Source organism: Nerophis ophidion, linkage group LG26, assembly GCF_033978795.1.
Source record: "Nerophis ophidion isolate RoL-2023_Sa linkage group LG26, RoL_Noph_v1.0, whole genome shotgun sequence".
NCBI lineage: Eukaryota > Metazoa > Chordata > Actinopteri > Syngnathiformes > Syngnathidae > Nerophis > Nerophis ophidion.
This window is the reverse complement of record NC_084636.1, coordinates 17,656,311-17,722,601: the sequence shown is the minus strand read 5'-3', so window position 1 is coordinate 17,722,601 and position 66,291 is coordinate 17,656,311. Positions and strand designations below refer to the sequence as shown.

Genomic DNA, 66,291 nt, shown 5'->3' with positions numbered 1-66,291 from the left:
ATCTTTTTCTCTCGTTTTTAAGCGCTTTCTCAGTCTTCTTGCAGGTTCTAACTCAGTCTTTCACCTCTCGGGGGTGGTCCTGATTTTTGGGATACCATTTGGCCTGAGTCTTTTGTATTTTTTCCATTCAAACTGCGACCAAAACACTTATTTTTTACAAGTTGCGTGTCCCATCCCATCTGACCAGAGAGGTCCATACTTTCCCATCATTGGGAAGTGTATGCAGACTGATCCCTTCTTTGGTTGTATTGCTGCAACAATGCATCAAGCAGCCACATTTCATCATTCCTTCAAATTCTAGGTGAAAAAAAGATGATTGGGATGAAGATGCTACCAAAACACAACATTTTATGAAATCGTCTCCAGTCTTCTGTAGTTAACCTCGCCCACATTTTGGTGCTACAAAGTGGGCGTTCCAAAATGTGCTGAAACCTGTTTGAAACCGAGCCTAAAATCACTACTGTGTTTATTTCGGAAGGGAATTTTACCTTTAGACATCATTTTTAGGTCCACAACTGTGAAATACGTGCCAATATTGTCAGCATTAGAGGGGCCTTTTAAGATAACAAATTTACCCTTTTTGCCTTCAGGTACCAACCTTGCAAAAGATGATGCAATCTAAAAAAGTAAAATAAAAGTAATTGTGGCAAAGTTACTTACAATAAGCCTTAAAATCCACCGACACATTATGAAGCAGTCAAAGTTAGCAGAATGTTCATGACGGAAATCAGAGATGCTGCGTAATAGCTGCATCACATCTGCATCCCGCCATCAGATAATTGGATGTCTGACTTGTGAAATAGTTGTCTGACAGCCGCAATCGCTTTCAACACAACAGGGAGGGACTTTTCAAACTCACATTGCAGCGTTCCCTTTTACACAAGTGCACAAATTAGCTTGGTTCCCCTAATCTTGAGACACTGCAGTCGGAAAGAGATTCATATGGCCCCATAGGAGGAAAAGGCGGGGGAGTTAATAATTTTGCAATGCAGTCTGCTGAAAATGACGGAAAGCGCTACTATACATAGCAACTGAGGCTGTGGTCAAAGTTGGAATTGCCACAAAACATATTGTAAGATATTCAACCCTCTACTGCCACTGCAGATGAAGTGTGTAGTCCACCCCCAAATTTGTCACGTTTCATGTGTCAGGTAAACCACGGCAAATTAGGTCACAACTGTAAATCTGGATGTTCTTCCTACTGAATTTTATGATGAATCGAAAGATTTGACTCATACACAAAACTTCCAAAACGTTGACTTAATTTTCCATTCAGACCAGTGGTTCTTAACCTGGGTTCGATCGAACCCTTGGGGTTCGGTGAGTCGGCCTTAGGGGTTCGGCGGAGTTCAAAACACACCCGACTCATCGTGTAAATAGCATTTCTCTATCGGCGTATTACGGATATGGCAAGAGCAGAAGTCACACTGATTTGCAGGTGTGTCATTTGTTGTGAGTTTTTGCACTGTGTTGGTTTTGTTGTTTGAACAAGGTGATGTTCATAAACGGTTCATTTTGTGCACCAGTATAAAAAAAAACATGGTAACACTTGAGTATGGGGAACATCGTCACCATTAATTAGTTGCTTATTAAAATGCAAATTAGTATCATTAAGTATTAGTATCATTAAGTACTTATTATTGCCTTATTTGGCATGGCCTTATTATAACCCTAACCCTCTAACCCTGACCCTTCCCCGAACCAAATAACTCTAAGTTAAGTCTTTATTACTTAGAATATGTTCCCCATACGAAAGTAGATTTTTATAGAGTTTATTTGTAAAAAAAACACTTTACGTTGAGCAAGCAACCTCAAAGTGCAAAACAATAGCAATGATAATAATAACAAAAAGATAATAAAAATAAATAAAATATAAAACTAGAAACAGCCCAATAGGTAGAACCAGCATGCATATCTATAAAAAAGTTATTGTTAAAAGATGGGTTTTTAAGCCTTTTTTAAAAGCATCCACAGTCTGGGGTGCCCTCAGGTGGTCAGGGAGAGGGTTCCACAGACTGGAAGCAGTGGAGCAGAAAGCCCGGTCTCCCATAGTTCGTAGCTTTGTCCGTCGAGGTTGGAGGAGGTGTCGTGTAAAGGATTTGGGGGTGAGCAGTTCTCTGAGGTAGAGGGGGGGCATTTCCTTGGAGACTTTAAATTCAATCCTGAGTGGAACAGGAAGCTAGTGAAGGGATTTGAGAGTTGGTGTGATGTGGTCGTATTTCCGCACTCTCATCAGGATCCAAAAAGTGTTACCAAAAACATTTAATTTTGTCTTGAATTTGAAAAAAAAAAATTACATTTAATTTTTTCACTAAAGAAGCGTTCAGTGAATGCGTATTTGAAACTGGTGGGGTTCGGTACCTCCAACAAGGTTAAGAACCACTGATTTAGACGCTAAAGACGCTGCATGTGCTAAACTATAAACGTGAATTGTTAGTTTTCATTGGCCGATAACGGTTACAACTCCTGTTCCCATGCCAGTGTTGAGCAGAATAACAGTAGCATAGTAGGTATAAGTATTCATTAAAAGCAAGGCAGAGTATATTTAATATTTTTGGCCACTGTAACATTATAAACATATGACATACAACTTAATGATTATTTTACTGACATATTCAAAATAAACATTTTCAAAGATTCAAATGAAATGTTGTTCAATCGACTCACCACAAGCCCAAATGAAGCTAAAGCGGAGATAGATAAGAAAAATAAAGTTGGTACATGCAGAGCAAAACATTTCGAGTCGTTGGTATAAAAAGTTTGAGAATTATCGAACTAATTGATTATTACACTCGTCCTTGATTGGTACTTGCAGGAATCCTCCCAGATTCTTCCGACCCAAATTCATCCAACCTGGACCACAGACATACAAAAATCCAGTCCAAATCCTGTAGTTCTGGGTAAGTCTAAACTTTTTCCGATAAAAAATAAAAGGCTGCAGTGTCAGTTTTGTACAAAAAAAAACAATCCAATATAAGTCAACATATGCTAAAATATTTGAATAAAACATGGAGATCTTAGTATTTACAACAGGTGCCATAGATTAGTGTAATGTTTATCATTATTTTCATATATATCTCATCCTGCTGGCTCCACTTTGGACTGGACTATAACGGTTATGTTAGATCCACTATGGTTTGGACTTTCACAATATCATGTTAGACCCGCTCGACATCCATTGCTTTCGGTCCCCTGGGGGGGTGGGGGTGTTGCCCACATATGCGGTCCTCTCCAAGGTTTCTCATAGTCATCATCGTCACTGTCACCGACGTCCCACTGGGGTGAGTTTTTCCTTGCCCTTATGTGGGCTCTACCGGGGATGTCTTTGTGGTTTGTGCAGCCCTTTGAGACACTTTTGATTTAGGGCTATATAAATAAACATTGATTGATTGATTATTACTTCAATACTTTTATTCTTTTAAAATCTGCTGAGGGCGGCACTTTAGACACCCCTGTCCTATCTAATACATTTTAAATAATGTGATGCGACATTTGACCCCGTCAATACTGCTTTAACTGCCGTGTTCTTTGTTTCCATGGCAACAATGTTTTGCGATTGTGTTTTAATGTGAAAAGTAAAAAAAAAAAAAAAAGTACCTTTCTTTTATATTTAAATACACTGGATGTCACTTTTGTTTGCTTTTTAAGTGTTGTAAAGCACACCGCTTCACTACCATAGAATGTTTTGTACAAAATAATCTTTGCCTGCATGCTGCTTGACGTTGGCCGCTGTACATAAATTAATTTATTGGACAGGATGTGTATATTAGCCATGATTGATGTTGCCATTTTGGACAAGCAGTATTTTGTAGCTTTTTTTTTGTTGTTGTGAATTTGTATGACAAAAACTGTTAAAAAAAAAAAAAAAAGAACTAGTGTACATTTGTTTGTGCATGAAGATGTTGTGGCATGAGTTGTATAATGTAGACAAGATGCACTTTGACCCCGCTGGAGGAAAAAGGAAACTTGAAACTGAAGGACGTTATGGTCGTTGTCAGAGGAGGTGAAAGTGCTTGATGATGTTCTCAGTAGTCGTTGTCTAGACTAGATGAATGTGCTCGTACTCGTGCGATGGAGGTTCTGCTTCCATAAGATGTAAAGACTGTGGCTAATTATGAGAAGAAAATGTCTTAATCTCGCTCATTGTCAACTTTTTCTTCTTTGTACATGTTAGTTGTCTAAATCTGTTCTATGACGTATTTCTGTACACACTTGGGTGATTCTGTCATATCTGGGTTTTATAAACCACCCTTATTTTTAAAGCCTGCTCTGCCTACCCTCTCTTTTTTTCTAGCTCTTTATCATATTTGAGATGTTTAGTCACTCAACTGTCCAAATATGCGAATGGTTTTTACACAAACCATGTCAGGGGTTTTTTTTGGGTGGAAAAAGCTTTTGTTTTTGCTCCCATTTTTCATGAGTTGAACTCAAAGATCTAAAACTTTTACTATATACACAAAAACCTTATTACTCTCATATATTGTCTAAACTGTGTTAGTGAGCATTTTTTTATTTGCCAAGATAATCCATCCCACTTCACAGGTGTTGCATATCAAGATGCTGATTAAAAAGCATGATTAATGCACAGGTGTGCTTTAGGCTGCCGACGATAAAAGGCCAAGCTAAAATGTGCAGTTTTATCGCACAGCACAATGCCACAGATGTCGCAAGTTTTGAGGGAGCGTGCAATTGGCATGCTGACTGCAGGAATGTCCACCAGAACTGCTGCCCTTGAATTGAATGTTAATTTTTCTACCATAAGCACCTCCAAAGATGTTTCTTAGAATTTGGCAGTACATCCAACCAGCCTCACAACTGCACATTATGTGTAACCACACCAGCCCAGGACCTCCACATCCAGCAGGACCACCTCCATGATCATCTGAGACCAGCCACCCGTACAGCTGCTGCAACAATTGGTTTGCAAAACCAAATAATTTCTGCAGGGAACTCCTCTGCATGCTCATTGTCCTCATCGGGGTCTCGACCTGACTGCAGTTTATTGTTCCTGCCGATATTCAGCAACTCGGCACAGTCATTAAAGAGGAGTGGGCCAACATTCCACAGGCCACAATCAACAACCTAAACAACTAGGGGAAGGAGATGTGTTGGACTGTGTGAGGCAAATGTTGGTCACACCAGATACTGACTGCTTTTCTGACACCATCCTATGTGTCATACTTGATCATTTCACGATATTGCCATATTTTTGCTGGAAGGATTTAGTAGAGAACATCCACGATAAAGTTTGCAACTTTTGGTCGCTAACAGAAAAGCCTTGTCTTTACCGCAAGTCGCAGACGATGCCACCCGTTGATGGCACCTCACATCGTTTTTAATGGGAGCCTCCAACAAAAAGAGCTATTCGGACCAAGAAAACAACAATTTCCCCATTAATTTGAGTGAGGATGAAAGATTCGTGTTTGAGGATATTGATAGCGATGGATTAGAAAAAAAAAAAAGTTTAAAAAAAAAACGTGATTGCATTGGGACGGAATCAGATGTTTTTAGACACATTTACTAGGATAATTCTGGAAAATCCCTTATATTTCTATTGTGTTGCTAGTGTTTTAGTGAGTTTAACAGTACCTGATAGTCGGAGGGGTGTGTCCACAGGTGTCTTGACGCCAGTGTCTCAGGGAAGTCGACGACAGCTTTAGAACGGCGCGAGCTCAGCTGATCTCTGGTAAGAAGCGACTTTTTACCACAATTTTCTCACCGAAACCTGCTGGTTGACATTCGGTCAGGATCCATGTTAGCATGACCGCTGTGATCCATAGTAAAGTTTCACCTCCGGGAATTTTAAACAAGGAATCACCGTGTGTTTGTGTGGCTAAAGGCTAAAGCTTCCCAACTCCATCTTTTACATTGACTTCTCCAATATTAATTGAACAAATTGCTAAAGATTCAGCAACACAGATCTCCAAAATACTGTGTCATTCTGCCGTTAAAGCAGACGACTTTTAGATGTGTGTGTGTGCAGCGCTCATATTTCCTAACAGTCCATGACGTCACGCGTGTACAAGAAGAAAACTCCCAGGAAATTTTAAATTGTAATTTAGTCAACTAAAAAGGCCGTATTGGCATGTGTTGCAATGTTAATATTTCATCATTGATATATAAACTATCAGACTGCATGGTGGGTAGTAGTGGGTTTCAGTAGGCCTTTAAGGAGAAGTTTTCTTGGCAGAGAGGGATAGAGATTTTCATTTGGCTAACATTTCCTCCAGCTTTGCTGTAGCACCTGTGATTGTGAAAGCTTTTGTTCAACGATTCCTCACCGGCAACATCTTTGGTCCATTCACACCACCGAGTCGCCCCATACACAACACTATAGCCAGACATTTTATGAGACTTAAGGCATAACCATATTCATGCCTTAAAATACAAAATCAAAGGATTGATTTTTAAGTAATATGTATTGTGTGTTTCTAAAATATTGTACCCCATAGAATAAATCGATGTGTATGATCATGGTTTTAAGGTGTGGTGGTAGATGGATGGCACAATAACAAAGATACTCTGTGTTTGCTCAATGTCATTAAATGTAAATGTGTAATACATTCAAGCTTCATTTTTATGGAACAGCGCGACCCCTGGTGGTAAAAAGTGGCGTTGCAAGATTCTCTTTAGTCGTTATGAAGCATTCTTAAAGCTTGGTTGCGCGCAAAAATGAAAACCCCTAAAAGACTCAAATAAAAATGTACAAAACACCAGTAAACCATCATGAATACCCTATTACGTGTACTTTGATCCGTCTTCAATTGTCAATATGTAATATATTACAGTACATTTAAGGCCGTGTTCAATGGATCATTTCTGTTTAGACGTTTGACCTTACCGACAATCCGTATTTTAATGATTCAAGGCTGCAAATTGACTTATTAAGCAACCACATGAATGCAATTGACACGAAACTGTCAGAACTAATTTGGTGAAAACATATTGGAAAAAGTTCCTTTATTTGCCAAAGTAGGATGTTGTAGCTTCCAGTGGAGGCACGCTCAGCTAAACAGCTCTACCTTGTGGACAACAAGTAGAATTACCGCACTTGATCTACTTGCATTTATCAGCTCGGAATATTTTCGGTGCCATATCATACATTTCTTTATATTAAAAAAAAGGCATTCTGTCATATCTTTATAACGATTGCACTGCACATGGATTGTTTTTAGTTGTTTACTCAACGTCTTGTTGCACAAACACACCAGACTTGGTATTCTCTTCTTCTCCTGCCGAGTGACGTAGACAGGAGCCAACCCAACAACGAGTGCGCCCTCTAACGGCCTCTCTCATAAGTATTTCTCTCAAGGAAGCTAACAATGTATACAAGTAGGTTAATAAAAGATTATCTACGATACCACATATTCCTAAATTCAGGCAAATATATTTTTTTTTACATATAAGTGCTTAAAGGCCTACTGAAACCCATTACTACCGACCACGCAGTCTGATTAACATTGCAACACATGCCAAATACGGCATTTTTAGTTTAATAAATTTCAATTTTAAATTTCCGGGGAGTTTCTTCTTGAAAACGCCATGTAACGATGACGTGTACGCGTGACGTCACGGACTGTTAGGAAATACGAGCGCTGCACACACACACACAACTAAAAGTCGTCTGCTTTAACCGCATAATTACACATTATTTTGGACATCTGTGTTGCTGAATCTTTTGCAATTTGTCCAATTAATATAGGAGAAGTCAAAGTAGAAAGATGGAGTTGGGAAGCTTTAGCCTTTAGCCACACAAACACACGGTGATTCCTTGTTTAAAATTCCCGGAGGTGAAACTTTACTATGGATCACAGCGGTCAAGCGAACATGGATCCCGACCAAATGTCAACCAGCAGGTTTCGATGAGAAAATTGTGGTCAAAGAGTCGCTTCTTACTGGAGATCAGCTGAGCTTGCGCCCTCCATAAAGCTGCTGTCGACTTCCCTGAGACACTGCGCTCAACACACCCGTGGACACACCCCTCCGACTATCAGGTACTGTTAAACTCACTAAAACACTAGCAACACAATAGAAAGATAAGGGATTTTGCAGAATTATCCTAGTAAAGGTCTCTAAAAACATCTGAATCCGTCCCAATGCAATAGTTTATTTTTTTTTCCTTTATTTTTTTTTCTAGTCCTTCGCTATCAATATCCTCAAACACAAATCTTTCATCCTCGCTCAAATTAATGAGGAAAGTGTCGTTTTCTCGGTCTGAATAGCTCTTTTTGTTGGAGGCTCCCATTAAAAACAATGTGAGGAGTATGAGGAGCAATCAACGGGTGATGTCATCGTCTGCGACTTCCGGTAAAGGCAGGTCTTTTCTGTTAGCGACGAAAAGTTGCGAACTTTATCATCGATGTTCTCTACTAAATCCTTTCAGCAAAAATATGGCAATATCGCGAAATGATCAAGTATGATACATAGAATGGACCTGCTATCCCTGTTTAAATAAGAAAATGTCATTTCAGTAGGCATTTAAATAAATTAATAAAAAGTTGTGGTTACTGTATTTAAATGTTATATATTGCGGCTTCAGATTTAACTTACGTTAATATATATTTTTTTGGTGAGTAAATTCTTGTGATCTATTTTCAGGCCTGTTTTTGTTGCTGTTGGGTTTGTTATGATCTTTTCCTTCTTGACATGACGCACACAACAGTGAAAACCAGACGATGTAAAATGATATACCTTTATTCAGTTTGTACAGGTTGTACAACAGGTCGGAAAGTACAACTCTCACAAATCTGGCTAAAATCTTTAAATGTGTTAACAGCAACATTCAATCACAACACACAACTCAGGCAGAATGCTAAGTGGAACTTTTTTTTTTTTTTAAGTGAAGTGACCCAACCAACACCCTTTTTTTTTTTAGTTTAGATCATGTGGGTGAACAAGTGAAACATTGTGATGTAGTACTGGCATCGCAACTGCTCCTACATTTTGCAGTTGGTCCTTCATATGTATTTTTTTTTTAACTAAGAAACTAAGTGTACAAAGTAAAAGTCTTTAGAAATATTAACAGGACAGTTTTCCTATAGCAAAGAAAAAACAACCTAACAAGCGTTTTAAAAAGACCAGCAAAAGAGGGGATTCAAAAATGACAAAAGGGTAGTCGACAGGAATTTAAAAGATGATTTTGAAACTGAAACCTAACCTCGAAAGAAGCATTCCTCACCAAAGACATAGCGATGGTTTATTTAGTTGGTTTAAAACAACACACTGGGCTAAAGGACGGTGATGGAGGTCATGCAATAGTTGGCTTCAAGCAGGGAAGTATTTCACACATTCAAAGCTCTCTGGCTGCACAACATGGAGAAGGTTAGTCAAAGAAGAAAATCAAAGCAAGCGCTAACCGGTCATTGTCTTGAGAACATCAACACTCCAGCACAAAAGAGGTTATTTTGACATTGCAGGGTGCACGGGACAAATGTGCAGTGTGACAACTCGGACGTGACTGCCCGTGTGGACTTCTCATCTGGGTGGAGAAACACAAAATATGGCAACATGTTAATAAAGCTTCATTTCCTGTAGGGACAAATTATGCTGTCTTAAAATGTATGGCATGTTATTTGAAGAGATGCACAGACTAAAAATATTATGTGTAAAAGAGAGGTTCTCAATTGTGAGGTGCCACAAGATTAAGGAGACCCAGCAGCTTAAGAAAAATAGACAACAATTTTTGTGTACTCGATAAAGCTAACTTTAGTCAAAAGGCAAAAATGATTTGTATTATTTGCATAAACTAAATGCTACAGAGAATATGCACGCAGAAATCAGCTTTTCAGGGAGTAGACCAGGCCCGGGCAATTATTTTGAAAAAATTTAGAGAAAAAAAAAATGTGTCTGGGGGTGAGTTTATCTATTTTTAGGAACACCAAAACACAAAACCTCACAATAATGTCCGAATGCTAAAAACGTTATGACAGACCGCATTAAAAAACGGAATGGAATTTTATATTTTTGTACTGAATGAAACACCCAGAATGTACATGAAAATAAAGACAGTGGGAATTACAATATTAACTATGAAAGATAAAACACTGAATATTGACAACATATGAACGTCACACCCCCTCTCTGTTGACATATTTTACAATCAAGCAAAATGTGAACGCGAAAGATACAAAATAAACCCACCTACATTCTCATATAGCTGATATATCACTAAGCTTTAGAACTTTGTTGTAAAACTCTCCTGTGTCTGTCCCTTACCCCCGCATATCAGGCTGGCCGCTCTGGAAACACTCTGTGGAAACGCTCCCCACCCACACTGCTTGGTGCCTCGTCTGAGCTGCTGTGATTTATATTACCATAGTAACTAGATTACCATAGTAACTAGTAGCGTTGTCCCGATAGCAATATTTTGGTACGGGTACTGATACCAAAATGTAATTCGGTACTTTTCTAAATAAAGGGGAACACCAAAAATGTCAATTATTTGCTTTATTTTAACAAAAAATCTTAGGGTACATTAAACATACACTACCGTTCAAAAGTTTGGGGTCACATTGAAATGTCCTTATTTTTGAAGGAAAAGCACTGTACTTTTCAATGAAGATAACTTTAAACTAGTCTTAACTTTAAAGAAATACACTGTATACATTGCTAATTTGGTAAATGACTTTTCTAGCTGCAAATGTCTGGTTTTTGGTGCAATATCTACATAGGTGTATAGAGGCCCATTTCCAGTAACTATCACTCCGGTGTTCTCATGGTACAATGTGTTTGCTCATTGGCTCAGAAGGCTAATTGATGATTAGAAAACCCTTGTGCAATCATGTTCACACATCTGAAAACAGTTTAGCTCCTTACAGAAGCTACCAAACTGACCTTCCTTTGAGCAGATTGAGTTTCTGGAGCATCACATTTGTGGGGTCAATTAAACGCTCAAATAGGCCAGAAAAAGAGAACTTTCATCTGAAACTCGACAGTCTTTTCTTGTTCTTAGAAATGAAGGCTATTCCATTCGAGAAATTGCTAAGAAATCGAAGATTTCCTACAACGGTGTGTACTATTCCCTTCAGAGGACAGCACAAACAGGCTCTAACCAGAGTAGAAAAAGAAGTGGGAGGCTGTGTTGCACAACTGAGCAAGAAGATAAGTACATTAGAGTCTCTAGTTTGAGAAACAGATGCCTCACAGGTCCCCAACTGGCATCTTCATTAAATAGTACCCGCAAAACACCAGTGTCAACATCTACAGTGAAGAAGCGGCTGCGGGATTCTGGGCTTCAGGGCAGAGTGGCAAAGAAAAAGCCATATCTGAGACTGGCCAATAAAAGAAAAAGATTAAGATGGGCAACAGAACACAGACATTGGACAAAGAAAGACTGGAAAAAAGTGTTGTGGACGGATGAATCCAAGTTTGAGGTGTTTGGATCACAAAGAAGAACGTTTGTGAGATGCAGAACAACTGAAAAGATGCTGGAAGAATGCCTGACGGCATCTGTTAAACATGGTGGAGGTAATGTGATGGTCTGGGGTTGCTTTGGTGCTAGTAAGGTGGGATATTTGTACAGGGTAAAAGGGATTCTGAAAAAGGAAGGCTATCACTACATTTTGCAACGCCATGCCATACCCAGTGAGTGGACAGCGCTTTATTGGAGCCAATTTCATCCTACAACAGGACAATGACCTGAAACTCACCTCCAAATTGTGCAAGAACTATTTAGAGAAGAAGCAGGCAGCTGGTATTCTATCTGTAAAGGAGTGGCCAGCGCAGTCACCAGATCTGAACCCCATTGAGCTGTTGTGGGAGCAGCTTGACCGTATGGTACGCAAGAAGTGCCCATCCAACAAATCCAACTTGTGGGAGCGGCTTCTAGAAGCACGCGTGGGGGGCAATTTCTCCAGATTACCTCAACAAATTAACAGCTAGAATGCCAAAGGTCTGCAATGCTGTAATTGCTGCAAATGGAGGATTCTTTGACGAAAGCAAAGTTTGATGTAAAAAAAATCTTATTTCAAATACAAATCATTATTTCTAACCTTGTCAATGTCTTGACTCTATTTTCTATTCATTTCACAACGTATGGTGGTGAATAAGTGTGACTTTTCATGGAAAACACAAAATTGTTTGGGTGACACCAAACTTTTGAACGGTAGTGTATGTTTCTTATTCCAAGTTTGTCCTTAAATGAAATAGTGAACATACGAGACAACTTGTCTTTTAGTCGTAAGTAAGCAAAGAGAGGCTCCTAATTTAGCTGCTGACATATGCAGTAATGTATTCTAGACTCCAGCACCTGGAAGGGAAAAGCGGTAGAAAGTGGATGGATGGATATTGTGTCATTTATCATGCTATTATTTTGTCAAAATTATTAAGGACAAGTGGTAAAAAATGTATTATTAATCTACTTGTTAATATCGGCTTATTTTCTCTTTTAACATGTTATATCCACACTTCTTTTAAAATGTAATAATCACTTATTCTTCTGTTTGGATGCTTTACATTAGTTAAATTTGGGTATCAATCCGATACCAAGTAGTTACAGGATCATACATTGGTCATACTCAAAGTCCTCATGTGTCCAGTGACATATTTCCTGAGTTTATAAACATAAAAAACAAAATAAGATTTTGTGATGCTAAAAAATATCGACGAGATACGCTCCTGTACTTGGTATCATTACGGTGGACCCACCTTTGGCGTTTGTTTACATTGTAGCGTCCCGGAAGAGTAGGTGCTGCAGGGAATTCTGGGAATTTGTTCTTTGGTGTTTAAGTATGTTGCCGTGCAAATACTCTCCCAAAATGTGTTTGTCATTGTTGTTTAGTGTGCTTTCATTATATAGCACATATTTATGACAGTGTTGCCGTTGTTCATACGGCCATCCTTAGTGTGACATGTATGGCTGTTGAGTAAGTACACCCTTCATTACTACCCGTATTTTTCGGAGTATAAGTCGCTCCGGAGTGTACGTCGCACCGGCCGAAAATGCATAATAAAGAAGGAAAAAAACATATATAAGTCGCACACGAGTATAAATCGCATTTTTGGGGGAAATTTATTTGATAAAATCCAACACCAAGAATAGACATTTGAAAGGCAATTTGAAATAAATAAAGAATAGTGAACAACAGGCTGAATATGACGCAAAAATAACCAACTGAGAAGGTGCCTGGTATGTTAACGTAACATATTATGGTAAGAGTAATTCAAATAACTATAACATATAGAACATGCTATACCTTTACCAAACAATCTGTCACTCCTAATCCATAAATGCCATGAAATCTTATACGTTTAGTCTCTTACGTGAATGAGCTAAATAATATTTGATATTTTACGGTAACGTGTTAATAATTTCACACATAAGTCGCCCCCGGCCAAACTTATGTTTGGCCAGGGGCCAAACATAAGTTTGGTGTAGTAGTATCCATCCATCCATCATCTTCCGCCTATCCGAGGTCGGGCCGCGGGGGCAACAGCCTAAGCAGGGAAACCCAGACTTCCCTCTCCCCAGCCACTTCGTCTAGCTCTTCCCGGGGGATCCCGAGGCGTTCCCAGGCCAGCCGGGAGACATAGTCTTCCCAACGTGTCCTGGGTCTTCCCCGTGGCCTCCTACCGGTTGGACGTGCCCTAAACACCTCCCTAGGGAGGCGTTCGGGTGGCATCCTGACCGGATGCCCGAACCACCTCATCTGGCTCTCGATGTGGAGGAGCAGCGGCTTTACTTTGAGTCCCTCCCGGATGGCAGAGCTTCTCACCCTATCTCTAAGGGAGAGCCCCGCCACACGGCGGAGGAAACTCATTTCGGCCGCTTGTACCCGTGATCTTATCCTTTCGGTCATGACCCAAAGCTCATGACCATAGGTGAGGATGGGAACGTAGATCGACCGGTAAATTGAGAGCTTTGCCTTCCGGCTCAGCTCCTTCTTCACCACAACGGATCGGTACAACGTCCGCATTACTGAAGACGCCGCACCGATCCGCCTGTCGATCTCACGATCCACTCTTCCCTCACTCGTGAACAAGACCCCTAGGTACTTGAACTCCTCCACTTGGGGCAGGGTCTCCTCCCCAACCCGGAGATGGCACTCCACCCTTTTCCGGGCGAGAACCATGGACTCGGACTTGGAGGTGCTGATTCTCATTCCGGTCGCTTCACACTCGGCTGCGAACCGATCCAGCGAGAGCTGAAGATCCCGGTCAGATGAAGCCATCAGGACCACATCATCTGCAAAAAGCAGAGACCTAATCCTGCGGTTACCAAACCGGAACCCCTCAACGCCTTGACTGCGCCTAGAAATTCTGTCCATAAAAGTTATGAACAGAATCGGTGACAAAGGACAGCCTTGGCGGAGTCCAACCCTCACTGGAAATGTGTTCGACTTACTGCCGGCAATGCGGACCAAGCTCTGGCACTGATCGTACAGGGAACGGACCGCCACAATAAGACAGTCCGATACCCCATACTCTCTGAGCACTCCCCACAGGACTTCCCGAGGGACACGGTCAAATGCCTTGTCCAAGTCCACAAAGCACATGTAGACTGGTTGGGCAAACTCCCATGCACCCTCAAGAACCCTGCCGAGAGTATAGAGCTGGTCCACAGTTCCACGACCAGGACGAAAACCACACTGTTCCTCCTGAATCCGAGGTTCGACTATCCGACGTAGCCTCCTCTCCAGTACACCTGAATAAACCTTACCGGGAAGGCTGAGGAGTGTGATCCCACGATAGTTGGAACACACCCTCCGGTCCCCCTTCTTAAAGAGAGGAACCACCACCCCGGTCTGCCAATCCAGAGGTACTGCCCCCGATGTCCACGCGATGCTGCAAAGTCTTGTCAACCAAGACAGCCCCACAGCATGCAGAGCCTTAAGGAACTCCGGGCGGGTCTCGTCCACCCCTGGGGCCTTGCCACCGAGGAGCTTTTTAACTACCTCAGCGACCTCAGCCCCAGAAATAGGAGAGTCCACCACAGATTCCCCAGGCACTGCTTCCTCATAGGAAGACGTGTTGGTGGGATTGAGGAGGTCTTCGAAGTATTCCTTCCACCTATCCACAACATCCGCAGTTGAGGTCAGCAGAACACCATCCGCACCATACACGGTGTTGATAGTGCACTGCTTCCCCTTCCTGAGGCGGCGGACGGTGGTCCAGAATCGCTTCGAAGCCGTCCGGAAGTCGTTTTCCATGGCTTCCCCGAACTCCTCCCATGTCCGAGTTTTTGCCTCCGCGACCGCTGAAGCTGCACACCGCTTGGCCTGTCGGTACCTGTCCACTGCCTCCGGAGTCCTATGAGCCAAAAGGACCCGATAGGACTCCTTCTTCAGCTTGACGGCATCCCTCACCGCTGGTGTCCACCAAGGGGTTTTAGGATTGCTGCCCCGACAGGCACCAACCACCTTGCGGCCACAGCTCCGATCTGCCGCCTCGACAATAGAGGTGCGGAACATGGTCCACTCGGACTCAATGTCCATCACCTCCCTCGTGACATGTTCAAAGTTCTTCCGGAGGTGGGAATTGAAACTTTGTCTGACAGGAGACTCTGCCAGACGTTCCCAGCAGACCCTCACAATGCGTTTGGGCCTCCCAGGTCTGTCCGGCATCCTCCCCCACCATCGCAGCCAACTCACCACCAGGTGGTGATCAGTAGAAAGCTCCGCTCCTCTCTTCACCCGAGTGTCCAAAACATGAGGCCGCAAATCCGATGACACAACTACAAAGTCGATCATGGAACTGTGGCCTAGGGTGTCCTGGTGCCAAGTGCACATATGGACACCCTTATGTTCGAACATGGTGTTTGTTATGGACAAACTGTGACGAGCACAAAAGTCCAATAACAAAACACCACTCGGGTTCAGATCCGGGCGGCCATTCTTCCCAATCACGCCTCTCCAGGTTTCACTGTCGTTGCCAACGTGAGCGTTGAAGTCTCCCGGTAGGACAAGGCAATCACCCGGGGGAGTACTTTCCAGTACTCCCTCGAGTGTTCCCAAAAAGGGTGGGTACTCTGAACTGCTGTTTGGTGCATAAGCACAAACAACAGTCCCCCCCACCCGAAGGCGGAGGGAGGCTACCCTTTCGTCCACCGGGTTGAACTCCAACGTACAGGCTTTGAGCCGGGGGGAAACAAGAATTGCCACCCCAGCCCGTCGCCTCTCACTGCCGGCAACGCCAGAGTGGAAGAGGGTCCAATCCCTCTCGAGAGAAGTGGTTCCAGAGCCCTTGCTGTGCGTCGAAGAGAGTCCGACTATATCCAGCCGGAATTTCTCGACTTCGCGCACTAGCTCAGGCTCTTTCCCCCCCAGTGACGTGACGTTCCACGTCCCAAGAGCTAGCTTCTGGAGCCGAGGATCGGACCGCCAAGTGCCCTGCCTTCGGCTGTTGCCCAGCTCACAATGCACCCGACCTCTATGGCCCCTGCTATGGGTGGTGAGCCCATTGGAGGGGTGACCCACGTTGCCTCTTCGGGCTGTGCCCGGCCGGGCCCCATGGGAACAGGCCCGGCCACCAGGCGCTCGCCATCGTGCCCCACCTCCGGGCCTGGCTCCAGAGGGGGGCCCCGGTGACCCGCGTCCGGGCGAGGGAAATCTGGGTCCATGATTTTTCTTCTTCATAAAGGTCTTTGAGCTGCTCTTTGTCTGATCCCTCACCTAGAACCTGTTTGCCTTGGGAGACCCTACCAGGAGGCTTTATGCCCCCGGACAACATAGCTCCTAGGATCATTGGGACACGCAAACTCCTCTACCACGATAAGGTTGCAGCTCAGAGAGGAGTGGTGTAGTAGTAGTATACCGTATTTAAAAAAATACGGTATACTACTACACCAATACCGGTAAAACATACAACCCTAGTAACTGGGGACGGCGTGGTTGGAGGAGTAGCCGTGCCAGCGACCTGAGGGTTCCTGGTTCCATCCCCACCTTCTACCAACTTTGTTGTGTCCTTGAGCAAGACAAGTCATCCTTGCTCCTGATGGATCGCAGTTAGAGCCTTGCATGGCAGCTCCCGCCATCAGTGTGTGAATCTGGAAATGGTGTCAAAACGCTTTGAGTACCTAGAAGGTAGAAAAGCGCTATACAAGTATAACCCATTTACCATAGTAACTAGTATATCATGCAAAAGCGCAGATTCAAACCATTGAAATACTCTGTATAGTTCAAGATTTACAGTCATTTGTAAACATCACTGCACATCATAATGGCAGTGACACTTTCCATCTTAAAAGATCTAAACAATATTTTGGGGAATGTCCGGCAGGACAGATTGAAACGCCCCCGGGGCCTTAATTTGCCCAGGTGTAGAGTAGAGGAAGCTCTAAATGAATGATATCCTCCTCTTAAGGAAGGAAATTTTGGGTGAAAAACTAAAATCTTAACGTGTGGATTGTTCAGAACAGGTGGGCCATCAAGCTCCTAAAATAATTCTTCCACAACCTCCCTGTGCTCCAAATTTCCCACAACACCCAAGAAGTGGAAGACAGTAGAACTCCCCACAGGTGTCAACCAGCGATAACAGGTACAGTATGTGTGCACACTTCTTCACGCAGGTAAAGCAAAGTGTGCTTTACTCAAACAGGAGCAATCACATGACACCATTGATGTCTTCTTCTGTCCAGAGTAGGTGCACACATGCAAAAATAAGTACCGTATTTTTTGGGAGTATAAGTCGCAGTTTTTTTCATAGTTTGGCTGGTGGGTTGCGACATATGCTCGAAATTATGTGTGAAATTATAAACACATTACCGTAAAATATTAAATAATAATATTTATGTCATTCGCGGAAGAGACAAAGAAAATGTCAGCAATCGTCACATACACGTTAACCAATAGGAATTCGGCGGGGGAGGGTCATGGCAGAAGTGCATTGTGGGTCATGGGATACTAACTGCTGTATGCTACTGCCGTAGCTATTAAAATGGATCATTTCATCGTTGGCGGTAAGTTATAAAAACTTAGAAGGGCTGAACAAAAATTGGACCGAAAAGGAAATCCTGTACTGCAGATTACAAGCTGGACGTAGTGAAATATGCAGCAGAAAACAACAAGAGGAAGCGGCGCATACCTTTGGAGTTGGCAGAGTTGTTTAGAAGCGACATCGAGGAAGACTATTTCATCGGATTTATTGATTAGGAGTGACAGATTGTTTGGTAAACGTATAGCATGTTCTATATGTTATAATTATTTGAATGACTCTTACCATAATATGTTATGTTAACATACCAGGCATCTTCTCAGTTGGTTATTTATGCGTCATGTAACATACACTTATACAGCCTGTTCACTATTCTTTATTTATCTTGAATTGCCTTTCAAATGTCTATTCTTGGTGTTGTATTTTATCAAATACATTTCCCCCAAAAGCCTTGCGATGAGGTGGCGACTTGTCCAGGGTGTACCCCGCCTTCCGCCCGATTGTAGCTGAGATAGGCGCTGGCGCCCCCCGAGACCCCTAAAAAAGGGAATAAGCGGTAGGAAATGGATGGATGGATGGATTTCCCCCAAAAATGCGACTTAAACTCCAGTGCGACATATATGTTTTTTTCCTTCTTTATTATACATTTTCGGCAGGTGCGACTTATACTTCGGAGGGGCTTATAATCCGAAAAATACGGTAATAATATTAACAAAAAAATTTTTTTGTAAAGTGCAAACCAACATTAAAAACAGAAAGATAAAATACTATCAGTGAAGGACAAGAAACACCAAACATGCAAAAAAAAATTCCGGGCAAAAGATTTGAGCGTATCTTTAAGTACTTTTTGAGCAGTATATACCAATTCCACGATAATAATGATAACCGTGATATAAAATGTTTATATTGTTACTTCCCTTTATAGCAGTGGTCTGCAACCTGCGGCTCTGGAGCCACATGAGGCTCTTTCATGCTTTCATGCTTCTGCCCTGGCTCCCTTAGCCCTGGCCTTTGACACAAACATTTCAATAAATAATGGCTATTTCATTTTAAGCAATTCTATTTTATTTAGTAAGTTTATTTAATGTTACAGAGATTTTTGTGATCTTGTAATATAAAAATAAAACATTTTAATATTTTGTGACATCTTTTGTTGAATACCAATTGTATTGTTTTTTAACATTTAATGCTTCATGGACAGATTAATTTGCCTTCACTCTTGACGAGGTTGGTTCATGTGTCTTGATATGTTGGGAGGAAATTGCAAAAAAAAAACCAATATCAAAAGTTGAAGACACAGCATTTGTGGAGAAATACCCGACTGGAGATGACCGAAAAAGAGCGGTTTTGGATAGAGATGTCCGATAATATTGGCCCACAAATGCTTAAAAATGTAATATCGTAAATTATTGGTATCGGTTTCAAAAAGTAAAATTTATGACTTTTTAAAATGCCGCTGTACAGAGTTGTACACGGACGTAGGGAGAAGTACAGAGCAGTTGCATCTCCCAGTCATACTTGCCAACCCTCCCAATTTTCCAGAGAGACTCACGAATTTCAGTGCCCCACCCAAAAATCTCCTGGGGCAACCATTCTCCCGAATTTCTCCCGATTTCCACCCAGACAACAATATTGGGGGCGTGCCGGCCCAATCACATAATATCTATGGCTTTTCACACACACAAATGAATGCATGCATACTTGGTCAACAGCCATACGGGTCACACTGAGGGTGGCCGTATAAACAACTTTAACACTGTTACGAATCTGCACCACACGTTGAACCTACACCAAACAAGAATGACAAACACATTTCGGGAGAAAATCCGCACCGTAACACAACATAAACACAACAGAACAGATATTTAGAACCCCTTGCAGCACTAACTCTTACGGGACGCTACCTCAACCCCGACACCCTTCCCGACCTCGCCCACCTAGACCTCGTCATGCTTTGTCAGGGAGAGCATATCCCAAATTCCTAGCTGCTGTTTTGAGGCATGTTAAAAAAAATAATGCCCTTTGTGACTTCAATGATAAACATGGCAGTGCCTTGTTGGCATTTTTTCCCCCTAACTTGAGTTGATTGATTTTGGAAAACCTTGTTACATTGCTTAATGCATCCAGCGGGGCATCACAACAAAATTAGGCATAACAATTTTTTAATTCCACAACTATATATATATGTATATCGGTATCGGTTGATATTGTAATCGGTAATTAAGAGTTGGACAATATCGGAATATCAGCAAAAAAGCAGTTATCGGACATCTCTAGTTTTGGAACTGCTGCGGAGAGCTGATCAGAGCAAAACAAAAAAATGTTGAGTCGTTTTCTGTCTAGTGTTTGATTTCATAAATGCTATTTCAGAAATGTAGTGAAACTAAGTGGCGTTATCATCATTTTAGGGATCAGACAGAGTTTGCGGCTCTCGGTGGGTTTTATTTGGTGGGAAATGGGCTCAAACGGCTCTTTGTATGGTGAAGGTTGCTGACCCCTGCTTCATAGGATGGTGTCTAGGTGCAGACGTTGACCGCCAGACAGTGCCCTTCTTCGTGGTGTACATCATAATTAGGCAGCTTCTTTTCTTTAGGCAAAATGTGCCATGTGACATTTAACTGACTATAAAAAGATTAAAATGGTGCCAAGACATGTGCAAGTTATGACAGAACCACAGACAAATGGGGCTGCTATATGCTACTTTGATTAAAGATGAGTAAACTGTTCCAGGTTTTATTATGGGCCTGCTGAAATGCCAACGCCCATTATGTGAATGGTGCTCATACTTCTACTTCTATTATTATTATCGTTCCGCACTCTTGTCTCTTAAGTCTACTACGAGACGAACCGGCCACCAAACCCCCACATATGTTATACCGTCGGAAAGGTCTCGTTTGCGCCAATCGGCGTATTTTAAGTTGGAAACATTTCATGTTACCATGGCGACTCTATTCAGAATTTAAAAAAAAAATGGGCCAATTTAATAGGGAAAATGCGTCAAAGAGTCATAACTTGGCATGTGATACAAGCTAAATATTATCATACTCACGTTAGCTTGCTAGCATGTTAACATTAAAATGCTACCTTTTCCAGCTGTTTTGCAACTGTTTACTCCAGAGTTAAATAATTTGGTATGTGAAACTTGTTAACTTTTAGTATGCTAGCTAGCTAGCTTTAGCATGCTAACTTTTTCACTTAATTTTACACTTTCTCTATTTCCAAAGCCTTAGAGTTTTCAGCAGTGTTAGCGGAAATGTGAGACATGCTAACTGTTAGCATGCCATCATTAGGACACATGCTAAATGTTAGCATTTTAAAGTTACATGCTAACCTCGAAGGGAATAAGCGGTAGAAAATTGGATGGATGCTAACATTTTAGGCTCACTTTGTAGCTCTTTTTGTACAGTTAAACCTAAAACTCACGGATTGTGACCCAGCGACCCCCGGCCAGAGGTCCAGGGCAAAGATAGCAGGCCCATCAAATTTTCCGCGGGAATTATCTAGTTTCCATAATGTCATTTCATTCGACTAACCAGAATTGCACTTACATTCATAAATTAATTGGATTCTTCACTCGTGGTCAGTTATATGACCTACCCAGTGGCCTAATGGTTAGAGTGTCCGTCCTGAGATCGGTAGGTCGTGAGTTTAAATCCCGGCAGAGTCATACCAAAGACTATAAAAACGGGACCTATTACCTCGCTGCTTGGCACTCAGCATTAAGGGTTGGAATTGGGGGTTAAATTACCATTAAATGATTCCCGGGCGCGGCACCGCTGCTGCCCACTGCTCCCCTCACCTTTCAGGGGATGATCAAGGGTGATGGGTCAAATGCAGAGAATAATTTCGCCACATCTAGTATGTGTGTGACAATAATTGGTACTTTAACTTTTAACTTTATTTTACCTTTTCATCTCTTAGTTGGAATTCCTTTGCCTCACATTCTTGTCTTTGTGGTTGGCAGTGGAGTTGCTTTTCCTGAAACACACAATGACAAGTGGGTTGGGCCGAACGCAGAGAGACCACAAAGGAAAAAGGGCTGACAGGTACTTACAGAGGAGCCGAGCCTGAGTCATCATCTAGGGCACCGCAGGAGGATGGGGAGGGCAGACCAACAAAGAAATAAGAGTCAGTTAACAGCATGTAAGTGTTTTTGTGTGTGTTTGTATGTCTTGTTCATGCCACTTCAGCCCTGATAAATGACTGTTGTCTTAAGATGATACAGCTTCTGCAAGGTGACGCCGATGAGGTTAGACAAAAATCTGAACATGACTCAAAGCAAGCCTGCTTGTTGCATCGTACACACAAACACAATCTTTGCAACAAAAAAAAGAAAATCGTATGCATAACATATACATTGATAAAGCTCATTCAGACAAATAATACAAAGGGCTTTATAAAAATCCTCAAAGCGTCACAAGAGGCTCATGCATACAAGCGAGAGAACAGCAAACGGAAGACTGCAGGTGGGAGCTGGATATCGAATATGCGTAAAATGGCAGCGCCGACATGTAGAGTGGCGAGATGACGCCACAGCAATGTACGGATAAAATAAGGCAAGGAGGACAACATTGTCTCTGCAGTCCAAGTGTTCATTGTCTTCATGAGGTTTATTATTCAGCATGCATTGAGGACAAGATGCCGAAAACGTGCAAACAATGCCCAGAACTCGTCATTCTTGGAGTTTTCACGTCAACTTGTTTGTCTCATTTGACTCTTTCATTGGCTCTGACATGCATTTAAAAACATTTGTTTAAAAAAAGAGGGCCAATAAGGATTACATAAGAAAAAGGAAACTGTACGTGTGTTTGGGCTATAGGGCCAGTGAAAGAGTGACCACATCTTTTTAAGCACATTCCTTTTACAGAAGTGGTGACCAAGAGAGTCCATTCAATTTGAAAGCACGCTGCCACCTCAGCTCAACCACTTCAGTCTGTCATGCAGTTTATGTTCACTTACCAAATGCAAAATCAGCAGCGAACAGAGAAGTTGAAATGTAAATAATAATAAAATAATAAAATAAAAAGGAAATAATCGTTGTACAAAGAAAGCTGAAACTAAACTCTAGGGAAATTTCTACCAGGAAATGCAAATTATGGCAAAAACAAAAATCAGGAGTTTGTACTAAAATGCATGCATCTACATTGGAAATATGTAAAAACAATGCTTTCAACCTTTCAACATCCCTTTGATTTCAAATCAACATTTGTAATAAGTTACTGTTGTAACTATTACAAAAGATTCAGCTTCTGCTTCCGCTCGTGACAAAAAGAAGCTAACAAGCTAAAAGCACAGTCCTGCTTTAAAACTGTTCCTTGCAAAACCAACTTTTCTTACCTGATGGTACCTGTTTTTGTGTGTTTGGGATCTGCATAAGTCTCAAAAATATGTAAACAAACCATGGAGGCATGAGGGAGATATTTATAAAACATTCTTACAAATTTGCAGCAAACGAACTATTTTAAATTTGAGAATATTGGGATGTATTTTGCTTTAGTTACATCAGCAGATATCTCCATATATGGTAAATGTTTACCCAAAGAGCTTTGCGCTAATCTGATAAAAAGATATCCAAGATGGCGGCGCCCGGACGGGCTGCGACATCGAGGAGCTCTTGCTAAATATGAAACATTTGGCAGAAATACCGGACAATTCTGCAAACTTTATGGCTGGCTCACATCGTGGTCACTCCGTGATCACGTACGACCGCCAGACACTTCTGGATGTGGACATATCGGGCCGTTTTGGACTGATAGACGAGTGCTTGCTAGACCTGCTAACTAGCACGGGAATACTTCGGCGGCTACATCCAGCGGCCTGTGAAGCAGGGGAGTATAGTAACAGCGGGCGCCATCTACAGAGCAGACGCCAGCGGTGTGGTCGGAAACGCGGATGCCGAGCGGGGCTAAAAACAAAGCAGAAGGCTAATCCCCACAGAAGACCACTTCCCTCCATCCTGAAGCCGGATTTAAATGGAAGATGCGAGACTACCGGTCTGGGTAAGGAATCAGTTAAATTAGAACAAGTTTTTTCTGCTTTGATTGTTTCAGAGTTGGACATGTGTTCTACTGAGGTGGCAATCTATGATGCGTTCAGTTTATCAAAGCAACAAACAAACAATCGGAAAATTCCCGTCGTATCAATTCCTAGATGTGGTCGTAATTATACTAAAACTGGGCATAAAAAACACAACATTATTAATATTGCTACTATGGATAATTTGATCAAAAATTCCCTAAAACAGCCCACTACCTATAATATAGGTTTTTTAAACATAAGATCATTGTCTCCCAAAACGTTGTTAGTTAATGATATCATCAGAGACAACAATCTTAACGTCATCGGTCTCAGCGAAACCTGGCTTAAACCAAACGACTTTTTTGCGCTAAATGAGGCATGTCCTCCTAACTTTACACATGCGCATATTGCCCGTCCCCTTAAACGGGGTGGGGGGGGTCGCACTAATATACAACGAAAACTTTAACCTTAGTCCTAACATAAATAATAAATATAAATCGTTTGAGGTGCTTACTATGAGGTCTCTCACACCGCTGCCTCTACACCTGGCTGTTATCTACCGCCCCCAGGGCCCTATTCGGACTTTATCAATGAATTCTCAGAGTTCGTTGCTGATCTAGTGACGCACGCCGATAATATAATCATAATGGGGGACTTTAATATTCAAATGAATACCCCATCGGACCCACCGTGCGTAGCGCTCCAGATTATAATTGATAGCTGTGGTCTTACACAAAAAATAAATGAACCCACGCATTGCAACGGTAATACGATAGACCTAGTGCTTGTCAGGAGTATCACAATTTCCAAAGTTACGATACTCCCGTATACTAAAGTATTGTCCGATCATTACCTTATAAAATTCGAGGTTCGGACGCATATTCGTCAAAGTAATAATAATAATAACTGCTATAGCAGCCGCAACATTAATACGGCCACAACAACAACTCTTGCTGACCTACTGCCCTCGGTAATGGCACCATTCCCAAAGTATGTGGGCTTTATTGATAACCTCACTAACAACTTTAACGACGCCCTGCGCGAAACCATTGATAACATAGCACCGCTAAAGTTAAAAAAGGTTTGAAAAAAGTGTACCCCGTGGTTTACAGAAGAAACTAGAGCTCAGAAATTATTATGTAGAAAGCTGGAACGCAAATGGCGCACGACTAAACTTGAGGTGCACCATCAAGCATGGAGTGATAGTTTAATAACTTATAAACGCATGCTTACCTTAGCTAAAGCTAAATATTACTCAAATCTCATCCACCGTAATAAAAACGATCCTAAATTTTTGTTTAGTACGGTAGCATCGCTAACCCAACAAGGGACCCCTTCCAGTAGCTCCACCCACTCAGCTGATGACTTTATGCAATTCTTTAATAAGAAAATTGAAGTCATTAGAAAGGAGATTAAAGAAAATGCGTCCCAGCTACAACTGGGTTCTATTAATAATAGTTTCTCTCGTTTTGAGGAAACAACATTAGAGGAATTGTTACAACGTGTAAGTGGAATAAAACAAACAACATGTTTACTTGACCCTCTTCCTGGGAAACTTATCAAGGAGCTCTTTGTATTATTAGGTCCATCAGTGCTAAATATTATAAACTTATCACTTTCCTCGGGCACTGTTCCCCTAGCATTCAAAAAAGCCGTTATTCATCCTCTTCTTAAAAGACCTAACCTCGATCCTGACCTCATGGTAAACTACTGGTCTCACCTTCCCTTTATTTCAAAAATCCTCGAAAAAATTGTTGCGGAGCAGTTAAATGAACACTTAGCGTCTAACAATCTATGTGAAACCTTTCAATCCGGTTTCAGGGCAAATCACTCTACGGAGACAGCCCTCGCAAAAATGACTAATGATCTACTGCTAACGATGGATTCTGATGCGTCATCTATGTTGCTGATCCTCGATCGTAGTGCTGCTTTCGATACCGTCGATCATAATATTTTATTAGAACGTATCAAAACACAAATTGGTATGTCAGACTTAGCCCTGTCTTGGTTTAACTCTTATCTTACTGATAGGATGCAGTGTGTTTCCCATAACAATGTTAGCTTGGACTACGTTAAGGTAACGTGTGGAGTTCCCCAGGGTTCGGTCCTTGGCCCTGCACTCTTCAGCATCTACATGCTGCCGCTAGGTGACATCATACGCAAATACGGTGTTAGCTTTCACTGTTATGCTGATGACACCCAACTCTACATGCCCCTAAAGCTGACCAACACGCCGGATTGTAGTCAGCTGGAGGCGTGTCTTAATGAAATTAAACAATGGATGTCCACTAACTTTTTGCAACTCAACGCCCAAAAAACCGAAATGCTGATTATCGGTCCTGCTAGACACCGACCTCTATTTAATAATACAACTCTAACATTTGACAACCAAACAATTAAACAAGGCGACACGGTAAAGCATTTGGGTATTATCTTCGACCCAACTCTCTCCTTTGAGTCACACATTAAAAGCGTTACTAAAACGGCCTTCTTTCATCTCCGTAATATCGCGAAAATTCGCTCCATTCTGTCCACTAAAGACACTGAGATCATTATCCATGCGTTTGTTACGTCTCGCCTCGACTACTGTAACGTATTATTTTCGGGTCTCCCCATGTCTAGCATTAAAAGATTACAGGTGGTACAAAATGAGGCTGCTAGACTTTTGACAAGAACAAGAAAGTTTGATCACATTACGCCTGTACTGGCTCACCTGCACTGGCTTCCTGTGCACTCAAGATGTGACTTTAAGGTTTTACTACTTACGTATAAAATACTACATGGTCTAGCTCCATCCTATCTTGCCGATTGTATTGTACCATATGTCCCGGCAAGAAATCTGCGTTCAAAGGACTCCGGCTTATTAGTGATTCCCAAAGCCCAAAAAAAGTCTGCAGGCTATAGAGCATTTTCATTTCGGGCTCCAGTACTCTGGAATTCCCTCCCGGTAACAGTTTGAGATGCCACCTCAGTAGAAGCATTTAAGTCTCACCTTAAAACTAATTTGTATACTCTAGCCTTTAAATAGACTCCCTTTTTAGACCAGTTGATCTGCCGTTTCTTTTCTTTTTCTTCTATGTCCCACTCTCCCTTGTGGAGGGGGTCCGGTTCGATCCGGTGGCCATGTACTGCTTGCCTGTGTATTGGCTGGGGACATGTCTGCGCTGCCGATCCGCCTCCGCTTGGAATGTTTTCCTGCTGGCTCCGCTGTGAACGGGACTCTCGCTGCTGTGTTGGATCCGCTTTGGACTGGACTCTCGCGACTGTGTTGGATCCATTATGGATTGAACTTTCACAGTATCATGTTAGACCCGCTCGACATCCATTGCTTTCATCCTCTCCAGGGTGCTTAGTCATCATTGTCACCGACGTCCAACTGGGTGTGAGTTTTCCTTGCCCTTATGTGGGCCTACCGAGGATGTCGTGGTGGTTTGTGTTGCGGTTTGTGCAGCCCTTTGAGACACTAGCGATTTAGGGCTATATAAGTAAACATTGATTGATAATCTGCCATTATTATCCAGCTGTAGTCAATTAGTTCCTTCTTTTTCTCTATCTTCTTGTTGTGGGGCATATTGGCTAGTACATGCATGCAAAAATCCTCGGCTGTAGAGCACAGTTGCGTTTTGTTCTAACTTATATCCGTCAGTGGACTCGATGTGGAAGCGCCAAAAACTACAACGTCGCTGAGAAGTGAGAAGACACAGTCGAAGGGGTCTTGGCCTGGGGGAAGACTTCGGCACGTAATTTAAGATTTATTCTGAACGCCGCTGTGCAGGTCGCTGGGACGTCTCTGCAAACTTTCAGAAAAAGCGTTTCTACAATGCCTCTTCTACATAATTTACACTGCTTGGTTGTTGCAATTTCAGTAACTGTATACAAAACGCACATTAACGTGTTTATCTCACTGCAAGTTTTAGGCTGAATTGTAAAAATTAACTGTCGGCGCTTCCGTCGCCTTAAAAGACGCTCCAAGCTTGCAAAGTCATTAATTCGTACATCATGTATGCTACATTGTACGCTGTATACTGTATATTTTTTACTCCTTGTTAACATGTTTATTAGCAACTTAAGGTAAATTAGGTTTTCTGAGAAAAATATTTTCAGAAATGTACTAAAAAATTACAAATATATAGTACAGGCCAAAAATTTGGACACACCTCATTAAATGCGTTTTCTTTATTTTCATGACTATTTACATTATAGATTGTCACTGAAGGAATCAAAACTATAAATGAACACGTGGAGTTATGTATTTAACAAAAAAATATAAAATAACTTATAACGTGTATTATATTCTACTTTCTTCAAAATAGCCACCATTTGCTCTGATTACTTTTTCGCACACTCTTGGCATTCCCTCGATGAGCTTCAAGAGGTAGTCACCTGAAATAGTTTTCACTTCAAAGGTGTGCTTGAACCTCATCGAGAAAATGCCAAGTGTGCAAAGCAGTAATCAGATCAAAGGGTGGCTATTTTGAAAAAAAAAAAAAAAAAACAGAATATAAAATATGTTTTCAGTTATTTCACATTTTTTGTTAAGTACATAACTCCACATGTGTTCATTCATACTTTTGATGCCTTCTGTGAAAACCTATAATGTAAATAGTCATGAAAATTAAGAAAACGCAAAGAATGAGGTGTGTCAAAACTTTTGCCTTTACTGTATACCTATTTCATATCTAAATTATTTGAAAAGCAAAAATTCCTAAATTTGCGGGGACGTGAACATTGAATCCTGAATATGCGGGATTCACTGTACATTGACAAGCATTTTCTGCCTTTCAGAGGATAGAAAGCTCCCATTAAAGAACATAAATGAAAAAGTCGGCGCAATATATACGTACCGTCAGTAATCTCATCCGGCTTTCTCCTCTTCTCGTAGATGAGGATGATGGTGACCAGGATGATGACCTCAGCCACGATTCCAAGGAAGGGCCAGAGAGCAGCAAGCCGGCTGCGCACCCTAAGGTGGATCTTATCGGTGCTGGTGCCAAGTTCACTGGTGCCGGCGCAGATGTACTCGCCCACATCACCCTCGATGCTCAGTTCGTTGACGGTCAGGCTAGTTTTGTTGGGGGTGCTCTTGATCTCGTACTTGTCGCTGGTGCCGTTGATAATAGGCTGCAAAGTGACGACGTTGTGAGTAAAGATCAGTTAGTAGCATAGCAATAGACACGCTTGTCTATTGTTTAAAGTTTAGACAGCTGCTTTACCACTTGGACACCATCTTGCTCCTTGGACCAGGTCCAGTCAGTAGGCAGCGGGTAGCCATGGCTCACACACACCATGACCCCTTTGTCCCTCTCGTTGCCATGCTCAGAGTGTTTGTAGGCTGCAACATGTGGGATGGCTGCGTGCACGAGGAGAGACGTGTGTACAGAAAACAGCAGAACATAACTGATTGCCAGCTTGCACCACACAGCATTGTTAACCAGTTCAAACCACAATGTATGCTGCTGCATAGGATATTTCCATACATCAATGCAGGAATAGCCTTTTAAATCCATTAAAATCAATCACATAAAATTCTTACTTTTCACTTCAATTGTCTGCTGCACCACTGGGTCACTCAGGAATACACATTCATATTTCCCACCAGAGTTGTGGGGGTTGATCTTGTCCAAACTGGAGGTGAAAAAGGGGAAAATAGTGTGAATTAATTTAGCTTCTTCTTTTTTAACACTGGTAAACTAATCAGATATGATGAATCAATGTGTTGAATTCACCCATCATCAGACTATTTTTATCTTTGGGGAAAAATCTTTAAAAAAAAAATAGGTCACCTAACAATCCAGTCGATAGTTATTTAATATATTAACTATAAATGGCAGACAACGTCTTAAATCCCTTTATTTTGTTTTTCCAAAAATTGTTCTTAGTAACGCTCAAATAAAACAACTTAGTTCACTTGTTGTTATTGAAAATGTTTTATTAAATCAATGCTATTATGCTAACGTTGCTCTCCAGACAATCCATTTACTTCTCACCAGTCTCTACCGTTACAAAGCAGGGAAGGGGATTAAAGGTCTGTTTGAATGTTGCCATAGCAGTGTGGCATTTATGGCGAGCTGGCTGCAATCTTCTCTTCTGTAGCCATCTAACGACTGCATTTCATTCTGTACTTCCCACAGTGGGAGGATAACCTTACAAAAAAACAGTTATAATCTTCTTAAATGTAGGGATTAAAAACTAAAGAGGTTGGTCTACGCAACAAAACAAAATCTTCATAAGTGTGCTTTTGCTCAGCATTATAATTGTATTTCCACACAGTTCTTCTACCTTCTCTTGTCAAATACCAAATCAAGCACAAAGACCATGTGCAAAATTGCATGTCTGAACAGTAAGGTCTTTTTCTCTACTAATTAAGAGCGGCGAGGCCTTGGGTAATTGGCCCTTAGCTCTGCTGCTAATGCAGGCGGTGAGGCACGGTGTTGTGCAATAAATGGAGATTTGTGTCAGCAGCGAGTGCATGGAAACAAATGCACAAACGAGTCACTCACTGATAGGTGGTGTGGTGATCGGGGGCTGTGGACTGGGTCTTCTCGATGATTTTTCCGTTGTACGTCCAGTGTGAACCCTTGACTACCAGAGTCGTGTCGGTCAAATTGCAGCTGAGAGTGGCAGAGGTCTGGTTGTTGACTTCAATGGGGTCAGTGATGATAGTTGGGGCTTGGGGCAAGAAGGGAGTGAAAGGAATTATTCGCATAAAACAATACAAAGCTGACAAGAAAAATTACATATTACACAATGTACATATTATGTAATACACATGGTACAACTTATTCATTTATACATATATATGGTGTTAATGGTCTTATAAACAACTAGAGTATATTGAAGCTCATATTTCCAAAACTGTCTGAAAAATCTATATAAACAAGGGATGCTGAAATAAAAAGGCACACTAATGTTCACTATGACATGGAAAGAGCACCACACACCGATAGTGAAGCCAATAGGAAAGTAGGGGTTTGTAGAGGAAAGTTAATAGATGTGAACTAAAAAGGTCACAAGGAAGAGGGATGTTGAAATTAAAACATGCACAAGACGCAAAAAGAAGGGTGGAGAAGAGTTGAATTCGAGTCACTCAGAAGAAATAGCATTCAGTCATGTGATGCTTCAGTCAGAGCAACCAAACAATACTTGTAATGCTTGTTGTTGTCTTGGCTGACTGAAGTAATACGAGTCAACAAGGAAGGGAAACTACAATTGGCTGTAGTTCATCTATAAATACAGTAACTAGCTTTAGTGCTTGTACACTGCTGCACTAGCAGCCAAAGACCTTAGTTTTTCTCCCTACAAGCAAAACTACAGTATATATGCAGTATTGTTCAAAAGTTGAATGTCATCATGCTGTGTTGTATTTAATGTCATGTTTGTAACTAGTGATGGCTCAAATGGCACTGAAGAATGCGGGGTCCCTCAAAGGGTGTGTCACTTTTTAATGAAAAGAGGCGTGCCGTGTTTGTCATCGTTTGCCTTTATTGATCTCAACGGAACTAAGAATAAGGAAACATTCCCTCTTGGACTTTTCCGTAAACACTCATAATTGTATGGCTATTGGGTGATCTAATTGGCATTCAAGGGAATTCATGTGCATCGGTTTATTTTGATTACAGTATTATTGTCATTTGTGAATGTGTTTATTCTCTTTTGCTCTAATGTTGTACATGTATCGAAGCTTTTTTACATGTTAGACCCTAGGAAGAATATTCTACAAAAGCTAATAGCGATCTTAAAACATTTTTATTTGCAGGTCAAATGTACTTTTTGAATCCAGCATATTGCAGATGCCCTTTACGAAACACTGGCCAAGTAATAGTGCAGTGTCGATACAGGTAGTCAGTGTGCAATGGTGGCAAATCATCCAATTATGCCATATCAACTAAAGCAGTGAAAATACACTCCTGTACTCGTACCGAGCCAAACGATGTTCACGGTTTTGTTATCAATTTCTGTCCCTGTGAAAAATGTTATGAAAACAAATGGTCATGAATGTATACAACAAAGTATTAAATGTATACAACAAAGTATTAAATGTCTTCTTAATAGACATTTGCAGAAATCCAACCTTTTGACCCGTATTAAAAACATCCTACAGCTACTTTGGCACAGGAAAAGGCTTGGGATCAAGATAGAAGTCCTATATAAAGAGGATTGGAGGTTAAGGAGTATTCTAGCCACGCTTTATGAGCAGGTTCTGCTTCACTACAGGGCTGACTGAGGGAGGGTTTGGACCAGGAGGAGTGATATGTCCAAGGCTTCACTAATGGCAAGACACTTGGACCAGGCTCTCCTCAGGGCCACTCACTTTCGATGACAATAAGGTTTGCTTGCGAGCGGATCCACTTGATTTTCGGCGTCTTCCTCAGCTCATTGCGGTCGGGGTCGTTGGAGGCGCGACACTCGTACGTGCCTGAGTCTTCAAGGGTGAGGCCCGTGAGGCGACCGCTGCTGGTGGCGTGCTCTATATACGTGGCGTTTATCTGCACACGGTCGTTCCGTGCGCCGTCAAAGAGCTGTGTGATGGTCTCGTTGGGCTCCTGTCCCTCAATGAACCACCACTGCACCTCAGGAATGGGGCTCCCTATCACCTCACAATGCAGCTCTGCGCTGTCGCCGACCAGCTTCGTGACGGAGAGGGGAGACTTGATGAAGCCAGCTGGGCATCAGTTAAAGTCGGCCCAACACATGTTAAAGATTGTAATGTTTTTGTGATGTGTTGGAGTGGAAAGGGTGTAAAGCAAAGCCAGGTGATTTCAATGGATCGGTGATAATAAAAGGCAGCGATGGAAGAAAATCAAGGCAAGTTGGAAAGAGAAAGAAAAAAGATTAATAAAACACAAATGAAATGGAAATCTGGAAGCAGACAAAGAAAACACTTGATTTGCACACAAATATGAGAAATGCAATACCAACCAAACTAAATTGTAGACAAAATTGTATGGATGAAAAATGTTAAGATGGATGTACATTATGAAAACAATAGCCAGAAGCAAATGAAGAAAAGCATGACATGAAAACACTATAAAAAGCAAAGCAAATGAAATCACATTTTTAAAATGAATCTTTCATGCACATGCTTGGACTTATTTGTTGGCTTCTTAATTATATTCATTTAAAAATATGGTGGGAATTCTGTTGAATGTGTGCCATCGGGAATTACAACCTAGAAAATGCAACGTTATTTTGCTCAGCCCATCTGTCATATGCATCAAATAGGAGAACTACCGTATTTTTCGGACTATAAGTCACAGTTTTTTTCATAGTTTGGCCGGGGGTGCGACATATACTCCGGAGTGACATATGTGTGAAGGTATTAACACATTAACGTAAAATATCAAATAATATTATTTATCTCATTCGAGGAAGAGATTAACAAAATTTCAGCAATCGTCACACACAAACACTTCAGCAATCGTCACATACACGTCAACCAAAAAGAATTTGGCGAGGAAGGGTCATGGCAGAAGTGCATTGTGGGTCATGGAATGCTAACTGCTATATACTACTGCCGTAGCTATAAAAATGGATCATTTCATCGTTGGCGGTAACTTAAAAAAACTGAGAAGAGCTGAACAAAAATGGCACCGAAAAGGAAATCATGTACTGCAGATTACACAATATCAAATATTATTTATCTCATTCGGGGAAGAGACCAAGAAAATTTCAGCAATCGTCACACACACGTCAGCAATCATCACATACACGTCAACCAATAATAATTTGGCGGGGGAGGGTCATGGCAGAAGTGCATTGTGGGTCATGGAATGCTAACTGCTTTATGCTATATGCTACAGCCGTAGCTATTAAAATGGATCATTTCATCGTTGGCGGTAACTTATAAAAACTGAGAAGGGCTGAACAAAAATGGCACCGAAAGGGAAATCCTGTACTGCAGATTACAAGCTGGACGTAGGGAAATATGCAGCAGAAAACGACAAGAGGAAGCGGCGCATACCTTTGGAGTTGGCAGAGTTGTTTAGAAGCGACATCGAGAAAGAAAATTTCATGGGATTTAGCGATTAGGAGTGACAGATTGTTTGGTAAACGTATAGCATGTTCTATATGTTATAGTTATTTGAATGACTCTTACCATAATATGTTACATTAACATACCAGGCACGTTCTCAGTTGCATCATATAACGTACACTTATTCAGCCTGTTGTTCACTATTCTTTATTTATCTTAAATTGCCTTTCAAATGTCTATTCTTGGTGTTGGATTTTATCAAATAAATTTCCCCCATACATGTGACTTATACTCCAGTGCGACGTATATATGTTTTTTTCCTCCTTTATTATGCATTTTCGGCTGGTGCGACGTATACTCCGGAGCGATTTATAATCCGAAAAATATGGTATTCCAACTTCATCTGTTTCAAGAAAATTAACAACAATTCAAAGGAAAATGTACATTTAATAGAAAATTAAGGAGAGGCGTAGTCCTACAAAGTTTGTACATTATTTTTTTGGATAAGTACTTCAATCATTAGCGGATGTTAAAACAAAATTGTATGTGTTCTTTCTCCACTTTGGTTTGTCAAAGCTCTAGTGTATCAGGAGAGCAAGCAAACCCCGCCCTACAATAACGAAAGAAAACCCTTATCCCCAACTCATCCTGTGACAGCACAATAAATCAAATCTTAATGTTGGACCTAGAATTGCTTTTATCAAAAACTCAACTGTTTTGTCTTTCATCCTAGCGCAGTGTACACAGGTATTAGCAGGGAGAGCAGGTTTTTTTTGGTCCCTCAACGGTGGGGATTGAGAGTTCTAATCGGTCAGGCTTGATAAACTGTATATTTTTGGAATTGTCACAACAAGCCAAAAAAGCAAAAGGCTAGTGCATCTTCACAGGGAGCTTTCAAGGAAATAAACTCTAGATCCTTCAGGGGTATGAAAGCTTGGACAAATGAGGGCTCAAACTAATTGGCTTACTTGAAAGAAAGCAGATTAGTGGTAAACAAGGACTGTAATCTTTGGATGTTATCAAGCAACCATTTTAACTTATGTTGCCAAATTTCACAAAAGGTCACCTTTATTAGGGATTTATGCAAAAGGCAAAAATTAAGGCACAATCGTAACTACCGGTACATGCAAATGATGTTTTAATTTTGTAATGTTTATGATGATCAACAATCAACTATAGTTAAATATGTCGCAATCACTTTTTTTTTTTTTTTTTTTTAAACCATACCGTAAACCTGTTTTTTTTTTTTTTTTTTCAAGTGTGGCAGAAGGAACTTCTATTTAGAGACCATAATACAATCATTTGATGTACAGTCAAACTCTGTTGCAACCCTAGACTGGGCCAGAGCCCAATCTAGATTGTATTTTTTTACTCATCCTCCCCCAGCGTTTTCCTTTTTCCCCATCTTTTACGGGGCGCTTTGTGGCGACCCATCAGCGTTACTGTTCTGTAACCCTGTACACTGTTTGTGTGTCTAATATTGAACTGGTTTTTGCAGAAAAAGTTTGGTTGTACTTGTGCAATGACAATAAAGACCTACCTACCTACATACCTACATACGTAGTTTTTTTTTCATCTCAAACTATGTTCACGGCCACTGTAGGAACCAAAAATATATTAATTTTGGCTTATAGTAAAGGTTTAGGGCACTGTAAAACCAATATCCCTGTGTAAATACCCATAGCAAGGACAACATGATCATCATAAAATGTGTTGACATGCTAAACCAACGGTGTCAAATGTTTTACTGAAGGCAACATTGCAATTATGGCTGCCGAGGGCCGCAAGCTACAGTGAACATATATTAATAGAAACACTAATAGCCTATGAACATAATTTGCATAATCAACTTATTTTGATTCCTATAATTTTTACAAACAGATTGATGGATAACATACACTGAAATCATAAATAATGGTGACAAGCAGATATTTAAGCATTTTGTTTATAACTAAAAAAAAATGCCTGAAAATCTAAATGTACGATCAGATATTAAGATGTCGAACATATGTCGGACATATTTGTCTGTCAAAATCTGAAGAAAACAGTACATTAATAGAGAATAGATTTATTATTTCCAGCTTATCACATTAAAATATGTAGCAGGCCACTGAAATAATGTGGCAGGCCACCTTAATTGATATGGCAAGCCACTTAAATTATGTTGCGAGCCACTTCAAGAATATTGTTGGGCAGGGGTCACCAACTTTTTTAAAACCAAGAGCTACTTCTTGGGTACTGATTAAGGCTACCAGTTTGATACACACTTAAATAAATTGCCAGAAATAGCCAATTTGCTCAATTTACCTTTAATAAATAAATATCTATATATATATATGTATATATATATATATATATATATATATATATATATATATATATATATATAAAATGGGTATTTCTGTCTGTCATACCGTCGTACATTTTATTTCCATTTTCCGAAGGTTTTTTGTATAGAATAAATGATGAAAAAAACACTTAATTGAACGGTTTAAAAGAGGGGAAAACACGAAAAAAATTAAAATTACATTTTGAAACATGGTTTATCTTAATTTCGATTCGTTAAAATTCAAAATTCAACGGAAAAAAATTGAGAAAAACTATATGATTCGAATCTTTTTGAAAACATTAAAAAAATAATTTATGGAACATCATTCGTAATTTTTCCTCATTAAGATTAATTTTAGAATTTTGATTACATGTTTCAAATAGCTTAAAATCCACTTTGAAATAATTTTTTTGAATTTTAAATCATAAGTTTGAAGAAATATTTCACATATATACTTTGTCAAAAAAACAGAAACTAAAATGAAGAATTCAATTAAAATGTATTTATTATTCTTTACAATAAAAAATACTTGAACATTGATTTAAATTGTCAGGAAAGAAGAGGAAGGAATTTAAAAGGTAAAAAGGTATATGTGTTTAAAAATCCTACAATCATTTTTAAGGTTGCATTTTTTCTCTAAAATTGTCTTTCTGAAAGTTATAAGAAGCAAAGTAAAAAAATTAATTAATTTATTTAAACAAGTGAAGACCAAGTCTTTAAAATATTTTCTTGGATTTTCAAATTCTATTTGAGTTTTGTGTTTCTTACAATTAAAAATGTTGAGCAAAGCGAGACCAGCTTGCTAGTAAATGAATACAATTTAAAAAATAAAGGCAGCTCACTGGTAAGTGCTGCCATTTGAGCTATGTTTGGAACAGGCCAGCGGGCTACTCATCTGGTCCTTATGAGCTACCTGGTGCCCGCTGGCACCGCGTTGGTGACCACTGTTGTAGGGCATTTAAATGATTTGGTAGGCCAGGGGACTTTAGTTTGACAGGGGCGCGCTAAAGAGAGGATTTATAACCGCTGTCTGATGAGAACCTCGTGTGTCCATTTAAGAAAATCTCCTTTGTGTACAATGCAACAGTTTAAAAACCAGTGAAAACCTTTAGTTGTTAATATCAAATATTGCGGCTTCAAAACAGCAGATTTTTTGGGGTATTCTTTTAAAACATATGGTACAATTTTTGGTCCTAAATAAAGTATTGGCAAACACAAAAATGTCTAAAATTAAAAATGTCAACACAACAATAATATTTGCCACTAGATGAGACGAAATCAATCAGAGCATCCTGTTCAGTATCCTGGCCACTGATTGGCTCCGCTTCATTCAGCATTAATATATTGAATTAAGAGTGTAAAGGTGACTACAGGCTGTCTAACGGGCTCTCATAACATAGAAAACAATTAGAGCGTTCTGAACATGTTGTGCTCCAGCTGGGAAAATATTTGATTTATAATACTTTTGATAAAACTAGTGCTGCCAAAATTTCTTGTGACAAATCTGTTATTCGCAGATGTTCAAATACTTTGCTATGAAACAATTCCTTCTTTCTCTGTACATTGGTGATGTTGGAAATAGACATATGTTGAAGTTTAAGTTTAAGTGTAAAACATTAACATGAGCACGGTACAGAAAAAGGTGGCAAAGCATGGTAACAAATAACCCATTAAAGGGTATACGTGCTTTATCTTTATATTGCGCCAATGTCTGCATTTACTACATCAGCATGGTGAAAAATAACTGAGGATTTCTTCAGCTTCTTGAGGAGAACAAAAAACAGAGAGGCACAATCCTCAGGCAATGGTTGCAAATATTGACATTTCACATTGAACTGGAAAAGTTACTCTATTAATGGAAAATTGACACCTGTGGTTTTAGCAAGATGGAAAACATTGAAGCACCATTAAGACGTTTGATCACAGACCTCTACACGGCCAGGATCGGAGGGAGGGAGTTAACTTACTGTTTTTATAAGTTCAGTTGACAACAGTAATCAGTGGATCTAAACATTAATGTTAGAGTTAAGATCAAGCTTTCGGAGCAAGTCTCCTGTAAGTCTACCATAAATTTGGCAGGTAACAAACACACTTCTCCTCCCAGCGTCAGGCCACAAAGCTTTTTGTGTAATGAATGATGATTTAATCGAGTAGAGCAGGTGCTCTATTAAAAAACAAATCTGTATTGAACACAATTCACTGCAATTAATAGGCCATTGAAAAAGACATGACTACATCCCGACCTAGTTTACATGGAAAAGTTAAAGAAGATAAAAAAAGAAAGTCAATGGGAATTTCTAATAATAGTCACCACGTGAAATATGCTAACCAAAAAATAACAAACTACAGTACAGATATTGCGGAATGTTTTAACACTGGATGTAAACGCCCTTTCCACTGTAGAACCTAATGTTTATTTGGTTGACTGTCACAAACATTTTTCTTGGGCGCAGTTGACAGTAGAGCTTTTATTTTGAAGGGTCCACATTTGACTAACTGCCAGCCAATGAATAATAAAAACACCAACAGCGTGTAACATTCAAGTAAAGTACAATATTTAATGTTGAACATTATAGGGCTTGAAAGTGTGGCATGGGAACGCATTGCATTGTGGATAGGGTTGGGCGATATATCAATATATACGATATATGGTGGGTTTGTCTCTCTGTGATATAGAAAATGACTATCGTAATATTCGGGTATACGTTCTCACGCAGGACTTTTAGCTGCGGGTTGTGTACACTTCAGGCTCTCCTCGCTCTTTCCTGTGTCGCCTTCTTACAAACAAGCAGGCGCACATTCTTACATAAGTCACAAACTCTCACGTCATACGTCACATACACGCCCTCGCCCAGCAGAGAGGTAGCGGCATGGTCAACGTTAGCTGCTAACGTAGCCGTACGAGAGAAAGATGGTGCGTATCTGGTGACAAATGAAGAAAGACTTAGTTCCCAATAAAAACAGCAGGGTTTCCATAGTCTGGCGGTGGTTTGGCTTCAAGTGGGAAAATGTGGAACAGACAACCGTAATTTGTCAAGTGTGGGGGAAAAGCGTTGCTATAAAAAGTAGCATTACTGCTAATATGTAACATCATTTGTAAAGTTACTCGCTAGACAATGAAGATAATTTCATAACCTTAGTAACATACCACAGAGTGAAGGACGAATACTATTTGATTTCCTATTATGCAGCTCATTTTTATTTGACACTTAAAATGTCTCTGACAATCTTGCAATTTATGCTTTGGAAATGACATGAATGTTTGTGTCATTGCTTAATAACTTTAATAAATACACTTTTGGTCAATCGACTTAGTTGTGATTACCCTCTCTGCATGAAAGTTTAAAAGTAGCATATATGAATGCAGTATGAAGAAGAATGTTTTAATGTAGACACATAGAATCATCATACTGCTGTGATTATATGCATCAAGTGTTCATTCAAGGCCAAGGCAAAATATTGTAATATATATCGTATATCGCGATATGGCCTAAAAATATTGAGATATTAAAAAAGGCAATATCGCCCAGCCCTAATTGTGGGTATTGCTTAGGGTTGGGGGATGTGGCGGAATATATAAATATGGATATATCACGATATATACATTCATCTAAATAGCCTGGGTAGCAGCCGTGAGACAATGAAAAATGAGTGAACGCCATCACCTGTTACAAGTTGCTGTGTTCACGGCATTTTCACACTGGTCAATTTGAATTAAGGCATGTTTTATTCATTTACACACATATTTAGTAGCTGTGGGCAACAAACAAAGAGAGCATGTTATCTGTTTACTTTCAGTGTCAGGTAGGCATAAAAATTAATGTATATTACTTTTGGAGCAGTAACACAGTGATCAAAGTATTTAAAAGTAATAATGGACTTATTTTTTGTTGGGGGGAAACCTGCTTATATAGTTAAGCTGGACACCCTAAATACATCTCGAACATCTAAGCGATGAGAGTCGTAAATTATGCGCAATTTGAATGGAGGACAATGGGAATTAACACAGTTTGCATTTTGAAACGACGAAATATATACAAGTTTGGCTTCAACAATGGTGGGAGATTACTCAAATCTTTTGTCCTTCGGACGTGCTCATATGGATCAATTCCACCAATTTAACTTATTTTTTTGAGGAAGCAAGCCTTTATAATAGGGTACAGTTTGTCTCCATACAGTACCTTGATTTCTTTTATTTTGTACGATGCATTTTTAATCCAAATTGTTGCTCTCGCTCACATTACCGCAGGTACAGTACAGCCATGTAAACAAAACCTACATCCAGCAAAAATGGCTCTCCGGCACCCACAATGCATTGCAAAATTGCATGCCCTCTCAAGTCCTAAAATGCAATATTTAGATTAAACATTCTTTGCACTCTAAAAGGAAATACTCGTGTAAAGTTCTTACTTATATCTATCAGTAAACTACCAGTGTGGTAAGTTTACATTATTTACCCAAGGTACTTTAGTTATTAGAGTTCCGGTCGGACGTTTTTTCACAGGACACATTTTCGGTGTGGTTGTTTCCGGATGAGGAGATGCTGCTCCATTATTGATTTAAGTAAATTCTGAATGTCATTAAAAACAGTTAGCTCCATCCTTTGACACTTCTTCCAATCCCGTCCTTGCACGTAACACCGCTACAACAAAGACGACGGGGAGAAGACGCTGTTGAAGGTTAGCCACGTAAAAAACACCACCCACAAAAACAGCACATCCTGAAGCGACTGTCAGAAAGCGGCTTGAATACCAATCTATGCAACATTTTGACCAAAGACCCACTATTACATGTTATGTAGACCACAGGGAAGTGTTTTTAATTTTGAAAAAAATCATAATAATATGACTCCTTTAATGCGCCTTATAATCCGGTGCGCCTAACTAACATATTAAAAAAAAGATTAAAAATAGACCGTTCATCGGCAGTGCGCCTATGGTCCAGAAAATATGGTATATTTGCCGGGTCAAATTATTTATTATTGGTCAATGGAGGTTGGAGGAAGCCGGAGTATCCGGAGGGAACCAATGCAGTCACGGGGAGAACATGCAAACTCCACACAGAAAGATCCTGAGCGCAGGATCAAACCCAAGAACTTCGTATTGTGAGGCAGATGCACTAACCCCTCTTCAACCGTGCTGCCCTTGAAGATAAACTGTAAAACATGATCTATGCAACATTTTGACCAAATAACCACCATTACATGTTATGTAGACCACAAGGAAGTGTTTTACATTTAGAAAAAATGTGCCGAAAATACGGTTTATTAGCCGGGTCAAATTATTAATTATTTATTATTGGTCGACCTCAAAGTAATGCACTTTCCGGTACAATTTGTTAAATTTTGATTGGCTGAAAGTTTTATCGTTCACACTTGATTGGGTACCATGGTTCACGGTGGCAGGCGGGTTAGTGCAGGGTGTCAAACTCATTTTAGATCGGGGGCCACATGGAGAAAAATTCTACTCCTAAGTGGGCCGGACTGGTAAAATCCCTGCACGATAACTTAAAAATAAAGACACCTTCAGATTGTTTTCTGTGTTTAAAAATAGAAGAAGCACATTCTGAAAATGTACAAATCATAATGTTGTTGTTCTTTTACACTTACATGTCGCGGTTAATAGTATTTATCTTTATTTGTCATTATTTGTATTTTCTGAATGAATGATGTGATAATGTTCATCAGTCAACTCAATGGTGTTCATTTTCAATCTATCAAGATAAAAAATATCAAAATCAAATTATATTATGTCATGTATGTAGTTTGATAATTTTCCTCAATTGATAATATCATGTGGTTTATTTTGTACATGTGTACCATCATTCAGAGATACAAAGAATTGCTATTGCAACATCCAGTAGGCACATGTAAAAGAGCTGTTTCTTTCATTCAAAAATTTCAGGTTGATTTGTATACTTAGCAAACTCATCCCACGGGCCGGATAAAACATGTTCGCGGGCCGTACGTTTGACACCCCTGGGTTAGTGCGTCTGCCTCACAATACGAAGGTCCTGAGTAGTCCTGGGTTCAATCCCGGGCTCGGGATCGTTCTGTGTGGAGTTTGCACGTTCTCCCCGTGACTGCGTGGGTTCCCTCCGTGTAGTCCGGCTTCCTCCCACTTCCAAAAACAGGTACCTGGGGATAGGTTGATTGTCAACACTAAATTTGCCCTAGTGTGTGAATGTGAGTGTGAATGTTGTCTGTCTATCTGTGTTGGCCCTGCGATGAGGGGAGACTTGTCCAGGGTGTACTCCGCCTTCCACCCAAATGTAGCTGAGATAGGCGCCAGCGCCCACCAAAACCTAAAGGAAATAAGCAGTAGGAAATGGATGGATGGGGTCCCAGGGACCCCATTTTGAACATTACTAGCGCTAACACGGTTTTACGTGTGGTTACAGGCGTGACAGCATATTATTGTTGCAGATAATTTTATATAGAATAAAAAAAATATTGATTAGCAAACAGCGAGAGCTCTGATGACACCAACAACACCGCGTTCAGTAATGATCATTGATGCTAACTCGAGCAATTACGTAACCGTCACTCTATTTTACGTTACATGAAATTTAAAATTACAATTAAGATACACTCAAATGTGATGGTTTTAACCCTATTAAGTGTGGTCGGTTGAGTATTATTACTACAAATGTTCCGCAGCAGCGAATTAACACAAGATGTTAGCTTGGGCCGCCCAATGGAGCTAATATTTACGATCCGAACGCCAGGGTGTGGATTTTCTTTTGGAATCAACAAATGAATTTATTAATGGGAAAAAAGACAGTAACAAGAGTAACGGTAACGACCAGAGAGTAACAAAAATGACATTTCATCGAGGGCAAAGTCTACAACATGGCTGACCAGGAGGGGTGAGAAAATAATTACCTGTCGCGGCGTTCGCTCGCCAACAGCTCAACAGAAGTACACCGACAGTCCATAATAAATTCATGGTTGACAATATAGTACGTGCTCGACTACACGCCGGGATAAGTCTGTCGTGGCTTTTCTCCGTGGAACTTTCAGCACGGAGTGTTTTGTCACGGGTGCTTTTCTCCTCGTCCTCTCTCTGCTCTTGCAAACACGCCCCGGACAGCACGTACGCGTGAGGTCACAAAAATGGGCGTGGTTGTCATTTATTTTTTATCGTGACATTAAATGTAAATCTGGGAATCAAACACACAAAAGTTCTCTGAATTTTAAAAAAAGATAATATGCAGTTTTTTTTACGACAAAATATGCCTAAGTACAGTAATGATTCGAACCAAAGTTGGATTACAGAAAAATACATGCAATCTATAATCAACCATACAACTTTCTCCGAAAGCCCGAGCAATGCCATATACCGTATTTCCTTGATTAATCAATTTATAACCTCTTCTCACTCCTGCGCTTACCAAAGGCATGCGGTAAAAGTAAGCATGCGCTAATTTATTTTAAAGCATCTTCTCACTCAGGCACTTACCAAAGGTATGCAGTAAAAAAATGAGTGTGATGTAGGCTTGGACCATAAATCCTACTGAATAGCTCTTAATCTTCTTCCCTTTATGCAATTTCAAATTTCCAGTATTGAAATCAGCCTCCTCCATTTTGAAAATGATGACAGGGGAAGTGTCACTCGTGACGTCACGAGTTTGACCAGGCGGTAATACTAAGCATGCGCTAATTATTTTGCGAAGTGAGTTTGACCCAGCAGTAATTCAAGGCAGGCGCATACTATATGCCCTGCGGCAATTTAAGGAAATACGGTATTTACTTTGTAAAATGCGTGACATCCTAAATTTAAACACAAAATGATTACAATAATTAAATCTAAAGTGATTAGGGTTGATGCATTGCATACATGCATGTGTGACCAGTAAAAACTACTTCTTGCAATACCATTCGTAATGACAGTGGCAGGAAATGTTCAAAAATTTGAAAACTTTTAGTTTTTTAAATACTTTAATAGTTCTATTTTCAAAATACACTATATTGCCAAAAGTATTTGGCCACCTGTCTTGACTCGCATATGAACTTGAAGTGCCATCCCATTCCTAATCCATAGGGTTCGATATGATTGCAGCTATTCCAGCTTCAACTATTTTGTGAAGGCTATGCAAAAGGTTGCGGAGTGTGTTTTTGTAGGAATTTTCCACCATTCTTCCAAAAGCGCATTGGTGAGGTAATATTGGTCGAGAAGGCCGGGCTCTCAGTCTCTGTTCTAATTCATCCCAAAGGTGTTCTAAAGGGTTCAGGTCAGGACTATGTGCAGGCCAGTCAAGTTCATCCACACCAGACTCTATCATCCTTATGGACCTTGCTTTGTGCACTGGTGCACAGTCATGTTGGAAGAAGAATGGGCCCATTCCAAACTGTTCCCACAAGATTGGGAGCATGGAATTGTCCAAAATGTTTTGGTATCCTGGAGCATTCAAAGTTTCTTTCACTGGAACTCAGAGCCCAAGCCCAACTTCAGAAAAAAAAAAAAAAACCCACACCATAATTCCTCCTCCACCAAATTTCCGTCGGCACAATGCAGTTCGAAATGTACCGTTCTCCTGGCAACCTCCAAACCCAGTCTCCTCCATCAGATTGCCAGATTGAAAAGCGTGATTCATCACTCCAGAGAACACGTCTCCACTGCTCTAGAGTCCAGTGACGACGTGATTCACCCCACTGCATCTGACGCTTTGCATTGGACTTGGTGATGTATGGTTTAGATGCAGCTGATCAGCCATGGAAACTCATTCCATGGAGCTCTCTGCGTACCTTACGTGGGCTAATTGGAAGGTCACATGAAGTTTGGAGCGTTGGAGCAACTGACTGTGCAGAAAGTTGGCGACCTCTTTGCACTATGCGCTTCAGCATCCGCTGACCTCTTTATGTCAGTTTACGTGATTTACCACTTTGTGGCTGAGTTGTTGTTGTTCCCAAACTCTTTTATTTCCTTATTAAAAATCGGACAGTTGACTTTGGAATATTCAGGAGCAAGGAAATTTTGCAAATGGATTTGTTGCACAGGCAGCATCCTATGACAGTTCCATGCTGGAAATCACTGAGCGCCTCAGAGCGGCCCTTTCTTTCACAAATGTTTGTAGAAACAGTCTCCATGCCTAAGTGCTTTATTTTATACACCGGGCCAAGTGATTAGGACACCTGATTCTGATCATTTGGATCGGTGGCCAAATACTTATGGCAATATAGGGAATCGTGTTCCTCGCATCAATAGGAAACAAAGGATGAAACAAATATTTAGTACTGTCATCCTCTAAGGACAGTGCATTAGGAATGAAAAAAATTCTTACCAAAAAATATGTCAGATTGTTTTTACCAAGAAAGATACATTTCAACAAAAAAAGCTGGATCTCAGAAGGATATTGTTTGAACTACTTTCTTAAACACTTTCAAAAAAACATGCTCCTATATACTTTATGGTACAACGTGTTCACATACTGTGACTTACTGTATATTTAATGGCATTGTTAAAAAGTTTGAATAGGTAAGTATCACGGCATCAATGGTAAAATCAAGCATATTCCACACGTCCATAGGAACAATCCCTTCACATGAGACCATTGAACTGTCATTCCGACTGAGGAGTGGACACAATAATGGAGGAAGTACACCTTTGATGGTATAACAATTAAAAAGGAAGTAGGATTGAGGACTTCATTGATGCAGGCCAGACCTTTTACAGAAAGCTCAAACAGCACAATACAATCAAAAAAAAATCTCAAATCTGTTTTGAAGTCACTTCCTGCTATCCGGTACACTCAAGAGCTTTAAAGTTGTCAAATGGGAAAAGCAGTGCTTATAGCAAGTCCTTGCGAGCCTGTTTCCAAGGCATTCATGTGCAGTTGTAAACACTAACAAAAACTGCACCACTACACATTATTTTTGAGTGTTTTCACCAAAACATCTTTATTTTCTCATATTCTTCATACACGATCATACTGCAAATCAATTAGCAACCTGAGAAAATATCTACATTTTCCGCTTAAGTTAAAATGCACAAATTAACTTTAATGCTTCAAATTGCCAGGAGGATTGGAACTTTTTTTAGTCTTGCAGTTAAAATATATTTTTTTTAAAATCGCTTTCACTTCAAAATCCATTTGGGTCTAATGGTAAAACGGGGTGGGAGCCCTCGCGATGAAGTAGTTGCAAAAACAAAAACCATGAAGAAAAATGAAGTGCACACGTAAACAGTGCACTTGAGTGCATGGTAGGTCATTAATTATATATCAATGGGACTCATAAAAACAGGATAAATGTACATTTCTTTTTTGCGTTTCACACAGGCAAAAACAGTTCACTTTCAAAATCTTTGTCCTGCATGAAGAGTCATCCCCACATTGTCTCGGACAGACGCTTCCCTCCTCCTATGGCCTCCCCCTGTTTTCTGTTTGGATCCCTGATGGAAAAAAAACCCCAAAAAACAGGAGCCACTGGCCCAGCAGAATTGCATTGGACCTCACATCTCACTTACCAGGCTCTTTTTAATTTTTTTTTTTAGATGCACCTGGGCTGTCTACCCTACGTCAGAGAGAAACAGGTGCACCATCCTTTCTGATGCCTGCGAGCTCGACACGGCTCAAAAAGTGGTAAGGACGGATGAGAAGAAATCTTCCCTACGAGTTGTCTGTAGCGTTATCGTTAATGGTGGAGCTAGAGGATTGAGGGGTGGAGGAGGACGAGGAGGATGACGAGGAAGAAGAGGAGGTAAAGTTCATCCCTGATAGTTCTGGAGGGTTGGTGGCCGTGTTTTGTCCACTCAAGCTTTTCCTGCACACTGGACACGTGTCATGCTGGAGAAGAAGAACATACAATACAACTTCAAAATTCTGGAACGTGAAAAAAAAAAAATAAACATCCAGTCAAACGTCACATTCAAGGATGAGACTAAATAGTCAAATGCTTTTCATTTGACTATTTAGCATGATGCCACCAGATGAAATATTGGTCTGATGCTAACCACAGAACCTCTCATGGAAATTGCATTATCCCAACATTTTAGAGCCCTGCCCAGCAGCTCAGTGTAATATGGTTACAGCAACAACTTGACACCAGTGACAGACTTAAAATTTAATGGTTTAACGATTAGCATGTAACTTGTTGAGGGCGGCACGTCTTCATACAGCTTGAGCGGTGGCGGGGATAGAGGGCTGGAACCGACCCCTCGACCTAACATACCAGAGTAGGTGTGGTCAGGGAAGCAACCCACAACATTCATTTGTTTTGGCCAAGAGAAGAACCCGTATTTGCTCTGTAGACAACTTGAGACTTGCGGAGTACTTTATTAAAAGCGGCTTGCTAGTGTCCCGCTGGTCTCCAATATCATTTTAAAATCTCAATTGAGGAGAAAAGTCTCATAATCTTTAAAGATATCGTGTGATATTTTTTTTTAGTATCAACATGTCAGCTATTTTTAATAAGATTGTGCCTATTTGCTCGATTTCTTTTAAATTGTATTGCTGTTATTTTGGTTCAATTTATTTCTAAATAGTTCCGTGGGTCAAAAAAAATAATGAGCCGCAGCCACAATTAGGACACCCTGGATTTTATAGGTCTTAGGTGGGGTGAGGAAGTGATGTCAACTCAGTGAACGAGCACAACTCTCGATGACCTTCAGATTTTGACCCCAAATGGAAGGAGAACTTGTTTTCCTGGGTGGGCTGTACGGTCTCTTAGTGAGTTGTATGAAAAACAGGAAATAATGTAAAAAATGCAGACCAATCACAGCCTTTGACTATTACAGTGAGGTGGAACACAAACAGTTCAGTTATTTTGTATGTGTACGTGGTGTTCTACCTGCTCCAACCAGGGTACAATGCAATCGTTGTGGAACATGTGATTGCACGGTAGCTGCCTCACATTTTCTTCCACACTGTAATCTTCTTTACACACTGGACATTCCAGTCCTGAAGCTGGAAGACAGGCCACACATGGACTATAAGAACAACTTAAAGAAATAATAATCCATTATAACAAATATTTCTGCTGACCAAGGTGTTTTGTAAACACAGTAAGCGAGTTTTCCTTCAGCTTGACAAAATGTTCCTTGTACGCCTGATATTGCAGTCGCTTATCAACAACTTATTCATGTAAATATTATTAGCATGTAATCCTTTTTTGTCTACAACAACAACAACATATCAATGGAAATACCGCTCTAACTTACCCACTTGGTCCTCTGTAATGTGGACAGAAGGCAGATTTTTTATTTTATCTCTATCAGCAGGCGGAGGACCCGTGTTCTCAAATTGGTTTAATAACTAAAATTGAAGAGAAAACACATGAGTCATTACATCACATATGTGCTCATAATATAGCTGAAATGTGTGAGTGATTGGGTAAAATACCTGTGTTATAATAGCATCTAACCCATTAGCCCCCCACGCATAATCCATTGGATTTGAATGAAGAACGCCCCTGTAAAAGAAAAAATACAAAACAAATGAGACAATGACATTTTGCTACTAGGGACGGACATGATGAAAAATAAAACATATCATGGTTTTAAATGATTATGAATTCTGTTAATCAAGTTGAATTTCATCAGGTCACATATATACTGTATACACTGCATCAGCAAAGCGTTTAATTGATTTAGGGCAAACAAGTGTTCAGCATTAAAGGCCTGCTATGACAATCAAAACAGAATCCCAGAAGTAAACTGGAAGAGACTAATTTTGAGGTACTGCAATGTTTGTAATACATTTTACAATAACAAAATGAGGGATGCACGATAATGGAAATTTGAACCGATACTGATAACAAATAATTTTTCAGACCTTTACAACCGATAATCAATAACAATAACAAATACTTTATGCATATATATTTACACAAAATGTTGTGATATGAAATTGATTTAACAGTTTACACTTTTGCCGAATATGTATACACTCTTAAAAAATACAAACCCCATTTCCATATGAGTTGGGAAATAGTGTTAGATGTACATATAAACGGAATACAATGATTTGAATATCCTTTTCAACCCATATTCAGTTGAATGTGCTACAAAGACAACATATTTGACGTTCAAACTGATAAACATTTTTTTTTGCAAATAAACATTAACTTTAGAATTTGATGCCAGCAACACATGACAAAGAAGTTGGGAAAGGTGGCAATAAATACTGATAAAGTTGAGGAATGCTCATCAAACACTTATTTGGAACATCCTACAGGTGTGCAGGCTAATTGGGAACAGTTGGGTGCCATGAATGGGTATAAAAGCAGCTTCCATGAAATGCTCAGTAATTCACAAACAAGGATGGGGTGAGGGTCACCCCTTTGTAAGCAAATTGTCGAACAGTTTTAGAACAACATTTCTCAACAAGCTATTGCAAGGAATTTAGGGATTACACCATCTACGGTGCGTAAAATCATCCAAAAGTTCAGAGAATCTGGAGAAATCACTGCACGTAAGCGATGATATTACGGACTTTTGATCCCTCAGGCGGTACTGCATGAAAAAACGACATCATTGTGTAAAGGATATCACCACATGAGCTCAGGAACACTTCATAAAACCACTGTCAGTAACTAAAGTTGGTCGCTACATCTGTAAGTGCAAGTTAAAACTCTACTACGCAAAGCAAAACCCATTTATCAACAATATCCTGAAACGCCGCCGGCTTGGCTGGGCCCAAGCTCACCTAAGTTGGACTGATGCAAAGTGGAAAGGTGTTCTGTGGTCTGACGAGTCCAGATTTCAAATTATATTTGGAAAAAGAGGACGTGGTGTCCTCCGGAACAAAGAGGAAAATAACCATCCGGATTGTTATAGGCGCAAAGATCGAAAGCCAGCATCTGTGATGGTATTGGCGTGTATTAGTGGCCAAGGCATGGGTAATTTACACATCGGGGAAGGCACCATTAATGCTGAAAGGTACATACAGGTTTTGGAGCAACATATGTTGTCATCCAAGCAACTTTATTATGGACGCCCCTGTTTATTTCAGTAAGACAATGCCAATGTTACAATAGCGTTGCTTCGTAGTCGGCAGTCCAGAGCTGTCTCCCATCGAAAATTTGTGGCGCATTATGGCGCGTTAAATAGGACTGCGGAGACCCCGGACTGTTGAACGACTTAAGCTCAACATAAAACAAGAATGGGAAAGAATTCCACTTTCAAAGCTTCAACAATTAGTTTCCTCAGTTCCCAAACGTTTGAGTGTTGTTAAAAGAAAAGGTAATGTAACACAGTGGTGAACATGCCCTTTCTCAAATACTTTGGCACGTGTTGAAGCCATGAAATTCTAAGTTAATTATTAGTTGCAAAAAAAAATAAAGTTTATGAGTTTGAACATCAAATATCTTGTCTTTGTGGTACATTCAATTGAATATGGGTGGAAAAAGATGCGCAAATCATTGTATTCCGTTTATATTTACATCTAACACAATTTCACAACTCATATGGAAACGGGGTTTGTATATACAAATGTATTGTAGGGATAGGGGTAATGTCAACTGATATTTTGTTACTTAATTAGCTATTATCTGAGTACAAATACACTTCCTGCCATAATTCTGACCCACGCAAAAAAATTTAATTATAGCGGCAAACAAAATATATATATATTGGAGGTATCAATTTTTCAATTATTTGATTAATAGACAACAAGCAACCCAAACATTTGAATACAATTTCATAAAATGAAAAAACAAAATATCTGCCCAACAACATGCAGTACATAAATGACTCAAACAGATCTAAGCCATTAAGATTCTGCATAGCAGCTTGCAACAACACAGAAACAAGTCGGGTCACATTTATTGTTGATTGACAAAAAATTTAATAAATAAAATTATATTTATCCCAAACAGTAATAAAGCAATTAAATAGTGCATAAAGAAATCCTGGTTCAAAAGATAAGCGCAAAAAAAAAGAATCCAACCTAATTCCCGTGCCTCCAGATGAACCATTAAATTAAACACGCAATTACTAATTTTGACAAGTTTTTTCCGAGGTATTTTCTTTCCAACCCTTTGCCGATTATCAAACGCTTTCTAATTAGTCTTGTGTCTTTACGTTTGCTGCAGTCGCCGCAATTAATGCTACAGCTTAGTTAGCAGCACAATTGGCTTCATACTGTTTCCGTAAGTCTTCGCGATGGAGAAGTTTATGGTGACAGATTTTATGGTGTTAAAAAGTTGTCTTTTACCCTCCTGGTTTAAATTCCGCAGAACACGTTTTTCAAACAAGAAGTGAAATGTCTTCTTCCGACATGCTAAAGAAAGGACACACTGATTACTGCTGTGTCATGTTGCCTTTCTTTGTACACAACAGTGCACGCACGCAGTATCATGTTATCACAAATATGCAACCATACCATAGGTGAGGGAAGGGGTGATGAAGAGCCAGGCAGCTCTAATACAAATTATCGATGTGACACCATAATTGCCAATATTGTTCAATAATTATCGGCCGCCAATAATATTGTGCATCCCTAAAATTTACCAAAATAAATTGAGTGAGGTCCGCCAAGATGGTAAATTTAGCACATCAACACATTAGTGCCACCTTCACTTTCAAATTGGATGTTTTCAGCTGCTGAACTGACATGACAGACAGCTATGCTCATAAGTAAAAAATAATGAGCTTTTGAACCTCAGGCAACTTCATCAACAATTGTTTTTTGGTATTCTCCTGTTCAAACACTCACCAGGGTCCAATGCCAATATTCGGCATTGCAGTGGGGGCAATGATTCCATTAACAAGCTGCTGAATTATTCTACAAAACACAATGAGAAATCATCATAGGAGGAGATCCAAAGGAAAACAATTTCAGACTGATGATTTAGTTTTTGGTTGACTTACCCTTCCAAAGTCGGAACTCCTTCATGCCTGCCTGTCTGCCGCCTCGAACCTTGACGACTTCTCGGTTGCCTGGCGCTATATCGTTGTCGCGATGCGTTCTCCCTTTCTCTGCGGTTTTCCGCATCCCGGTTGTCTTCCTCTCGGAGTCCGGTCCCAAAATCGAATGCATCGTCAAAGACACTCAGCGAGAACTGGCCATAGCCCGAAGGGAATGTAAACAAGTGCTGGTCTGGATTCTGCAGGTTTAAACATTAATTCATTTGGATGCTGAGGAAGAGCAGCTCCACTTGCAATTTATAGTCAACAAAACTGAGTAGCAGTGTTGACTGTGTTACAATGAAAATGTCCCGGGGTATTGGTACAACTGTTTGCACATACAGTAGTAGAACGGTGATAACAGTCTTTCATAGATTAACATATGAGACTAGTGATGTCGACAGTAACACACAATGTGATGAAGTAAAGAATGAGTTGGGAACCTCAAATGGTTGCTGGTTTTGTGGCCCGCTGGAGATAGTAGGCATGGAGCCATTGTCAGCACTAGACAGGGGACAGAGTATCGACGAGTTATGTGTTGACTTCTTTTTTTTTTTGCGTTTGCCTTACGGCCTTAATTGCTTATATTCGGTTATTATGTCACAGCATCTGAACAACATCAAACGTATCCTTATTAATTCCCAACTAGAACATGTTACCACAGGGAAACAAAAAAAAATTTACACTGAGATTTACAAAAACAAATAAAATACACACCTTCTTTCTTCCAGCAGCTCCTCAATAAACCCTGACTCACATCTTGGACATGTGTACTCCTGTGGGAGAGAAGCGGTGTCAGTACGAGTGTCACGATAGGCTTTGCCACTTTTAATAGGGTATTTTATAGGTGGTTCACTTCTTTTTAGACTTACCTGACTGGTAAGACCGACATAAAAATAACTTTCATGTCCTGCCTTTATAAAAAAAAAATACGACTAAATTTCTTATTGTTTGTATTTCCTAATTGTAACAGTAACTGACCTATTTTTACACAACAGGTAAGAATGTTAAAATGCTACTTAAAACATTTATACTTGATCAATGTTGCGATCGATTATTTTCATTGTTTATATTTTGACTTGGCTATTGTTTATTACCTTAACCGCAAAAGATGACCGGGCATTAATTGTAAAAAGCGGATAAAATAAGAGAGGCTTATTTCTGAATAAAAAAAAAAAAAAAAGGAAATACAACAACCTGTTTATTTTTACTTTAATAACGATTGGAGCGCACGAGAAAGTGCCTAATGCAACATAAACAGAACCTGCCGTGATAGTACCAAAGAGTAAAGTGCTCAACCAGCATCAATACTGCTAATGAGTTTATTGTTAACAACAGTACAGCAAGTGTAACAAGCGCGGAATTTACACCAACAGCCAAGTACTTAGTGCATTAATATTTTACAGTGTGTACATTGCAGATCAGTGTTTCTTAAACATAGACCCATATTTGAGCTGCGAGGGCCCTCTAGAAGGCCGCCAAATATAGGGCGTCTTCTCCAGGGTGTACTCTGCCTTCTGCCCGATTGTAGCTGAGATAGGCACCAGCGCCCCCCGCGACCCCAAAGGGAATAAGCGGTAGAAAATGGATGGATCAGCTGGGGTCATAATGGGCTGTTGTGGTACTCAGTTGTACACAATGTTCCACCATATGTGGCAGTAATGACAATATCAAACATACAGAAAAGTCTGGAGCTAAAGTCAGTGAGAAGTTTCTTAAAAAGGGGCTGTTTGCAACATCTACATAGATGTCTAGAAGGCACTATCTTTCCAACGTATTTTACAGAGTATATCCCGCCCTCTTCCAGCTTCTATGGCGTAATTATGTGACTACATTAGTACATGACACATGAACGCGCATTTGCTTTGGGTGTTGTTAGCTACTAATTGCGATTTGGATAGTTAGTGTTAGCTGTCATTGAATGTATATTCTATCATAACAACCAAATGACTGCACATTACTTGTTGTTTCTCTTGGACTTGTTTTAGTAATTGTGAAAAATGTAGACTGTTTTAACAAAAATGTGTTCTGTTAAACCACTAATGGTAACACAAGCTAACCAATGGTGTGCTTGTTATTTTGTTTTGCTTTGAAAAATGTGAATGTGAGCAAGTTGCAAACAGCCTCTTTAAGCACAAAAATGATGACTTAAGTGGTGAAGCTGTATTTTGATTTGCACTTTAATCTCATTGACAGTTTATTTAAAAAACATTTATTATGATATATTAAGTTAGTTAAAATGTATTTATCTTAGCACTGCGTAATTGTATGTACATTTGTCATCAGTTTTTATTAGTCCCTTTTTTGTAATATATTTCATTAGTATTTTTTTAGTAATAAGCCAGATCTAAACCTTGATAATATTTTTTGTGCTTAACAATTCTTTAATATCATTTGACAAGGTTTATTCTGTTAAACCGTAGCTAGTTTAAATTAATATTACTAATTCAGTGTTAATGTTCAAGGTCAAAAAGGTTAAGAACCCCTGTTGTAAATAAATCTGCTAGGTGCTCGCTACACAAGCTTCTTCAGATGCAGCTACACTGAATATTGACTACAGCCACAGGTGTGATCAACACCACTATGGTCAAAACAGTACAAGGTGAACAAGACCGCAAAAACAAAGTCCAGCTAAGAAGCAGCTTTCTGTGGTGGAATCATTTACATAAGGTATTATGAACGATGATATCATGTACAATGAGAAAGACAAACAACGCACAGAGTGATCACTAATGCAGTTCTGCACATCCAAACTCGACATCACCTACGCGCGGCGAATCTCTTGTGTAATTTGAACACATTTAATCATCGATATAGTGATATATGAAATGTGCAATGAAGTGTAAATTGTCTTTAACAGCAGTGCACATTAACCAAGGAGCCCAGAATACGTCATAGAAAGTCCTGTGTTTATCCGCTTACTGAACTATAGTCATCTTAATGTTTTACTGCTTTATTTATTTGCATACTATGCACAATACTAAATTTGTATTTACATAATTATTTTATTAAAAATAGAAGTCTGCATTTTATTTATGTGATTTGTATTACTATTTATTAATTATTAGTATATTTGATTTATTGGAGTTTATTTGTATGCAATGCTAAATTTTTATTCACAGAAGTAGTTTTTTCAAGACAACTTTTAAGTTTGCGCATTATTAATTGCAATGTTGGAGATTATTATTTATTTGTATGGAATGTACAATGCTACATTTTTGTTTACAGAAGTATTTTATTACAGAAGTATCACCTCCCAGAAAAAGCTCTTAATTTAGTTCTACAACAGTTATAGCATAAAAAGTACAATTTATATATGGTCTAAAAAGAGCATCATTATACAAATCAGAATTTTGCTAAAGGTAAGGTACATTGTCATTTCAAACAAGTACCTTTTGATCAAATAAAAGCAAAACTTGTTTTGAATTATCTTATTTATTATTATTTTTTTTTCCGTATTGTTTGTGGAAAAAAATCTGAGATTTTATTTTTAGGCCACATCGCCCAGGCCTAAACTTGCGGGGGTCAGCAACCCTGCGGCTCTTTAGCGCCACCCTAGTGGCTCCCTGGACCTCTTTCAGAGATGTGTAAAAATGGCAAATAAAGAAAAAAACATATTTTTTGTTTGAATATATTTTCAGTAGGAGTACAAACGTGACACAAACTTTCGTAATTGTTAGAAATCCCACTGTTTATGTTATACATGCTTCACTGATGAGAGTATTTTGGCAAGCACAGTTTTTTCCTACTAATTTCAGTGCTCTTTTAACTCATCGTAGTTTTTTTACATGCACAACTTTCTACGATGCTGCCACAGAAAGACGTGTTTTATGCCACTCCTTCGTCTCATTTTGTCCACCAAATGTTTTATGCTGTGCGTGAATACACAAAGGTGAGTTTTGTTGATTTTATTGATTTGCTGTAGTGCTTATCAGGCATATTTGGTTAATCCATGACTGCAAGCTAATCAATGCTAACATGCTATTTAGGGTAGCTGTATGTACATATTGCGTCATTATGCCTTGTTTGTAGGTATATTTGAGCTCATTTAATTTCGTTCACTTTTGTTCTCTGTGTATCATGACAGATTATCTGTATGTAATATTGGCTGCATTTCTGATAACTGTTTGTGTGTTATGTTGTTCCAGACCACAGCAAACGTTACCCAGCTTGCACAGATTGTAATAGATCCATTAGAATAAGACAGCCTACACACACACACACGCACACACGCCATTCTGAGCCAGTAATTTCCAAAAGTTATCTCATCCAGTGAGAAGCCTCCATTTTACTAATGATTTCCAATGTTGCAAAACTGTGTAGAATAAAAATTAAAATACAACATTTCTGTCAACGAGGATTTGCATCAGCCTTTGATAGTAGGCTTATAAAGACACTTACATCATGTGTTGCCTTCAATATTACACTTATTTAAGGCTTGAATTTTTGCGTCTCCAGACCGATTTTTTTTTTTTGTCCAATACGGCTCATTCAACATTTCAGGTTGCCGACCCCTGACTCAGACCCTCTCCTAGGTTTCATACTGGCCACAACATAAGGTACATAGTCCAAATGTCATCACATCCAATACAAAAACAATGAACACCGTTTTAACTAAGAACTCTTGTATTATGAAGATTGTGCCATTTATAAAGTTGAATTTATTCACAATAAGTCAGTACATAGGAGGACTGGAGCAGCACATGTATCACAGTAATAACATTCTAGAATGTGACACTCATGTCACCCTGTCTACCTTAATGAATGACTAAAACCGAAAAGAAACGCAACGTCTTTGTTTTTGCGTCGCAATTGTATTTACAGTATCAGGGAAGACCCAGAATGATGTGTAATTATATCACACATTGAGTTGAGTTGAGTTTATTTGGAACATGCATGCATACAACATGATACATCACAATTTCCAGTTTCTCAACTCAACATGTTCGAAAAGGAGTTGGAAGAAGCAGAGCTTATTTAATCCTACCATTTTTCCTTTACTTAGTAGCTGCGAAAACTTTTGTTCACTTCCTGTTCTCAATTTATTCACAATATTCTCCATAAGTAATAACAATAAAAATTAATAAATAATAATTGGTGAAGTAAGTTGTACTTCGGGGCTTCACGGTGGAAGAGGGGTTAGTGCGTCTGCCTCACAATACGAAGTTCCTGCAGTCCTGGGTTCAAATCCAGGCTCGGGATTTTTCTGTGTGGAGTTTGCATGTTCTCCCCGTGAATGCGTGGGTTCCCTTCGGGTACTCCGGCTTCCTCCCACTTCCAAAGACATGCACCTGGGGATAGGTTGATTGGCAACACTAAATTGGCCCTAGTGTGTGAATGTGAGTGTGAATGTTGTCTGTCTATCTGTGTTGGCCCTGCGATAAGGTGGCGACTTGTCCAGGGTGTACCCCGCCTCCTGCCCGATTGTAGCTGAGATAGGCGCCAGCACCCCCCACGACCCCAAAAGGGAATAAGCGGTAGAAAATGGATGGATGGAAGTTGTATTTCATATGGTGAGATGAGTAAGATTACCTTGAAAATGAAGGGATGGATGAAATTAATTCAGAAAGTCATGTTTTTTTCTTCTTTGTACTTTGTATACACCTTAAGTTTGAAGAGTTTCTTAAATTGGATCATATTGGTATATTGTTTGTTTTCTTTGGTTAATCCATTCCATAATTTAATTCCACGTACTGATATACTGTAGCTTTTAAGTGTTGTACGTGCGTTCAGTATCAGTGGGTGGCAGCAGGTAGCTAATTGCTCTGTCAAGATCAATATATGCTGGAGGCAGCGTGGAGGTCAAAAGGTATCCAATGCTTAAACCAAACAAAAAACATAAGGCAAATGCCGCTAAAAAAGGCATTGAAGCTTAGGAATGGCTATGCAGAACAAAACTAAAACTGAACTGGCTGCAAAGTAAACTAAAATAGAATGCTGGACAACAGCAAAGACTTACAGCGCATGGAGTTGAGATGGCGTCCGTACATGACATGACAATAAACAATGTCCACACAAAAAAGGATAGGGTCCACACAACTGAAATAGTCTTATTGTTAAAATAAAGCAGGTTCGGGAAATAGCGCTCAGGGAAGAGATTAAACTGCAACAGGAAAATACCTACAAAACAGGAAAAGCCACCAAAATACGAGCACAAGACAAGAACTAAAACCCTGCACAGAGAAAAACGGCAAAAAACTCCAAATAAGTCACAGCACTAAGTGACAGGACATGTGATGACTGTATTATGCTGATAGTATATATTTGTACCATGAATTGATTAACGTGGACCCCGACTTAAACAAGTTGAAAAACGTATTCAGGTGTTACCATTTAGTGGTCAATGGTACAGAATATATACTGAACTAACCTACTCAGTGGCCTAGTGGTTAGTGTCCACCCTGAGATCGGTAGGTTGGGAGTTCAAACCCCGGCTGAGTCATACCAAAGACTATGAAAATGGGACTCATTACCTCCCTGCTTGGCACTCAGCATCAAGGGTTTGAATTGGGGGTTAAATCACCACAAAATGATACCCTGGCGAGGCACCGCTGCTGCCCACTGCTCCCCTCACCTCCCAGGGGGTGAACACGGGGATGGGTCAAATGCAGACGACAAATTTTGCCACAACTAGTGTGTGTGACAATCATTGGTACTTTTACTTATAACTGTGCAATCTACTAATGAACGTTTCAATCAATCAGACAGTACTTTGAGACAAGAGCTATAGTGATGCATGCTTGGTTATGGTTTGAAATCATATCCAACAATTGCCAGAACAACTTTTTACTGTCAATATCAGCTGCTGAGTTCTATTTTTTTTTTGCCTCCGCATTTTTTTTTCAAAGAAAAGAAATGTGCCTTGCCTCAGAAAAGGTTGAAAAACATTGCAGTAGATAACATTGAATGATTATTATTCAATAACATGTTTTGCCTTATTCATTATTGACGAGTTTTTTGCTACCTTATTTTGTTTATTCTTTACATGAGATTTCCAGTTCACTTTATCATCAATCATAATACCCAGAAATTTGGTTTGATTTTACTCTTTCGAACCCAAAAGGGACAAGCGGTAGAAAATGGATGGAATTTATATTCCGTCTATTTGTATTTGTGATTAACAATAAAGAGTAGGGGCTTAAGCATAGTTGATACCGACAGAGCTTTAAATCGAAAGCCAGCGTAAACTGCCTATATTTATTGAACGGCAGACGTGACAAATGCTTATTTTAAGGTAAATCGTGTTATGTCATGGCCGCTTTTACGCGCAATACGTAATTAGAAGCAGCATTTCGCTAGCTCGCTAGCGTGCTAGTTAGCCACATTTTAGCATCTATAGTAAACGGGACTTCCTCCAGCTAACACCGTTAGCATGCTATCCTTCGGGCCCCCATTTCCAAAATGAACCTCTTAAAAACGTCACAAAGTGTGTTTGATTGTCTTTGCCTCCACACAATGGCGGGAGTACTTACGGGAAGGCGAGGGCTAATTTCTGCGGAGCATCTGTGACAGAAGAAGCGGCTAGGCCACGGATGAGCTTCAGCCATCTTTAGCCTCTGAGGCGCAGAGGTAGGGGCAAGTATGGAGCACGGCAGGGGACAATGTTTTTCTGACAAAATTACTACAAAACAGTGAATAATAACACATTCTTGTTTATAACTGCGCAACAATTATTCTCACAAACGCATTGTGAATACGTGTATTGTCTTTTAGCGGGGAAATATACAATCCTCGAGATCGAATCTGACTATTACAAAATTGAAACTAATGACATGCGTTTGTTTGTATTTCAATATACAGCACGTTTAATTAATTAACCTTCAAGTGGTGTTCAATTAAGTACAATGTAAGTATTAATATATTCAATGTAAAAGTAAATGTCATCTTTGATGTAATGGCATTTGAGTTGTACACAATGTCGGCACAAGATGGCGCTTTGGTGCATCAATAACGTTTAGTTTTGTTCTCTTCCAATTTATAAAATTGTACCAGAGGTGTGCCGTCAGGGCCAGCAAGCCTAACATAACCAGAAATCATGATTATGATTAAAGATAAAAGTATTTTCTCATATACTTTCCCTAAATATCTAAAAGTATTAAAGGCCTACTGAAACCCACTACTATACCCACCACACAGTCTGATAGTTTATATATCAATGATGAAATATTAACATTGCAACACATGCCAATAAGGCCTTTAGTTTACTAAATTGCAATTTTAAATTTCCCGGGAGTTTCGTCTTGATAACGTTGTGTAATGATGATGTGTACGCATCATTACACAATGAGCGCTGCGCACACACACAGCTAAAAAGTCGTCTGCTTTAACGGCATAATTACACAGTATTTTGGAGATCTGTGTTGCTGAATCTTTTGCAATTTGTTCAATTAATATTGGAGAAGTCAAAGTATAAAAATGGTGTTGGGAAACTTTAGCCTTTAGCCACACAAACACTCGGTGATTCCTTGTTTAAAATTCACGGAGGTGAATCTTTACTATGGATCACAGCGAACATGGATCCCGACCGAATGTCAACCAGCAGGTTTCGGTGAGAAAATTGTGGTAAAAAGTCGCTTCTTACTGGAGATTAGCTGAGCTTGCCCCGTCCATAAAGCTGCCGTCGACTTCCCTGAGACACTGCGCGTCAAGACACCCGTGGACACACACCTCCGACTATCAGGTACTATTAAACTCACTAAAACACTAACAACACAATAGAAAGATAAGGGATTTCCCAGAATTATCCTAGTAAATGTGTCTAAAAACATCTGAATCCGTCCCAATGCGATCGCGTTTTTTTTTTTCTAGTCCGTCACTATCAATATCCTCAAACACGAATCTTTCATCCTCGATCAAATTAATGGGGAAATTGTCGTTTTCTCGGACCAGATAGCTGTTTTTTTTGGAGGCTCCCATTAAACACAATGTGAAGATGTGAGGAGCCATCAACATGTGACGTCATCGTCTGCGACTTCCGGTAGAGGCAGGGCTTTTCTGTAAGCAAGCAAAAGTTGCAAACTTTATCGTGAATGTTCTCTACTAAATCCTTTCAGCAAAAATATGGCAATATCGCGAAATGATCAAGTATGACACATAGAATGGACCTGCTATCCCCGTTTAAATAAGAAAATCTAATTTCAGTAGGCCTCTAAAGACCTACTGAAACCCACTACTACCGACCACGCAGTCTCATAGTTTATATATCAATGATGAAATATTAACATTGCAACGCATGCCAATACGGCCGGTTTAGTTTACTAAATAGCAATTTTAAATTTCCAGCAAAGTTTCCTGTTGAAAACGTCGGGGATTGATGACGCTTATGTTGACGGCGTGCTTGTGACATTATTGGTTGGAGCGGACATTTTATCCCAGCACCACTCACGGCTAAAAGTCGTTCGATTTAATCGCATAATTACACAGTATTTTGGACATCTGTGTTGCTGAATCTTTTGCAATTTGTGCATTTAATAATGGAGACTATAAAGAAGAATGCTGTTAATGGAAAGCGGTGGATTGCAGCTGCCTTTAGCAACCAAAAGGCCTACTGAATTGAGATTTTCTTATTTAAACGGGGATAGCAGGTCCATTCTATGTGTCATACTCGATCATTTCGCGATATTGCCATATTTTTGCTGAACAGATTTAGTAGAGAACATCGCCGATAAATTTCGCAATTTTTGGTCGCTAATAAAAAAGCCTTGCCTTTACCGGAAGTATGTTCGGGTGACGTCACCGGTGTGAGGGCTCCTCACAGCCTCACATTGTTTATAATGTGAGCCACCAGGAGTAAGAGCAATTCGGACCGAGAAAGAGACAATTCCCCCATTAATTTGAGCGAGGATGAAAGATTTGTGGATGAGGATATTGATAGTGAAGGACTACAAAGAAAAGAAAAAAAAAGCGACGGCTCCGGGCAGCGGCAGTGTGAGCGTTTCAGATGTAATTAGACACATTTACTAGGATACTTCTGGAAGATCCCTTATCTGCTTATTGTTTTAACAGTGTTTTAGTGAGATTGTAAAGACATACCTCAAAGTCGGATGGCTGCTGTGAACACGCCAGTGTCTCAGAGAGAAGCCAAGGAGCCAAGCTCACAGCTGCCTTTTTTGATAGCTACTGCAGGAGAACGCATAATCAACTGATGTCTCCGGTAAGATATATATCACAATTTTCCCATCCAAAAACATGCTGGTTGACGTAGAGAAACATGTTCGCTTGACTGCTCTGTGTTAAAGCATCACAACAAACAAAGAAACACCAGCTGTGTCTCGGTGCTAAAGACAGCTGCAATACACTGCTTACCACCAACAGCATTGTTCTTTATTGTCTCCATTATTAATTGAACAAATTGCAAAAGATTCAGCAACACAGATGTCCAAATTATTGTGTAATTATGCGGTAAAAAGAGACAACTTTTAGCCGTAAGTGGGGCTGAGCTAATATGTCCCCTCCAACCAATAACGTCACAAACACACGTCATCATACCCGCGGGAAATTTAAAATTGTAATTTAGCAAACTAAACCGGCCGTATTGGCATGTGTTGCAATGTTAAGATTTCATCATTGATACATAAACTATCAGACTGCGTGGTTGATAGTAGTGGGTTTCAGTAGGTCTTTAACACAGCCGGTGTTTCTTTGTTTGTTGTGAAGCTTTACTATGGAACAGAGCGGTCAAGCGAACATGGTTCTCTACCACATGTTGACAGGCAGGTTTCGGTGAGAAAATTGTGGTAATAAGTCGGCTCTTACCGGAGAGATCAGCGGAGCTTGTGTCGTTATTCCTGCAGCAGCTGTCAAATAGGCAGCTGCCACTATCTTGACTCCTCCATGGCTTCCATCAGAGACACTGGCCGTCACCAAAGCCCTCCGACTTTCAGGTATGACTTTATAATCTCACTAAAACACTAGTAACACAATAAGCAGATAAGAGATTTTCCAGAATTCTCCTAGTAAATGTGTCTAATAACATTTGAATCGCTCCCACTGCCGTTGCCTTTTTTTTCTTTTTTTTTTTTTCCAGTGCTTCACTGTAACTTTCCTCATCCACAAATCTTCCATCCTCGCTCAAATTAATGGGGAAATTGTCGCTTTCTCGGTCCGAATCGCTCTTGCTGCTGGTGGCTATGATTAGAAACAATGTGAGGATGTGAGGAGCCCTGCAACCCTTGACGTCACACGCACATCGTCTGCTACTTCCGGTACACGCAAGGCTTTTTTATTAGTGACCAAAAGTTGCGAACTTTATCATCGATGTTCTCTACTAAATCCTTTCAGTAAAAATATGGCAATATCGCGAAATGATCAAGTATGACACATAGAATGGACCTGCTATCCCCGTTTAAATAAGAAAATCTCATTTCAGTAGGCCTTTAAAGTTAAAAGTATTTTCTCATATACTTTCCCTAAATATCCATCCATCCATTTCCTACCGCTTATTCCCATTTGGGGTAGCGGGGGGCGCTGGCGCCTATCTCAGCTACGCATAAGGCGGGGTACACCCTGGACAAGTCGCCACCTCTTCGTAGGGCCAGTACAGATAAACAGACAACATTCACACTCACATTCACACACTAGGGCCAATTTAGTGTTGCCAATCAACCTATCCCCAGGTGCATGTCTTTGGAAGTGGGAGGAATGGGGAAGTACCCGGAGGGAACCCACGCATTCACGGGGAGAACATGCCAACTCCACACAGAAAGATCCCGAGCCTGGGATTGAACCCAGGACTTCAGGATCTTCGTATTGTAAGGCAGACGCACTAAGCCCTCTGCCACCGTGAAGCCCTCCCGAAATATCTAAAAGTATTAATACTCTCTATCCATCCATCCATTTTCTACCGCTTATTTCCTTCGGGGTTGCGGGGGGCGCTGGAGCCTATCTCAGCTACAATCGGGTGGAAGGCGGTGTACACCCTGGACAAGTTGCCACCTCATCACATATTCTCTTCATTTCATATTTTTCTCCTTCCAGCGCTGTTGTTTTTAGGTTATAGTTTTTATCCAATCAGAATTCAGCTAGCTTTTGTTGCTATGCTGTACCAAATCTGCCCAAGGCCTTCAGAATCAACAATGCAGCAGGCACAAACACTTGACAGACAGTTACGATAGCCAATCAGATCACAAGTTGTTGTTGTCAGTAAGGCCATCTAGTTGCCCTAAGGCAGATAAATATTGTGATGTTATGAGCTAGGTAACATAAGAACTCCATTACCCAACATGCCACCATGTAGTAGCCGTTTAGCCATGCAGGCAGGGATGTTTTTGATAAGCACGCTTTAACAACTCAGCCAACACGCCTTGTCTGCATCTTTTATGATTAGCCAAGACAACACATGTATTTGCAAGCCCAGTTCAGATGTTTTATTTCTTTCTTTTTTCATGTTTAATATGTTTTTTGCTATTTTAATTTTGACAATACCACATAAGATGTGTTTTAATTGCTGATTCGTGTTTATTGATTTTTAAATGCACCAAAAAAGAACCCGTTTTGTACACTGTTGGTGCCCAGTAGTGTGTAAATGTGTTCCTGTATAGTATGGTCTATGTCAGGGGTCGGCAACTCACGGCTCCAGAGCCTCATGCGGCTCTTTGATCAATCTGGTGTGGCTCAGCTGTATACTTGCCGACCTCCCCGATTTTTCCGGGAGGTTTCTGACTTCAGTGCCTTTCCCAGAAATTGCCTGGGGCAAGTATACTCCATTATACTCTCGGACAGACACATTGAGAGCGGGCCGTGATGGCAATACCCATAAAGACCTCTTATACACGTAATCGGGCACACTATTACAAAATACTATGTGCGTGCTGGCCGATCATGTGTTGTGTGAAGCCACTTTTACCAATCCCAGGCGATTGCAAGGCATACTTGATCAACCGCCATACAGGTTACACTGAGGGTTGTGATATAAACAACTTTAACACCGTTACAAATATGCACCACACTGTGAACCCACACCAAACAAGAATGACAAACAGATTTCTGGAAAACATTCGCACTGTAACACAACATAAACGCAATAGAACAAATACCCAGAATCCCATGCAACCCTGACTATTCCGGGCTACATTATACACCCCGCTACCCTCCCAACCCCGCCCCCCCAATCCCGCCCACCTCAACCGACGCAGGAGGGAGCATAGGGGGGGGGGGGGGAGCGGGGTGTTTAATGTAGCCCGGAAGAGTAAGGGTTGCATGGGATTCTGGGTATTTGTTCTATTGTGTTCATGTTGTGTTACAGTGTGGATGTTTTCCCTAAATCTGTTTGTCATTCTTGTTTGGTGTGGGTTCACAATGTGGCGCATATTTGTAACAGTGTTAATGTTGTTTAAATAGACACCCTCAGTGTGACCTGTATGACTGTTGAACAAGTACGCCTTAAAGTCACATACGTCTGTCTGCAGAAGCCACATACAACATGTGACTACTCAGTCAGCTGACGTCCGAGAGAATAGTCACTCTGTAACCCGTGAGTCTCCCGGACAAATTGGGAGGATTTGTATGCGTGATGTTAATAAAGGGCATTCAAATAAAACTCACTGGCCGCACTAACATTAAATTGTCATATAAATAGTTGGCCGCGTGTCTGAGACCCCTGGCTTATACATAGCACAAAGCAAAAAAAAAAAACTCTGTATGCAGTGCTATTTCATTATAAATGTCAAGAGTTTTGTGGTTCCCATTATTTTCTGTACTATGTGGTGACATAAATGATGGTATCTTGAGAGGTAATCATTGGACACAGGACATCATTGAAGGCATAGGTGGGAAGCGCACAGCCTGCCACTGCATTGTACAGTATTATATGTCTAGGAAAACTGTTTCCTAATGGTTTTCCAAATTAATTAGCCTCAGGGTACCCATTATTGTTTTGATATATTTTTTTAAATCTAACATCACAGGACTAGTTTGGCCCCTGGTGGTTTTTTCCACTGGATTCTTAGAAAAGTTATTAATAAGAGGTTTGTTTTTTGCCTTCCTCACTGTTTGGAGATCCGTCCGGGTTTGAATCTCCATTGGAGTATTGTTGCGTGGGGTTTGCATGTCTCCGGTTTCCGGCTTCCTCCCACATTTGAAAAACTTGCATGCAGACTGATTGGAGTTGCAAGCTCACAATTTTTCACTGTGAGTTTGAAAGGATGTTTGTCTATACTTGCCCTGTGATTGTGATAGTGACAAATCCAGGGTGTACCCCACCAAAAAAGCCAGCTGGAATAGGCTCCAACTCACCTGCGACCCTGGAATACAAATGGATG

At 40.1% G+C, this 66,291-nt stretch overlaps 2 protein-coding genes across 4 annotated transcripts; both read right to left on the bottom strand.

The window, feature by feature from the left end:
- Positions 1-8,678: 8,678 nt before the first annotated feature.
- bsg (basigin) lies at positions 8,679-43,294 on the bottom strand. Of its 3 annotated transcripts, XR_009804521.1 has the most exons (10): positions 43,072-43,291; positions 32,198-32,548; positions 30,387-30,555; positions 29,420-29,511; positions 29,100-29,236; positions 28,731-29,007; positions 21,923-21,947; positions 21,775-21,846; positions 21,617-21,667; positions 8,679-9,478 (listed from the first exon to the last, which is right to left on the bottom strand). XR_009804521.1 is itself a non-coding variant. In XM_061888558.1 (9 exons), the coding sequence occupies exons 1-8, from the start codon at positions 43,133-43,135 to the stop codon at positions 21,786-21,788; spliced, it is 1,176 nt and encodes a 391-aa protein (XP_061744542.1). In that variant the 5' UTR covers positions 43,136-43,294; the 3' UTR covers positions 8,679-9,478; positions 21,775-21,785. The 3 variants fall into 3 exon arrangements, 2 of the variants coding, with proteins under 2 accessions (XP_061744542.1, XP_061744541.1); XM_061888558.1 differs by lacking the exon at positions 21,617-21,667 and having other exon boundaries at positions 43,072-43,294; XM_061888557.1 differs by lacking the exons at positions 21,617-21,667; positions 32,198-32,548 and having other exon boundaries at positions 43,072-43,287.
- Positions 43,295-46,056: 2,762 nt separating this feature from the next.
- rnf126 (ring finger protein 126) lies at positions 46,057-59,726 on the bottom strand. The gene is made up of 9 exons (XM_061887899.1): positions 59,506-59,726; positions 52,751-52,809; positions 52,477-52,537; positions 51,998-52,233; positions 51,843-51,911; positions 48,528-48,597; positions 48,347-48,440; positions 47,977-48,092; positions 46,057-46,973 (listed from the first exon to the last, which is right to left on the bottom strand). The coding sequence occupies exons 1-9, from the start codon at positions 59,578-59,580 to the stop codon at positions 46,797-46,799; spliced, it is 957 nt and encodes a 318-aa protein (XP_061743883.1). The 5' UTR covers positions 59,581-59,726; the 3' UTR covers positions 46,057-46,796.
- Between the last annotated feature and the right edge of the window lie 6,565 nt (positions 59,727-66,291).

What these genes read in the sequence shown, in the direction of transcription:
- bsg (XM_061888558.1), bottom strand. Translation starts at nt 43,135, where the DNA reads ATGAATTTATTATGGACTGTCGGTGTACTTCTGTTGAGCTGTTGGCGA. An exon ending in AAACCTTATTGTCATCGAAA is followed by an intron (nt 30,556 to 32,197) that starts GTGAGTGGCCCT and finishes TCTTGCCCCAAG; the next exon opens with CCCCAACTATCATCACTGAC. An exon ending in GATCACCACACCACCTATCA is followed by an intron (nt 29,512 to 30,386) that starts GTGAGTGACTCG and finishes TTTCACCTCCAG; the next exon opens with TTTGGACAAGATCAACCCCC.
- rnf126 (XM_061887899.1), bottom strand. Translation starts at nt 59,580, where the DNA reads ATGGCTGAAGCTCATCCGTGGCCTAGCCGCTTCTTCTGTCACAGATGC. An exon ending in CATTACAGAGGACCAAGTGG is followed by an intron (nt 48,093 to 48,346) that starts GTAAGTTAGAGC and finishes CCTGTCTTCCAG; the next exon opens with CTTCAGGACTGGAATGTCCA. An exon ending in TTGTACCCTGGTTGGAGCAG is followed by an intron (nt 46,974 to 47,976) that starts GTAGAACACCAC and finishes CTTCTTCTCCAG; the next exon opens with CATGACACGTGTCCAGTGTG.